This window comes from Scomber japonicus, chromosome 3 (assembly GCF_027409825.1).
Source record: "Scomber japonicus isolate fScoJap1 chromosome 3, fScoJap1.pri, whole genome shotgun sequence".
Taxonomy (NCBI): Eukaryota; Metazoa; Chordata; class Actinopteri; order Scombriformes; family Scombridae; genus Scomber; species Scomber japonicus.
Genome location: NC_070580.1, coordinates 22,565,648 through 22,626,595, shown reverse-complemented (window position 1 = coordinate 22,626,595; position 60,948 = coordinate 22,565,648). Strand labels below are relative to the sequence as shown.

At 39.8% G+C, this 60,948-nt stretch overlaps 3 protein-coding genes across 4 annotated transcripts; 2 read left to right on the top strand and 1 right to left on the bottom strand.

Annotated features, from left to right (window-relative positions):
• The first annotated feature begins 4,725 nt into the window (after positions 1-4,725).
• Positions 4,726-9,048, top strand: mrps16 (mitochondrial ribosomal protein S16). Its single transcript, XM_053316452.1, has 4 exons — positions 4,726-4,874; positions 5,801-5,831; positions 6,764-7,030; positions 8,049-9,048. The coding sequence occupies exons 2-4, from the start codon at positions 5,819-5,821 to the stop codon at positions 8,171-8,173; spliced, it is 405 nt and encodes a 134-aa protein (XP_053172427.1). The 5' UTR covers positions 4,726-4,874; positions 5,801-5,818; the 3' UTR covers positions 8,174-9,048.
• Positions 9,049-34,102: 25,054 nt separating this feature from the next.
• LOC128355305 (mucin-3B) lies at positions 34,103-36,279 on the top strand. Its single transcript, XM_053315551.1, has 9 exons — positions 34,103-34,322; positions 34,462-34,586; positions 34,743-34,807; positions 34,906-35,108; positions 35,223-35,388; positions 35,497-35,661; positions 35,853-35,920; positions 36,023-36,105; positions 36,235-36,279. Exons 1-9 carry the CDS (start codon positions 34,103-34,105, stop codon positions 36,277-36,279), a joined length of 1,140 nt encoding a protein of 379 aa, XP_053171526.1.
• Positions 36,280-41,977: 5,698 nt separating this feature from the next.
• errfi1a (ERBB receptor feedback inhibitor 1a) lies at positions 41,978-48,417 on the bottom strand. 2 transcript variants are annotated; one of them, XM_053316439.1, is made up of 4 exons: positions 48,258-48,417; positions 45,609-45,815; positions 45,330-45,427; positions 41,978-45,022 (listed from the first exon to the last, which is right to left on the bottom strand). In XM_053316439.1, the coding sequence occupies exons 2-4, from the start codon at positions 45,758-45,760 to the stop codon at positions 43,914-43,916; spliced, it is 1,359 nt and encodes a 452-aa protein (XP_053172414.1). In that variant the 5' UTR covers positions 45,761-45,815; positions 48,258-48,417; the 3' UTR covers positions 41,978-43,913. The 2 variants fall into 2 exon arrangements, with proteins under 2 accessions (XP_053172414.1, XP_053172415.1); XM_053316440.1 differs by lacking the exons at positions 45,609-45,815; positions 48,258-48,417 and having other exon boundaries at positions 45,226-45,366.
• Between the last annotated feature and the right edge of the window lie 12,531 nt (positions 48,418-60,948).

Sequence of the window (60,948 nt, the reverse complement as noted above, 5' to 3'; positions counted from 1 at the left end):
AAACTGTGGTGAAAATGTAGTTGAAAATTGTTTAAATTCAAATTTACATGCATGCTTTCTTTAAACTGCATGCCAACAGAATATCACAAATATAGACACAAAATGTAAATCTGAAAGAAAACCCCTTTTCTGTAAGTCTTCAATGTTTCCGTATACAACTTGTTACTGCTCAGTGAGAACCATCTATGTCCAAAATTGGTGTTAAAATGAAGCATTTATGATTTACTTTAATGGGTTCAGATATTCTCCCATTCTTTAAGCTAGATAGACAGTTTAGACATGTTGTATTATATTAAAAATAAATTGCACACAGCTGAAGACAGGGTTGGGTTTTTTTACTTGTTCTTTAATTTTTTCAAGTTTTGGAGGTACATAAAAACAACATGTAACTTCTTTCTAATAATGTTCAAATCAATATGGAGGTTTCAGTATTGATGCATAAATCTTGAAAGAGAAGATAATTTAATTTTAAAGGGCAATCATAAAACTTGTTCATCATTGAGCACAAGCTCTTTGGCCCTCTGTTTTCATGGTAATCTACCTTAGAAAACGTATTATTTGGTACAGAAATGGTGGTTGATAGTAAGTAGCATATAATAGTTTAAGCCATTAAAGAGGTTGGGGTGACACAGTGGTTAACATAAGGACACAAGTTTGAGCCACAGCTGTTTGTACTGCCTGTGATAATTCACATTAAAATTCTTGTCAACATTTTAGAAAATGGAATTTGGATCATTTCTTTCTCTTTGCCTTCTCTTGTGGTGGTCTGGATGATGTTGGGAGTTGCTTAATTTTGAATGGTGTATGTTGTTGTTTCCATGATCTCCTGGTGTTAATATGGGTCTCTTGTGTGTACTCATATGGCTTCGTCCCACATTTCAAAGATATGCTAGTGAATTGGAGAGTCAACAATGCTCATCCTGCATAAATGTCTTCATAGTATTTTATGTGTTGGGAAGTCTAAGGTGTATTTTTACCTTCCATGTAAATGCTTTGAGTTTCTTTGAGTCTCTGTTTTTTATATTTTATATTTAAGCTTTCAAATTTGAGCACACAAACACATCAAACACAGAAACAGACATTGTTCCAGACACTTCCCAACCCACATAAAAAAGGGGTCATACAAAAGAGGAAACACTACAAAAAGAGGCTTTTAGAATTAAACATGATGATCAAATTTTTGTCACTGATGTACAGTAATGTGCCCATATAAATACTGCCAATTGTCTAAGAAGGTATTCCTTTGTAAAAATCTGTTATCTTTTTAAACAGGGAGCAGTTGATTGTTTCTGAAAAACCACCCATCTGTAGAGAGTGAAGAATCAGACTTCCATGTCATTAACATCTAAACAACAGCAACATATAAAAGCTGTTTTTGCAATCCTATTTGAGATTATTTTAGATATGAATGAATATTTGTAAAATTCCACAACTGACAAAAGTTCTCGTGGTGTCTCTAGTGGGAGATGAATTCTTGTGATTTTCGTCAGTGTGTTATGGATACAAATCACATCAGAAAGTGTGAACTTTAATGCACAACTAGGCTTCCTTAGTTCCACATAAGACACATTTTGTTGTTATTTAGGTTTGAATTTATGCAACTTCTGGGTGAGAAGCAGAGTTGATGAAGGAAGTTGTACTGTATAGATCTCCATAGATACCAGCAGCTGACTATTTTTACACAGGTCAGACCAAAGTGCTGCATCAGTTGGAATATTAAAGTTGAGACGTCCCCTTATGTGAACAAATATCTCAAACAGATCATATAAATGTCTTCAACTTTAGAGATACATGCAAGAACTGATTCAAAACAAAGCAATTTTGATATTCTAAAATCAAAGAAAGGTCTTTTATGTTTATATTACATGTAGAAAAACAACAGACATATCTTATTTACCTGAAATCCTACAAATCTACACTAACAACTAAGAAGATGTATGTGAGTATGGGACTATATGATGAACCCATGTCCCCAAAATGATTCAAATGTTTGTTTAAACCAGCTAACAGATATGGTGAGAGTTCTTTTTAAGTGCCCAATGTAAGACTGAGCTCAGTGTTTAGAACATATTAGTTGCATCTTACACATAATGAAATTAAATTCAGACGTCTTCAAATACAATGTCTCGAGGAGGCTTCTTCGTTTAAAGTACACTGCTGTTGCTTTTTCCTAGTAAAATATCTGGTCATCTGAGCGTCTCTAACTGAACTGTCACAGATGATTAGAGGAGGAACAACTCGTATTGGTATCCCAAAGAGCATGGGGTCCTCACGAGAGAGTGAGCCACAACTAGAATCAATGTCACCGTTCAGATAATCACGCATTGCAGATTCACCATGTAAGATGCATTTTGTTTGCTGCCTTACTGTGTAAAGCCTCTATTCATTTTCAAATTTTTCCGAAGAAACTTGGTCAACCTAATAATGACACTTCTCTCTTGAAATCTCAGCCCTGACTGTTGAGAAGAAAGTATTTTGTGTCCCGTTGTTTGTCTGGTTGAAATTACTTCTGTGACAAACCAAACTGACTACATTTTCAAATCTTTTTTAACTGATAGCCTTGTAATCTTGTTATTCTTTTCAGTTAAAGAGAGTATAAGTAGTGTCATACAATCAGTCAATCAGCTTTATTTTAAATAACGCTGAGTGTGATCAGCTGCACAGGTCATTCAAGTATTTTTTCTTTAACCTTTTTTATGCTTTCTTTGGGAATTATTTAATTTAATTTCTAACACCATCACATCTTTGCTGTATTCTGTGCTCGTCATTTGTTAGTATACATTAAAACAGACAGTGTAAAAATTTAAAATAGTAGCAATATAGTCTACACATGTATATATACACATATAAGGCCTTTCAAATAACTGTGATCAAACAGGGGTATAATCAATTCAAAGGAAAATGTATATTTTACAATCATGTTTACACATTACTAGCTTTATATATGAAAAGTCACACAGGAACAGTAGGATATTTTCAGAATTACAAACAAGGGCCTATCTCTTTTGTGTGTCTTCAGTGACCTCTCCTCATAGAAAACCATGTGTTTGTCACACACACACACACACACAAAACAAGCTTTACACAACAGGAGTGTGAAATCACCATGTTCCAAGGCTGGGGGGGTAGTTGTGCTCCCGGTGGGCAGAAATCTCTGTGCACTCAGATGACATCAGGCAAAGCAATGACCCCTGAATTCATGACCACAGTGTTTCATTACTGCTGGGGTCAGCGGTGGAAACTGATTTAAAACTCAATGCAGTGCTGATGTAAGACACACAACACATTTAGAATAGAAATTACGGAAAACAGAATGTAAAATACTATGTTTCTGACAGCACAGCTTAAAGTCAAGGGAGCTCCAACTTCATGTAGTAGCTCAAAATATTATAAACGTATCATTGCAAACTTGTCCGCTGGGTTGGGGTGTTTTTGTCATGTTTATGATGATTATATATGTGTACCAGCTCCATGACCTGGAATAGAAGCTGTATCATTCCTGTGTTTGTATCATTGTATAGAGTGCACATTCACACACTCACACATTTCAGGCATTTATACCTAGCCTAATTAATTTGACTGCACTGATACATTAAATGAATGCAATAGTTGAATAAATGAGGCTACTGCACACTTGTAGGTCACTAAAATATGTTGTATCACCAAAAGGAGTGGTAAAAAGTATTCAGTTGTACATTTATTCAAGAACTGTTCTACATTTTGGAGAATATTATAAAGATATAATATACTGTGAAAACACCGTACTTTTTACTCCACCATCTGACAGCTGTAGTTACAACTTCATTTACTACGATTTTTATAGATGAATGACCAGTTGCTATATGACGCAGATTAAACTACCCAACCGCCTGCCAGTAGTTTAAATTATAGGTGCAACAATCAATTGATTAATTGCCAGCTAGTTTGATGGTTGATTAATCTTTGAGTCATTTTTTTAAGGAAAAAAAATCTAATTTCTCTGATTCAGCTTCACAAATGTGATTTTCTGTTTTCTTTAGTCATCTATGACAGTAAATTGAATATCTTTGGGCTGTGGACAGACATCTGAAGACATTGCACTGGACTTTGGGAAACAGTTATCACCATTGTTTACCACTTTCTGACGTTTTACAGACCAAACAACTAATCCATTAATTGAGAGACTAATCAATATATTACTCTATAATGAAAATAATTGTTAGCAGCCCTTGTTTTAAATTAGCTCCACCTTGACCAGTTTAAGGGTTAAAATACAGTTTACAAGTTAAAGCACTGATAATAATAATCCAATAGTGCGTCAAATTCTGTAGCCTACTATGAGTTATACTTTAGCTACTCTAGATGCTTAAAGTAGGATACTCCTGGCATGCTGATGATACTTCCCTACATTTATTGGAGCAAAATAGTGAATGCAGAACAGATAATCAAACAGAGTTTTATTCCTACTCCTACTTAAGAACCACCGCTAACCAAAAGTGATGAAAATAAGTTTAAAGCTTGTGTGCAATTTCTAAGGTACATTTGACAGGCACATGGTAAATAAATGACTTCAGACTGAAATATAAATTGGAAATGTTAACATCCTTGCACAGGGTAAGTAAATGGATGCATTGAACAAGTGGTGGTGAGTATGGTGGTGAGCGGTGCAGCAGCGCCATCCTGCGTCTCGGAAATGCATTGGTGTGAGGAGGCAGCTACATACGTCACTTCCTGTTTAAACATGGCTGCGCACTGACAAATGTGACATTACCTCTGCTGCCGAAATATACGTTAAACAACCTGAATAACATCTGAATAACATAATCTTTCCCAACGAATAACATAGAGGCGACGTCTGGGGACATTTTGCTTTACTTCGTTCAACTTCCTCAAAGGTATTTCGCTAAATACGGTTGATTTGATGACACTGTTGTAGTTAGGTGTTAGCTGTTAGCAGCTCCAGAGAGCTCCTGACTTCACTGTTCATGTAATAAAATGTGACAGAGGACGTATTCAGATCATTTATTTTAGTATAAGCACCAATACTGCAATGCTCCATTAGAAGAAAAAGTCCTGCATGAAACATCTTACTTTTGTAAAAGTACATAAGTATTACAGTAAGTTCAGTGTAAATATTTTGTGAAAGCATTAACAACCATCTCTACAATATTGTTGCAATATCGATATCGAGGTATTTGGTCAAAAATATCGTGATATTTGATTTTGTCCATATCGCCTAGCCCTACTTTATATACAGTTAGCTAGCTTTAGTCCAGTGGTTCCCAACCTAGGGGTGGGACCCTCCAAAGGGTCGGCAGATAAATCTGAGGGTTTGTGAGATGGTTAATGGGAGAGGAATGAAGAAAAAACTAAGTACTGATACACACACCTGTGTTCAGTTTTTGGAGTTTTTCTCTAATCTTTGATTTCTGGTGAAATATTGGAACATTGAATGTCATAAACCTATAAGGTTGGAAACCACTGGTTTTGTCTTTAACTATGTGTTGTAATTTGTATATTATCCATTGCATCTAATCTTTATCTGGAAAGTTCCTAAAGCTGTAAAATAAATGTAGTTGAGTAGAAAGTTCTATATTTTCCCTCTGAAATTTAGAGGTGTGGAAGTACAAAATAACATCCAATAGAAATAATCAAGTTAAATACAAGTACCTCAAAGTTGTACTTAAGCACAGTGCAGAGTAAATCAACTTACTTACCACTGGTAGTAAATGTGCAACAATATGATACTTACTGATGTTGCTGTGTTTGAGTTGGATAAAATGTACACTTTGTCTTATTGGTGACTTTCTGTCTATTGCAGGATCATTCAGCTAGCATCATGGTCCATCTATGTAAGTACATCCTCATTTCCAGATTGTGTTTTTCTTGTATTAACTACACACCCCACTTTTTCTGAAAAATGTATCCCAGTTATGAGGTTTTGTCCAAATCAAAGATTCTACCATCTGAATGTAAAAGCATTGTCATTGCTGTACGATAAAAGATGTATAGGCATTCTCAAGTTGCACTTGTTTTTCATAATCTAAATAGCCTGAATTACATATCCTTGCTCAATACTAGCACATGTTTGTAGTGTGAAGATAAAAAAAATGTTGAAAGGAAACATCAATATACAGTATTGTGCAAAGAATTTAGACACTACAAGTAAGATGCTTTCAAAAATAATGCTGTGAATAGTTTTTATTTATGTATGTGTATCTAAACATCTTGCACAGGACGTCACTATACTGTAAGTGACAATATTCTTGCTTGAGTAGGGAAATATCTCATTTTTGAAACTTTATTTGTATTTGGCTAAAGAGAGACATGTTACATTTAACATTAGCAGCAGGTGTAGAGAGCTTTCCTACATGTTGCTTTCTCAACAGTCAACAAAATAATCAGTTTTCAAAATTGCTTCATTCTAATTTTCTTTCGGCTTATTAAATGATCAAGCAATTGTTTCAGCTCTACATGAATATATGGTATATTTAAATATACACTCAGTTGTCAAGTTACTAAGTACACCCAGCTACAACTAGTGTAATCTGATACAACCATCATATAATAAATAAATCCCCTCCTCGTTTAGTGTTAATATAAAATATCTCCTCAGAAAATGCCTTGCACAGTACAGTCTTTACTTGGCTAAATGATGAGAATGGACAAAATGGAAAAAGCGGGTTATGAACCTTTTTACAGATGCAAAGAGGTGTTTAATAGTCACAAGAAACTCATTTTGTTCCCTTGGATAATTCTCCTTGTGCTCATTTCATTTCTGTAGCATCACACCTGCTGAAGAAGTACCATAAGGGGTACGTTGTCATCCGATTTGCTCTTGCAGGCCACAAACAAGCAAACAGACCATTTTATCGCATTGTGGCAGCATTCAACAAAAGGGCAAGAGATGGCAAGTATATAGAACAACTGGGTACCTATGACCCCCTCCCAAACATCTACAATGAGAAACTTGTCAGCTTCAACTATGACCGAGTCAAGCACTGGATCGGCTGTGGCGCACATCCTTCAAAGTCTGTGTCCAAACTTCTAGGTGTGTATTCAGTCCATGTATATGTTCTTTCAAGGTGTATCAACATTGCACAATTTTATTTTACTGGCCTATTCAGAGAATTGCGCTGCTTTTAGTAATTTGTTTAATCAAGGAGGTCCATTTAGCTGTTATGAGTTTCTCCATCTTTTAGACAATATTCGTAGATATAATCTTCTTTGTATTGACCATTCATTAACTTGTGAATAGTCTTGTTTTTCTATATTATCGACTACCAGGAATTATGACATCTGGCCAGGACTGTGTAATGTGTTCACTAAAGCACCTCGTCCATGCCCTCTAGTTTAAAGAATTGTACAGATAAATGGGCGTTTTGTAGTCATAATACGCTTCTAATGTATCCCTCAGTTGGTTTTTCCATAAATCCACAACTTGAGACAATGACATGTTTTAAATTTAGAGGGGCTACATGGAATTCAAATGATCTTTAAAAATAACAATGTTGATTTTCTATATTTTTGTTACTTACAACAAATCTCATGTGCAAAGCCAAACCAAAAATGAACAATCCTTTTTACAAGAATTGTGTGTGTATTTAAAGCCTCTTATATGATAAAATGAGCCACACCGCTGCACTGGGTGATATAGAAACTGCTCCATTTCCATTACATTTACAGAGCTTTGCTTGCTTGTTGTGCTACGTATCACATCCTCTTGACTTTATGCTACATTGTAATTTTCTTCAAGATCTTCAGCACTAAGTCAAGAGGTTGTGTTTTTGGGCAACAACAGCGATCTACACCATATAGCAATATGACATTAGGTTTTGGATGCACACATAACACTTGTAATTAGTGCATTGAATAAATTCCATTCATTGTTGGTTTAGCTGTGCACATAAGTTTGGTTGACAATAAGAAAAAATATAGAAAATCACCAGTCCTATCCTTTTTAAAATTACAATGTATCACTTGGAAACCCTGGACAATGTCTCTGCCATAGTTAGTTTAAAATGTAGCAAAAGATGTAATCTTGTCCTCTTATTTATCTCTTTCGGCAGGGTTGGCAGGGTTCTTCCCTCTGCATCCCATGACGATAACTGAAGCAGAGCGTCACAGAGCCCAAATGGAGTCGACCGAAACACCATCAGAAACGGAGGACGGTCTGGAGGAGGGACAGAAATAGGCTGATGTGTGAGAGTTACAGCTGAGCGACTGTGTTGCTGTTGAGGATAAAACAAGAACTGACCAATTTATTTCCTGACTTGTTGGATGGACTACTCGTAGCAACGTCAAATTTTGCATATTGTGCAGTAGCAGTTGTTTCTTCAGTGGTCTCTGTGAACTGTTCATATTAAAAGTAATGTTTCATAAAATTCAAAAGGTTCAAGTTGCCTTTGTTGCTATGGAATGCCATAACAGTCAGTTGTTTGTATTTACTGAGTTATGTGACTTCGTTAAAGTGTTTCAATATTATAGCATTTTTGAGTTACGTTGCAGATTTTTTTCTGCCATTATCTTATTGAAGCTCTAAATAGATTATGGATGACAAAGAATGCTTAGAATGTCATTTGTCTCATTTCCTTTGAGCCTGACTTGTGAACTTTGCCACCTTTCCTCCTTTCTTTTGTCTATCTTTCATTTTTTAGCCTGCATGTATTTGCCTTGGCACACATTAATCAATGGTGAATGTCAATGATATCAAACAAGGAAGAAAATAAATCAGAAGTGGGTGGGTTTATATGGTTATTGTCAATCTGCTTTTCAGCACTTTGTTCCTATTTGATTCAATAGAACATTCTCCACCCTTATACTGTACTGGGTGTGATGGCAGACTTTGTCACTTGGAAATATACTGTTCATTTATGAAAGTCACATAATGTGTTCAACAGTGTGCTAGGAATTATATCAATCATCTGGTTGTTTCAATTGACTTTTTTTCTGTTTTGTTACATTTAATTTACAGACCAAATGCTGGTATTGTCTGGGTCATAGAGTGCAGTTCTAACTTGTATCAGTCACCACCAAAATGCACAATAAATCATACATGCAGTAAATACATGATCTGTTGCAGATTTTTTTTTTTTTGTGGCATAGATGCCTTTATTAATCAGTAGACATGGGAGAGAGAGAGTGTGTGACATGCAGCAAAGGACCTCCGGCCGGGATTCGAACCGGGGTCGGTTGCGTAAGTGGTATGCGCTCTAACCATTTGACCACCTGCGCCCCTGCAGAATATATTTTACCTAATTAACACGATACTTGGTTAAATTAGCAACCTGATCAGCAAATGTCGTCACTTTGGGCAAACTCATTGTAAAAAAAAAAAAAAAAGCTTGCAGACAACTCCACATGCACATACTATTCTGCAAAACTTAATAGAGAAAGCACATGCACATACATTATGTATTCATTTCTGCATTTAATTCTCTGCTCGTGAAAAGGGTTCACTCTCAAGTTGAATAATCAGTTAATGTCTATCACAAAAGACTAATTGACCTGAAATATAACTCATATTTAGATGATTAATTTTCTTCTATGTGTATGAGCTGTCATCTGGTGTGCCTTTCTCAAGAATTTGTGTCACAACACATCCATGCTCAGAACCACTAGTTTGGTTTGCATTTATCAGTAAGTGATAAAAAAGACAAATTGGAGCCAAGATACACATAACAACACCCATGTGTCCAAATTTAATCCTACAGAATCAAATACTGAACTTAAAATAATTCTGCTGCAGATATTACTTATTACATTTCCTTTGGGATTGTGCAAGAAAAATCAGTTTGATTGTTTAACCTTTTCGTGTACTGAGTATGTCAAATTGTACAGTAACTAAATTACAAAGCTGCAGAGCTTTGCTGAAAATTTTAGATCAGTAATTCCTGTCTAACAATAAACCTGATAATTCATTTCAACTCTACTGTGAAATTATCGCTGCCTGTTTAGTATGATGTAGTGAGCAGGAAATATTCTGTTTTTTTCCTGTTGCCTGGCATTTAAGAAATGATTTTCTATTAAGCAAACAGGGGTGTGGAGATCTTTACCTAAACCACTTGTGGTTTCAAGGTCAAGAGAAGTGAGTGTGACTGTCACAGCTCATTTATTTCTAGCGCTTTTGAGTTTATTAACCTAGCTGGGATCATGGATATGTCTATTTATAGAATGACCTTTCACTTCAGTTAAATATGTTGTCAATATCTTTCTTAATGTAAGATATTTGAAGTCAGTCTTATGACCTTCTCCATCAAGTCCAGCTGAATGTCATGATGCTGTGTGTAAATACTCGATTGAAATAAATCTCAATAAGGAAATAAGGCAAAGAAAATACTACACATTAATTGTAACAGAACAACTAATTCAATATGTATATGAAAGGCAAAACAGTACAAGTATAGTTATCTATATGACATTACTTTTGTATTACATTGTATTAACTATTTGAGCTCTAAGATTTTTTAAGTAAAATAAGTTATATTATTATTTTATGTCTAAAATGTAGGCTGTTTATTTTCAGATCTGTAACAGATGTTACAGAATATCACAGTTTCAGTAAAAACCTAGGCTAGCTCAGTGCTATGTGACACTAGACGTAAAGTTTATAGGAGTAATAATAACAATAATAATAATAATAATAATAATAATAATGATGCATTTTATTTAAAGGCGCCTTTCAAAGCACTCAAGGACACCTTACAAGGTACATAACACAACAACAGTACATCAAACAATATAAATCAGGTAACATTTAGTGCAAAGATAAAGAATAAATATGAATGTGACTACAAAGTGCATTAGTACAATAAATAAACAAGAACAAAGATTGCATAGTCAGTGTGAGACAGAGTATGCCACTCTGAATAGGTGCATTTTCAGGCAGGATTTAAAGGTGGAGACAGAGTCAGAAGTGTGAATGTCTGGTGGGAGAGAGTTCAGTGCAGGGGGCAGATCGGCTAAAGGCTCTTGACCCCATGGTAGTTAAGTTGGCAGATGGGGCAAAGAGCTGGTTGGCAGAACCAGGAGTACAATCTTAAAGTCAATGCGGGATTTGATAGGGAGCCAGTGAAGTTGCTGCAGGACAGGAGTAATATGTTCAATAGAGGGAGTTCTGGTTATGATATGAGCGGCTGCATTCTGTACCAGTTGGAGTTTGTGAAGAGATTTCCGCGGAAGACCAAAGAGGAGAGAGTTACAGTAGTCCAGACGGGATGTTATCAGGGTGTTTATCAGGATAGCAGTGCAGGTTGGTGAAAGTGAGGGACGGAGATGATTGATGTTACGTAGATAGAAGTATGCAGACCGAGTAACGTTATTGATGTGGGCTTCGAAAGATAATGTGCTGTCCAGGATGACACCCAGGTTCTTTACCTGAGGGGATGGAGGAACAGTGGAATTGTTGATGGACATGGAGAAAGTGTTGAGTGTTGCTAAGGTTGATCTGGTACCGATGAGGAGGACCTCAGTTTTTTCGCGGTTGAGTGAGAGCCATGATTTAATTTCCAGTAAGCAGTCGGATAGAGCTATGGGTGGCAGAGTGGATGTAGACTTAGTGGAAAGATAGAGTTGGGTATCATCAGCGTAACAGTGGAATTGTATGTCAAATTTCCTGAGAATGTGACTAAGAGGCAGAAGATAAATAATGAACAGGAGGGGGCCAAGGACAGAACCCTGGGGAACACCACTAGAGACTGGAGAGGAGCTGGATCTCAGGTTCTTGAGTTCAAACTGTGTGCGGCCTGAGAGATATGATCTGAACCAAGCCAGAGGAATGTCAGTGATTCCAATGGAGGCTAATCTGTCCAGGAGGATGTCATGAGAAACGGTGTTTCTGCACTCAGGTCGAGGAGTAATGCATTCCTGAAAATACTTATTGAAGAAGGTATCACAAAACCTTGGGAGATAATTAAATATTTTTGCCTCAAAATGTTTTTTGAGCCACATTACATAACATTTATTGTAAAAAAAAAAAAAAAGAAAAAAAAAAGTATTTTGGGGAAAAATAGAATTAACATTTTGCACATCACAAATGCAGTGCCACTCTTAGAGATCATTTTGGCTCATACTCTATGCTTGTAACCTTCAGTCAGGACTGAAGTTTAAAAGTGCTTATTAAAAGTCACAATATAACATTGAGGAATAACTATTTTCTAGATTAACACCCACCCAAGCCTCACCTCACTCATGACCATGTCCGCTTTAACGTCACCATGATCTGGACCTTTGTAAACAGACAGGGTGTGAGTGTACTTTCAGGGAATTTCACAATCCACTGCAGCACCCTGCCACAATATATATGACGTTTGCCTAGGGAGGGCATTACATCAGTAACAACCTCAGTTTACCAGTTGATCGTTGATGATAAAGTCGATCTGATGCTGACAAATGTTTATATAATTTACGAGTGCCAATAGGATCAAATGTAAATGCCACTTCACAGACGATTACAAGGGGAGATTACTAGAAGTCTACTGTGAACATCTTAACCATTCTTCTTCAGTGTAATGCATACATGTGGATGGAGTGAAAGACACTGTAGCAGCTCAACTGTTCTGGCTTTGGATTACCTGTAAATACAGGAAAATGAAAAAGTGGACTTATTTGGGATCCTGTTATTGGAGGAGGCTTTCCCCCATACTTGTAATAATCAGCTTCGTGGTCATCGTGTTGGTTGCATTTTGTGTGTTCTATGCACAAAAGAAAGGTAAGTCATTTCTGCATTTCTTTATTATACAAGCAGGTGAGCCAGGTGCACTCCAATCAGTTAAATTCAGAGTTGGTTTGCATGTAACACTGATATGCATAATGATATTGTTTGAAATCAGGATATTTACCACCATTACATTTTTATATCATGAGTTTTAGTCCTGGCAATTATTCAGGAATAACTGCAAATAATGATAGAAGTGTAAATAGAATATCTCTGCTCCTAGCTGTTAATGTGCAGACTAATCCTCACACAGTAATTAAAGGTAATTTGTACTAGCCATACGAGTCATTATTATTCATAAAATAACCTACATTTTGTTAGTCATTTGATCGTTATTTTAATTCATTATTCAGGTGGTTAGCGGCTTTGTTAAAACTATCACTCAAATAATCTAAATCATCCCTCATATTACTCATATATTGTCAGTTGATGTCAGCTTGATGTGGTTAGTTCTCCTTTTTAACAACCATACATATTCTTAGCACTGGGCTGTATTTTTTTTCATGAGCACAAGCTAAATTCCATGAAAGCAATGGAGTTCACATAAAAGGAAAATTACAGACACCAACTATAGATTAAGTGGCATGTAATAAGTATTTAATTGTATAAACTAAATACATAGAGTACACATATAGATTAGTACACATAGAGATTAGATATGTGACTGAGAGAAGTAAAATAAAGCCTATTTGAATTTAGATGACGGAATTATCATTCTTAGTGACCTTAGTTATTAGTACCAATATATGCTTATATCAAAAGCATAATTAATGGTAAAGAAGGCACCAGAAGCAATTGTTAAATTCATGACATGTTGTGATGAAAGGTGCACTAAAACATGAGTTTGCACAAATATTGTCTTGTTTAACAGGAAATCAAAATGCAAAACAAGATCAACATGGGGAAACATGGAAACAACAGGACAACAATACTGGGATGAATAGAGTTTTTGAATTGAAAATGGATCAAAGTTCACATTCTACAAATCCTCCAGTAACTACTGAAATAAGTCCAGAATCTACACGTGTGGTATCCGTTGGACATACAGGAAGAACTGAATCAACAGTTTCAACCTCCACAATCACAACAGAGGAAGTTACAAACACTATCAACACTGATCACTCCACTATGGTTACCTATTCCACCACAAATAAAGTGGTTCTACCTAGTTCACCCTCTACAAATCCTCCAGTAACTACTAAAATATTCCCAGAATCTACACCTATCACAACCAATGTACCCACAGGAACAACAGAATCAACAGTGTCAACATCAACAATCACAACAGAGGAAGTTACTAAATCCATCAACACTGGTCATTCCACAACAGCGACCTATTCCACCATATATGAAGTGGTTCCATCCAGTTTAGCCTCCACAAATCCTCCAGAAACCACTGAAGTAAGTCAAACTTCTAGAGGACACAAGGTGGAAACAACAACAAGAATTACAAACATAACTGAGCTTCCACTAACAAGCCAGGAAAAGTATACCTCAATTATGTCCTCACCCACAGAGCCAGAATCTACACCTATCACAACCAATGTACCCACAGGAACAACAGAATCAACTATGTCAACGTTAACAGTCACAACAGCCGCAGTTACAAACACTGTCAGCAGTGGTCATTCCACAATAGGTACTGATTCTCCCACAAATGAAGTGACTCCACCCAGTTCACCCTCTACAAATCCTGCAGTAACTACTGAAATAAGTCTAGAATCTACACGTGTGGTAACCGTTGGACATACAGGAACAACTGAATCAACAGTTTCAAGCTCCACAATCACAACAGAGGAAGTTACAAACACTATCAACACTGATCATTCCACTATGGTTACCTATTCCACCACAAATAAAGTGGTTCTACCGAGTTCACCCTCTACAAATCCTCCAGTAACTACTAAAATAATTCCAGAATCTACACCTATCACAACAAATGTACCCACAGGAACAACAGAATCAACAGTGTCAACATCAGCAATCACAACAGAGGAAGTTACTGAATCCATCAACACTGGTCAATCCACACCAGCAACCTATTCCACCACAATTGAAGTGGTTCCATCCAGTATCGCCTCTACAAATCCTCCAGAAACCATTGAAGTAAGTCAAACTTCTAGAGGACACAAGGTGGAAACAACAACAATAATTACAAACATAACTGAGATTCCACTAACAAGCCAGGAACAATATACTACAATTATGTCCTCACCCACAGAGGCAGAATCTGCACCTATTACAACCAATGTACCCACAGGAACAACAGAATCAACTATGTCAACATCAACAATCACAACAGAGGAAGTTACTGAATCCATCAACACTGGTCATTCCACAACAGCGACCTATTCCACCATAAATGAAGTGGTTCCATCCAGTTTAGCCTCCACAAATCCTCCAGAAACCACTGAAGTAAGTCAAACTTCTAGAGGACACAAGGTGGAAACAACAACAATAATTACAAACATAACTGAGATTCACCTAACAAGCCAGGAACAATATACTACAATTATGTCCTCACCCACAGAGGCAGAATCTGCACCTATTACAACCGCTGTACCCACAGGAACAACAGAATCAACTATGTCAACGTTAACAGTCACAACAGCCGCAGTTACAAACACTGTCAGCAGTGGTCATTCCACAATAGGTACTGATTCTCCCACAAATGAAGTGACTCCACCCAGTTCACCCTCTACAAATCCTGCAGTAACTACTGAAATAAGTCTAGAATCTACACCTGTTATAACAGTTGTGCACTCAGGAACAACTGAATCAACAGTTTCAAGCTCCACAATCACAACAAAGGAAGTTACAAACACTATCAACACTGATCATTCCACTATGGTTACCCATTCCACCACAAATGAAGTGGTTCTACCTAGTTCACCCTCTACAAATCCTCCAGTAACTACTAAAATATTTCCAGAATCTACACCTATCACAACCAATGTACCCACAGGAACAACAGAATCAACAGTGTCAACATCAACAATCACAACAGAGGAAGTTACTGAATCCATCAACACTGGTCATTCCACAACAGCGACCTATTCCACCATAAATGAAGTGGTTCCATCCAGTTTAGCCTCCACAAATCCTCCAGAAACCACTGAAGTAAGTCAAACTTCTAGAGGACACAAGGTGGAAACAACAACAAGAATTACAAACATAACTGAGCTTCCACTAACAAGCCAAGAAAACTATACTACAATTATGTCCTCACCCACAGAGCCAGAATCTACACCTATCACAACCAATGTACCCACAGGAACAACAGAATCAACAGTGTCAACATCAACAATCACAACAGAGGAAGTTACTGAATCCATCAACACTGGTCATTCCACAACAGCGACCTATTCCACCATAAATGAAGTGGTTCCATCCAGTTTAGCCTCCACAAATCCTCCAGAAACCACTGAAGTAAGTCAAACTTCTAGAGGACACAAGGTGGAAACAACAACAAGAATTACAAACATAACTGAGCTTCCACTAACAAGCCAGGAAAAGTATACTACAATTATGTCCTCACCCACAGAGCCAGAATCTACACCTATCACAACCAATGTACCCACAGGAACAACAGAATCAACAGTGTCAACATCAACAATCACAACAGAGGAAGTTACTGAATCCATCAACACTGGTCATTCCACAACAGCGACCTATTCCACCATAAATGAAGTGGTTCCATCCAGTTTAGCCTCCACAAATCCTACAGAAACCACTGAAGTAAGTCAAACTTCTAGAGGACACAAGGTGGAAACAACAACAAGAATAACAAACATAACTGAGCTTCCACTAACAAGCCAGGAAAAGTATACTACAATTATGTCCTCACCCACAGAGCCAGAATCTACACCTATCACAACCAATGTACCCACAGGAACAACAGAATCAACTATGTCAACGTTAACAGTCACAACAGCCGCAGTTACAAACACTGTCAGCAGTGGTCATTCCACAATAGGTACTGATTCTCCCACAAATGAAGTGACTCCACCCAGTTCACCCTCTACAAATCCTGCAGTAACTACTGAAATAAGTTTAGAATCTACACCTGTTATAACAGTTGTGCACTCAGGAACAACTGAATCAACAGTTTCAAGCTCCACAATCACAACAGAGGAAGTTACAAACACTATCAACACTGATCATTCCACTATGGTTACCCATTCCACCACAAATGAAGTGGTTCTACCTAGTTCACCCTCTACAAATCCTTCAGTAACTACTAAAATATTTCCAGAATCTACACCTATCACAACAAATGTACCCACAGGAACAACAGAATCAACAGTGTCAACATCAACAATCACAACAGAGGAAGTTACTGAATCCATCAACACTGGTCATTCCACAACAGCGACCTATTCCACCATAAATGAAGTGGTTCCATCCAGTTTAGCCTCCACAAATCCTCCAGAAACCACTGCAGTAAGTCAAACTTCTAGAGGACACAAGGTGGAAACAACAAGAATTACAAACATAACTGAGCTTCCACTAACAAGCCAGGAAAACTATACTACAATTATGTCCTCACCCACAGAGCCAGAATCTACACCTATCACAACCAATGTACCCACAGGAACAACAGAATCAACTATGTCAACGTTAACAGTCACAACAGCCGCAGTTACAAACACTGTCAGCAGTGGTCATTCCACAATAGGTACTGATTCTCCGACAAATGAAGTGACTCCACCCAGTCCACCCTCTACAAATCCTGCATTCACTACTGAAATAAGTCTAGAATCTACACATGTGGTAACCGTTGGACATACAGGAACAACTGAATCAACAGTTTCAAGCTCCACAATCACAACAGAGGAAGTTACAAACACTATCAACACTGATCATTCCACTATGGTTGCCTATTCCACCACAAATAAAGTGGTTCTACCTAGCTCACCCTCTACAAATCCTCCAGTAACTACTAAAATAATTCCAGAATCTACACCTATCACAACCAATGTACCCACAGGAACAACAGAATCAACAGTGTCAGCATCAACAATCACAACAGAGGAAGTTACTAAATCTGGTCATTCCACAACAGCGACCTATTCCACCATAAATGAAGTGGTTCCATCCAGTTTAGCCTCCACAAATCCTTCAGAAACCACTGAAGTAAGTCAAACTTCTAGAGGACACAAGGTGGAAACAACAACAAGAATTACAAACATAACTGAGCTTCCACTAACAAGCCAGGAAAAGTATACTACAATTATGTCCTCACCCACAGAGCCAGAATCTACACCTATCACAACCAATGTACCCACAGGAACAACAGAATCAACAGTGTCAACATCAACAATCACAACAGAGGAAGTTACTGAATCCATCAACACTGGTCATTCCACAACAGCGACCTATTCCACCATAAATGAAGTGGTTCCATCCAGTTTAGCCTCCACAAATCCTCCAGAAACCACTGAAGTAAGTCAAACTTCTAGAGGACACAAGGTGGAAACAACAACAAGAATTACAAACATAACTGAGCTTCCACTAACAAGCCAGGAAAAGTATACTACAATTATGTCCTCACCCACAGAGCCAGAATCTACACCTATCACAACCAATGTACCCACAGGAACAACAGAATCAACAGTGTCAACATCAACAATCACAACAGAGGAAGTTACTGAATCCATCAACACTGGTCATTCCACAACAGCGACCTATTCCACCATAAATGAAGTGGTTCCATCCAGTTTAGCCTCCACAAATCCTCCAGAAACCACTGAAGTAAGTCAAACTTCTAGAGGACACAAGGTGGAAACAACAACAAGAATTACAAACATAACTGAGCTTCCACTAACAAGCCAGGAAAAGTATACTACAATTATGTCCTCACCCACAGAGCCAGAATCTACACCTATCACAACCAATGTACCCACAGGAACAACAGAATCAACAGTGTCAACATCAACAATCACAACAGAGGAAGTTACTGAATCCATCAACACTGGTCATTCCACAACAGCGACCTATTCCACCATAAATGAAGTGGTTCCATCCAGTTTAGCCTCCACAAATCCTACAGAAACCACTGAAGTAAGTCAAACTTCTAGAGGACACAAGGTGGAAACAACAACAAGAATAACAAACATAACTGAGCTTCCACTAACAAGCCAGGAAAAGTATACTACAATTATGTCCTCACCCACAGAGCCAGAATCTACACCTATCACAACCAATGTACCCACAGGAACAACAGAATCAACTATGTCAACGTTAACAGTCACAACAGCCGCAGTTACAAACACTGTCAGCAGTGGTCATTCCACAATAGGTACTGATTCTCCCACAAATGAAGTGACTCCACCCAGTTCACCCTCTACAAATCCTGCAGTAACTACTGAAATAAGTTTAGAATCTACACCTGTTATAACAGTTGTGCACTCAGGAACAACTGAATCAACAGTTTCAAGCTCCACAATCACAACAGAGGAAGTTACAAACACTATCAACACTGATCATTCCACTATGGTTACCCATTCCACCACAAATGAAGTGGTTCTACCTAGTTCACCCTCTACAAATCCTTCAGTAACTACTAAAATATTTCCAGAATCTACACCTATCACAACAAATGTACCCACAGGAACAACAGAATCAACAGTGTCAACATCAACAATCACAACAGAGGAAGTTACTGAATCCATCAACACTGGTCATTCCACAACAGCGACCTATTCCACCATAAATGAAGTGGTTCCATCCAGTTTAGCCTCCACAAATCCTCCAGAAACCACTGAAGTAAGTCAAACTTCTAGAGGACACAAGGTGGAAACAACAAGAATTACAAACATAACTGAGCTTCCACTAACAAGCCAGGAAAACTATACTACAATTATGTCCTCACCCACAGAGCCAGAATCTACACCTATCACAACCAATGTACCCACAGGAACAACAGAATCAACTATGTCAACGTTAACAGTCACAACAGCCGCAGTTACAAACACTGTCAGCAGTGGTCATTCCACAATAGGTACTGATTCTCCGACAAATGAAGTGACTCCACCCAGTCCACCCTCTACAAATCCTGCATTCACTACTGAAATAAGTCTAGAATCTACACATGTGGTAACCGTTGGACATACAGGAACAACTGAATCAACAGTTTCAAGCTCCACAATCACAACAGAGGAAGTTACAAACACTATCAACACTGATCATTCCACTATGGTTGCCTATTCCACCACAAATAAAGTGGTTCTACCTAGCTCACCCTCTACAAATCCTCCATTAACTACTAAAATAATTCCAGAATCTACACCTATCACAACCAATGTACCCACAGGAACAACAGAATCAACAGTGTCAGCATCAACAATCACAACAGAGGAAGTTACTAAATCTGGTCATTCCACAACAGCGACCTATTCCACCATAAATGAAGTGGTTCCATCCAGTTTAGCCTCCACAAATCCTTCAGAAACCACTGAAGTAAGTCAAACTTCTAGAGGACACAAGGTGGAAACAACAACAAGAATTACAAACATAACTGAGCTTCCACTAACAAGCCAGGAAAAGTATACTACAATTATGTCCTCACCCACAGAGCCAGAATCTACACCTATCACAACCAATGTACCCACAGGAACAACAGAATCAACAGTGTCAACATCAACAATCACAACAGAGGAAGTTACTGAATCCATCAACACTGGTCATTCCACAACAGCGACCTATTCCACCATAAATGAAGTGGTTCCATCCAGTTTAGCCTCCACAAATCCTCCAGAAACCACTGAAGTAAGTCAAACTTCTAGAGGACACAAGGTGGAAACAACAACAAGAATTACAAACATAACTGAGCTTCCACTAACAAGCCAGGAAAAGTATACTACAATTATGTCCTCACCCACAGAGCCAGAATCTACACCTATCACAACCAATGTACCCACAGGAACAACAGAATCAACAGTGTCAACATCAACAATCACAACAGAGGAAGTCACTGAATCCATCAACACTGGTCATTCCACAACAGCGACCTATTCCACCATAAATGAAGTGGTTCCATCCAGTTTAGCCTCCACAAATCCTCCAGAAACCACTGAAGTAAGTCAAACTTCTAGAGGACACAAGGTGGAAACAACAACAAGAATTACAAACATAACTGAGCTTCCACTAACAAGCCAGGAAAAGTATACTACAATTATGTCCTCACCCACAGAGCCAGAATCTACACCTATCACAACCAATGTACCCACAGGAACAACAGAATCAACAGTGTCAACATCAACAATCACAACAGAGGAAGTTACTGAATCCATCAACACTGGTCATTCCACAACAGCGACCTATTCCACCATAAATGAAGTGGTTCCATCCAGTTTAGCCTCCACAAATCCTCCAGAAACCACTGAAGTAAGTCAAACTTCTAGAGGACACAAGGTGGAAACAACAACAAGAATTACAAACATAACTGAGCTTCCACTAACAAGCCAGGAAAAGTATACTACAATTATGTCCTCACCCACAGAGCCAGAATCTACACCTATCACAACCAATGTACCCACAGGAACAACAGAATCAACAGTGTCAACATCAACAATCACAACAGAGGAAGTTACTGAATCCATCAACACTGGTCATTCCACAACAGCGACCTATTCCACCATAAATGAAGTGGTTCCATCCAGTTTAGCCTCCACAAATCCTCCAGAAACCACTGAAGTAAGTCAAACTTCTAGAGGACACGAGGTGGAAACAACAACAAGAATTACAAACATAACTGAGCTTCCACTAACAAGCCAGGAAAAGTATACTACAATTATGTCCTCACCCACAGAGCCAGAATCTACACCTATCACAACCAATGTACCCACAGGAACAACAGAATCAACAGTGTCAACATCAACAATCACAACAGAGGAAGTTACTGAATCCATCAACACTGGTCATTCCACAACAGCGACCTATTCCACCATAAATGAAGTGGTTCCATCCAGTTTAGCCTCCACAAATCCTCCAGAAACCACTGAAGTAAGTCAAACTTCTAGAGGACACAAGGTGGAAACAACAACAAGAATTACAAACATAACTGAGCTTCCACTAACAAGCCAGGAAAAGTATACTACAATTATGTCCTCACCCACAGAGCCAGAATCTACACCTATCACAACCAATGTACCCACAGGAACAACAGAATCAACAGTGTCAACATCAACAATCACAACAGAGGAAGTTACTGAATCCATCAACACTGGTCATTCCACAACAGCGACCTATTCCACCATAAATGAAGTGGTTCCATCCAGTTTAGCCTCCACAAATCCTACAGAAACCACTGAAGTAAGTCAAACTTCTAGAGGACACAAGGTGGAAACAACAACAAGAATAACAAACATAACTGAGCTTCCACTAACAAGCCAGGAAAAGTATACTACAATTATGTCCTCACCCACAGAGCCAGAATCTACACCTATCACAACCAATGTACCCACAGGAACAACAGAATCAACTATGTCAACGTTAACAGTCACAACAGCCGCAGTTACAAACACTGTCAGCAGTGGTCATTCCACAATAGGTACTGATTCTCCCACAAATGAAGTGACTCCACCCAGTTCACCCTCTACAAATCCTGCAGTAACTACTGAAATAAGTTTAGAATCTACACCTGTTATAACAGTTGTGCACTCAGGAACAACTGAATCAACAGTTTCAAGCTCCACAATCACAACAGAGGAAGTTACAAACACTATCAACACTGATCATTCCACTATGGTTACCCATTCCACCACAAATGAAGTGGTTCTACCTAGTTCACCCTCTACAAATCCTTCAGTAACTACTAAAATATTTCCAGAATCTACACCTATCACAACAAATGTACCCACAGGAACAACAGAATCAACAGTGTCAACATCAACAATCACAACAGAGGAAGTTACTGAATCCATCAACACTGGTCATTCCACAACAGCGACCTATTCCACCATAAATGAAGTGGTTCCATCCAGTTTAGCCTCCACAAATCCTCCAGAAACCACTGAAGTAAGTCAAACTTCTAGAGGACACAAGGTGGAAACAACAAGAATTACAAACATAACTGAGCTTCCACTAACAAGCCAGGAAAACTATACTACAATTATGTCCTCACCCACAGAGCCAGAATCTACACCTATCACAACCAATGTACCCACAGGAACAACAGAATCAACTATGTCAACGTTAACAGTCACAACAGCCGCAGTTACAAACACTGTCAGCAGTGGTCATTCCACAATAGGTACTGATTCTCCGACAAATGAAGTGACTCCACCCAGTCCACCCTCTACAAATCCTGCATTCACTACTGAAATAAGTCTAGAATCTACACATGTGGTAACCGTTGGACATACAGGAACAACTGAATCAACAGTTTCAAGCTCCACAATCACAACAGAGGAAGTTACAAACACTATCAACACTGATCATTCCACTATGGTTGCCTATTCCACCACAAATAAAGTGGTTCTACCTAGCTCACCCTCTACAAATCCTCCAGTAACTACTAAAATAATTCCAGAATCTACACCTATCACAACCAATGTACCCACAGGAACAACAGAATCAACAGTGTCAGCATCAACAATCACAACAGAGGAAGTTACTGAATCCATCAACACTGGTCATTCCACAACAGCGACCTATTCCACCATAAATGAAGTGGTTCCATCCAGTTTAGCCTCCACAAATCCTCCAGAAACCACTGAAGTAAGTCAAACTTCTAGAGGACACAAGGTGGAAACAACAACAAGAATTACAAACATAACTGAGCTTCCACTAACAAGCCAGGAAAAGTATACTACAATTATGTCCTCACCCACAGAGCCAGAATCTACACCTATCACAACCAATGTACCCACAGGAACAACAGAATCAACTATGTCAACATCAACAATCACAACAGAGGAAGTTACTGAATCCATCAACACTGGTCATTCCACAACAGCGACCTATTCCACCATAAATGAAGTGGTTCCATCCAGTTTAGCCTCCACAAATCCTCCAGAAACCACTGAAGTAAGTCAAACTTCTAGAGGACACAAGGTGGAAACAACAACAAGAATTACAAACATAACTGAGCTTCCACTAACAAGCCAGGAAAAGTATACTACAATTATGTCCTCACCCACAGAGCCAGAATCTACACCTATCACAACCAATGTACCCACAGGAACAACAGAATCAACAGTGTCAACATCAACAATCACAACAGAGGAAGTTACTGAATCCATCAACACTGGTCATTCCACAACAGCGACCTATTCCACCATAAATGAAGTGGTTCCATCCAGTTTAGCCTCCACAAATCCTCCAGAAACCACTGAAGTAAGTCAAACTTCTAGAGGACACAAGGTGGAAACAACAACAAGAATTACAAACATAACTGAGCTTCCACTAACAAGCCAGGAAAAGTATACTACAATTATGTCCTCACCCACAGAGCCAGAATCTACACCTATCACAACCAATGTACCCACAGGAACAACAGAATCAACAGTGTCAACATCAACAATCACAACAGAGGAAGTTACTGAATCCATCAACACTGGTCATTCCACAACAGCGACCTATTCCACCATAAATGAAGTGGTTCCATCCAGTTTAGCCTCCACAAATCCTACAGAAACCACTGAAGTAAGTCAAACTTCTAGAGGACACAAGGTGGAAACAACAACAAGAATAACAAACATAACTGAGCTTCCACTAACAAGCCAGGAAAAGTATACTACAATTATGTCCTCACCCACAGAGCCAGAATCTACACCTATCACAACCAATGTACCCACAGGAACAACAGAATCAACTATGTCAACGTTAACAGTCACAACAGCCGCAGTTACAAACACTGTCAGCAGTGGTCATTCCACAATAGGTACTGATTCTCCCACAAATGAAGTGACTCCACCCAGTTCACCCTCTACAAATCCTGCAGTAACTACTGAAATAAGTTTAGAATCTACACCTGTTATAACAGTTGTGCACTCAGGAACAACTGAATCAACAGTTTCAAGCTCCACAATCACAACAGAGGAAGTTACAAACACTATCAACACTGATCATTCCACTATGGTTACCCATTCCACCACAAATGAAGTGGTTCTACCTAGTTCACCCTCTACAAATCCTTCAGTAACTACTAAAATATTTCCAGAATCTACACCTATCACAACAAATGTACCCACAGGAACAACAGAATCAACAGTGTCAACATCAACAATCACAACAGAGGAAGTTACTGAATCCATCAACACTGGTCATTCCACAACAGCGACCTATTCCACCATAAATGAAGTGGTTCCATCCAGTTTAGCCTCCACAAATCCTCCAGAAACCACTGAAGTAAGTCAAACTTCTAGAGGACACAAGGTGGAAACAACAAGAATTACAAACATAACTGAGCTTCCACTAACAAGCCAGGAAAACTATACTACAATTATGTCCTCACCCACAGAGCCAGAATCTACACCTATCACAACCAATGTACCCACAGGAACAACAGAATCAACTATGTCAACGTTAACAGTCACAACAGCCGCAGTTACAAACACTGTCAGCAGTGGTCATTCCACAATAGGTACTGATTCTCCGACAAATGAAGTGACTCCACCCAGTCCACCCTCTACAAATCCTGCATTCACTACTGAAATAAGTCTAGAATCTACACATGTGGTAACCGTTGGACATACAGGAACAACTGAATCAACAGTTTCAAGCTCCACAATCACAACAGAGGAAGTTACAAACACTATCAACACTGATCATTCCACTATGGTTGCCTATTCCACCACAAATAAAGTGGTTCTACCTAGCTCACCCTCTACAAATCCTCCAGTAACTACTAAAATAATTCCAGAATCTACACCTATCACAACCAATGTACCCACAGGAACAACAGAATCAACAGTGTCAGCATCAACAATCACAACAGAGGAAGTTACTAAATCTGGTCATTCCACAACAGCGACCTATTCCACCATAAATGAAGTGGTTCCATCCAGTTTAGCCTCCACAAATCCTTCAGAAACCACTGAAGTAAGTCAAACTTCTAGAGGACACAAGGTGGAAACAACAACAAGAATTACAAACATAACTGAGCTTCCACTAACAAGCCAGGAAAAGTATACTACAATTATGTCCTCACCCACAGAGCCAGAATCTACACCTATCACAACCAATGTACCCACAGGAACAACAGAATCAACAGTGTCAACATCAACAATCACAACAGAGGAAGTTACTGAATCCATCAACACTGGTCATTCCACAACAGCGACCTATTCCACCATAAATGAAGTGGTTCCATCCAGTTTAGCCTCCACAAATCCTCCAGAAACCACTGAAGTAAGTCAAACTTCTAGAGGACACAAGGTGGAAACAACGACAAGAATTACAAACATAACTGAGCTTCCACTAACAAGCCAGGAAAAGTATACTACAATTATGTCCTCACCCACAGAGCCAGAATCTACACCTATCACAACCAATGTACCCACAGGAACAACAGAATCAACAGTGTCAACATCAACAATCACAACAGAGGAAGTTACTGAATCCATCAACACTGGTCATTCCACAACAGCGACCTATTCCACCATAAATGAAGTGGTTCCATCCAGTTTAGCCTCCACAAATCCTCCAGAAACCACTGAAGTAAGTCAAACTTCTAGAGGACACAAGGTGGAAACAACAACAAGAATTACAAACATAACTGAGCTTCCACTAACAAGCCAGGAAAAGTATACTACAATTATGTCCTCACCCACAGAGCCAGAATCTACACCTATCACAACCAATGTACCCACAGGAACAACAGAATCAACAGTGTCAACATCAACAATCACAACAGAGGAAGTTACTGAATCCATCAACACTGGTCATTCCACAACAGCGACCTATTCCACCATAAATGAAGTGGTTCCATCCAGTTTAGCCTCCACAAATCCTACAGAAACCACTGAAGTAAGTCAAACTTCTAGAGGACACAAGGTGGAAACAACAACAAGAATAACAAACATAACTGAGCTTCCACTAACAAGCCAGGAAAAGTATACTACAATTATGTCCTCACCCACAGAGCCAGAATCTACACCTATCACAACCAATGTACCCACAGGAACAACAGAATCAACTATGTCAACGTTAACAGTCACAACAGCCGCAGTTACAAACACTGTCAGCAGTGGTCATTCCACAATAGGTACTGATTCTCCCACAAATGAAGTGACTCCACCCAGTTCACCCTCTACAAATCCTGCAGTAACTACTGAAATAAGTTTAGAATCTACACCTGTTATAACAGTTGTGCACTCAGGAACAACTGAATCAACAGTTTCAAGCTCCACAATCACAACAGAGGAAGTTACAAACACTATCAACACTGATCATTCCACTATGGTTACCCATTCCACCACAAATGAAGTGGTTCTACCTAGTTCACCCTCTACAAATCCTTCAGTAACTACTAAAATATTTCCAGAATCTACACCTATCACAACAAATGTACCCACAGGAACAACAGAATCAACAGTGTCAACATCAACAATCACAACAGAGGAAGTTACTGAATCCATCAACACTGGTCATTCCACAACAGCGACCTATTCCACCATAAATGAAGTGGTTCCATCCAGTTTAGCCTCCACAAATCCTCCAGAAACCACTGAAGTAAGTCAAACTTCTAGAGGACACAAGGTGGAAACAACAAGAATTACAAACATAACTGAGCTTCCACTAACAAGCCAGGAAAACTATACTACAATTATGTCCTCACCCACAGAGCCAGAATCTACACCTATCACAACCAATGTACCCACAGGAACAACAGAATCAACTATGTCAACGTTAACAGTCACAACAGCCGCAGTTACAAACACTGTCAGCAGTGGTCATTCCACAATAGGTACTGATTCTCCGACAAATGAAGTGACTCCACCCAGTCCACCCTCTACAAATCCTGCATTCACTACTGAAATAAGTCTAGAATCTACACATGTGGTAACCGTTGGACATACAGGAACAACTGAATCAACAGTTTCAAGCTCCACAATCACAACAGAGGAAGTTACAAACACTATCAACACTGATCATTCCACTATGGTTGCCTATTCCACCACAAATAAAGTGGTTCTACCTAGCTCACCCTCTACAAATCCTCCAGTAACTACTAAAATAATTCCAGAATCTACACCTATCACAACCAATGTACCCACAGGAACAACAGAATCAACAGTGTCAGCATCAACAATCACAACAGAGGAAGTTACTAAATCTGGTCATTCCACAACAGCGACCTATTCCACCATAAATGAAGTGGTTCCATCCAGTTTAGCCTCCACAAATCCTTCAGAAACCACTGAAGTAAGTCAAACTTCTAGAGGACACAAGGTGGAAACAACAACAAGAATTACAAACATAACTGAGCTTCCACTAACAAGCCAGGAAAAGTATACTACAATTATGTCCTCACCCACAGAGCCAGAATCTACACCTATCACAACCAATGTACCCACAGGAACAACAGAATCAACAGTGTCAACATCAACAATCACAACAGAGGAAGTTACTGAATCCATCAACACTGGTCATTCCACAACAGCGACCTATTCCACCATAAATGAAGTGGTTCCATCCAGTTTAGCCTCCACAAATCCTCCAGAAACCACTGAAGTAAGTCAAACTTCTAGAGGACACAAGGTGGAAACAACAACAAGAATTACAAACATAACTGAGCTTCCACTAACAAGCCAGGAAAAGTATACTACAATTATGTCCTCACCCACAGAGCCAGAATCTACACCTATCACAACCAATGTACCCACAGGAACAACAGAATCAACAGTGTCAACATCAACAATCACAACAGAGGAAGTCACTGAATCCATCAACACTGGTCATTCCACAACAGCGACCTATTCCACCATAAATGAAGTGGTTCCATCCAGTTTAGCCTCCACAAATCCTCCAGAAACCACTGAAGTAAGTCAAACTTCTAGAGGACACAAGGTGGAAACAACAACAAGAATTACAAACATAACTGAGCTTCCACTAACAAGCCAGGAAAAGTATACTACAATTATGTCCTCACCCACAGAGCCAGAATCTACACCTATCACAACCAATGTACCCACAGGAACAACAGAATCAACAGTGTCAACATCAACAATCACAACAGAGGAAGTTACTGAATCCATCAACACTGGTCATTCCACAACAGCGACCTATTCCACCATAAATGAAGTGGTTCCATCCAGTTTAGCCTCCACAAATCCTCCAGAAACCACTGAAGTAAGTCAAACTTCTAGAGGACACAAGGTGGAAACAACAACAAGAATTACAAACATAACTGAGCTTCCACTAACAAGCCAGGAAAAGTATACTACAATTATGTCCTCACCCACAGAGCCAGAATCTACACCTATCACAACCAATGTACCCACTGGAACAACAGAATCAACAGTGTCAACATCAACAATCACAACAGAGGAAGTTACTGAATCCATCAACACTGGTCATTCCACAACAGCGACCTATTCCACCATAAATGAAGTGGTTCCATCCAGTTTAGCCTCCACAAATCCTCCAGAAACCACTGAAGTAAGTCAAACTTCTAGAGGACACAAGGTGGAAACAACAACAAGAATTACAAACATAACTGAGCTTCCACTAACAAGCCAGGAAAAGTATACTACAATTATGTCCTCACCCACAGAGCCAGAATCTACACCTATCACAACCAATGTACCCACAGGAACAACAGAATCAACAGTGTCAACATCAACAATCACAACAGAGGAAGTTACTGAATCCATCAAAACTGGTCATTCCACAACAGCGACCTATTCCACCATAAATGAAGTGGTTCCATCCAGTTTAGCCTCCACAAATCCTCCAGAAACCACTGAAGTAAGTCAAACTTCTAGAGGACACGAGGTGGAAACAACAACAAGAATTACAAACATAACTGAGCTTCCACTAACAAGCCAGGAAAAGTATACTACAATTATGTCCTCACCCACAGAGCCAGAATCTGCACCTATCACAACCAATGTACCCACAGGAACAACAGAATCAACTATGTCAACGTTAACAGTCACAACAGCCGCAGTTACAAACACTGTCAGCAGTGGTCATTCCACAATAGGTACTGATTCTCCCACAAATGATGTGACTCCACCCAGTTCACCCTCTACAAATCCTGCAGTAACTACTGAAATAAGTTTAGAATCTACACCTGTTATAACAGTTGTGCACTCAGGAACAACTGAATCAACAGTTTCAAGCTCCACAATCACAACAGAGGAAGTTACAAACACTATCAACACTGATCATTCCACTATGGTTACCCATTCCACCACAAATGAAGTGGTTCTACCTAGTTCACCCTCTACAAATCCTCCAGTAACTACTAAAATATTTCCAGAATCTACACCTATCACAACAAATGTACCCACAGGAACAACAGAATCAACAGTGTCAACATCAACAATCACAACAGAGGAAGTTACTGAATCCATCAACACTGGTCATTCCACAACAGCGACCTATTCCACCATAAATGAAGTGGTTCCATCCAGTTTAGCCTCCACAAATCCTCCAGAAACCACTGAAGTAAGTCAAACTTCTAGAGGACACAAGGTGGAAACAACAACAAGAATTACAAACATAACTGAGCTTCCACTAACAAGCCAGGAAAAGTATACTACAATTATGTCCTCACCCACAGAGCCAGAATCTACACCTATCACAACCAATGTACCCACAGGAACAACAGAATCAACTATGTCAACATCAACAATCACAACAGAGGAAGTTACTGAATCCATCAACACTGGTCATTCCACAACAGCGACCTATTCCACCATAAATGAAGTGGTTCCATCCAGTTTAGCCTCCACAAATCCTCCAGAAACCACTGAAGTAAGTCAAACTTCTAGAGGACACAAGGTGGAAACAACAACAAGAATTACAAACATAACTGAGCTTCCACTAACAAGCCAGGAAAAGTATACTACAATTATGTCCTCACCCACAGAGCCAGAATCTACACTTATCACAACCAATGTACCCACAGGAACAACAGAATCAACAGTGTCAACATCAACAATCACAACAGAGGAAGTTACTGAATCCATCAACACTGGTCATTCCACAACAGCGACCTATTCCACCATAAATGAAGTGGTTCCATCCAGTTCATCCTCCACACTCCCACCTTTAACTACTCCTTTCAGTCAAACATCCCCTGGACACAAATCAGAAACAACGCCAACAAATGTGGATACAACTCAGATCCCACAAACAAGCCAGGATTCATCTACAAAAATAATGTTCTCAACCCTAACCACAAATGAAGTTACTAAAACGACAAACAATGATCATTCTACACTGACTATCGCTAGCTCCACAAATTCAGAGGTTTCATCCAGTTCACCTTCCGCACTCCCACCTTTAACAACTCATTTCAGTCAAACATCTCCTGGACACAAATCTGAAACAACGCCAATAGGTGAGGACACAACTCAGCTCCCACTAACAAGCCAGGATTCATCTACCAAAATAACCACAAATGAACTTTCTAAAACTACAAACAATGATGATTCCACAGGAACTATCACTGGCTCAACAAGTGTAGAGGTTTCATCCAGTTCATCCTCCACACTCCCACCTTTAACCAGTCATTTTAGTCAAACATCTGCTGAACACGAATCAGAAACAACAGCAACAAATGTGGATACAACTCAGCTCCCACTGACAAGCAGACGGGAGTCGTCTACAACAATAATGTCCTCAACAACAGAGCCACAGTCTACATCTTTGACAATGATGACACCCACAGGAACCACTGAATCAATGGCATCAACCTCAACTCTAACTACAACTGAAGTTACTAAAACTACATACAATGATCATTCCACAGGAACTATCACTGGCTCAACAAATACAGAGGTGTCATCCAGTTCATCCTCCACACTCCCACCTTTAACTACTCCTTTCAGTCAAACATCCCCTGGACACAAATCAGAAACAACACCAACAAATGTGGATACAACTCAGATCCCACAAACAAGCCAGGATTCATCTACAACAATAATGTTCTCAACCACAGAGCCAGAATCTACATCTGTGCCAATGATGACACCCACCGGAACCACTGAATCTACGGTGTCAACCTCAACTCTAACCACAACTGAAGTTACTAAAACTACAAACTATGATGATTCCACAGGAACTATCACTGGCTCAACAAGTGTAGAGGTTTCATCCAGTTCATCCTCCACACTCCCACCTTTAACTACTCCTTTCAGTCAAACATCCCCTGGACACAAATCAGAAACAACACCAACAAATGTGGATACAACTCAGATCCCACAAACAAGCCAGGATTCATCTACAACAATAATGTTCTCCACCACAGAGCCAGAATCTACATCTGTGCCAATGATGACACCCACAGGAACCACTGAATCTACGGTGTCAACCTCAACTCTAACCACAACTGAAGTTACTAAAACTACAAACTATGATGATTCCACAGGAACTATCACTGGCTCAACAAGTGTAGAGGTTTCATCCAGTTCATCCTCCACACTCCCATATTTAACCAGTCATTTTAGTCAAACATCTGCTAGACACGAATCAGAAACAACAACAATAAATCTGCATACAACTCAGATCCTGCCTACCAGCCAGGAATCATCTACAACAATAATGTCTTCAACCACAGAGCTAGAGTCTACATCTTTGACAATGATGACACCCACAGGAACCACTGAATCAATGGCATCAACCTCAACCCGAACCACAAATGAACTTTCTAAAACTACAAACAATGATCATTCTACAGGACCTATAACTGGCTCAACAGACACAGAGGTTTCATCCAGTTCACCCTCCACACTCCCACTTTTAACTACTCATTTCAATCAAACATCCTCTGGACACAAATCTGAAACAACGCTGACAAATCTGGATACAAGTCAGCTTCCGCTAAGTAGCCAGGGAACATCTACAACAATAATGTCCTCAACCACAGAGCCAGAGTCTACATCTGTGACAATGATGACACCCACCGGAACCATTGAATCTACAGTGTCAACCTCTACCCTAACCACAAATGAACTTTCTAAAACTACAAACAATGATGATTCCACAGGAACTATCACTGGCTCAACAAGTGTAGAGGTTTCATCCAGTTCATCCTCCACACTCCCACCTTTAACCAGTCATTTTAGTCAAACATCTGCTGAACACGAATCAGAAACAACAGCAACAAATGTGGATACGACTCAGCTCCCACTGACAAGCAGACAGGAGTCATCTACAACAATAATGTCCTCAACCACGGAGCCAGAGTCTACATCTGTGACAATGATGACACCCATAGGAACCACTGAATCAATGATGTCAACCTCAACCCGAACCACAAATGAAGTTACTAAAACTACACTCACTGATCATACCACAGAAACTATCACTGGCTCAACAAATACAGAGGTGTCATCCACTTCATCTTCTGCACTCCCACCTTTAACTACTCCTTTCAGTCAAACATCCCCTGGACACAAATCTGAAACAACGCCAACAAATGTGGATACAACTGAGGTCCCACAAACAAGCCAGGATTCATCTACAACAATAATGTCCTCAACCACAGAGCCACAGTCTACATCTTTGACAATGATGACACCCAAAGGAACCACTGAATCAATGGTATCAACCTCAACCCTAACCACAACTGAAGTTACTAAAACTACAAACAATGATCATTCCACAGGAACTATCACTGGCTCAACAAATACAGAGGTGTCATCCAGTTCATCCTCTGCACTCCCACCTTTAACTACTCCTTTCAGTCAAACATCCTCTGGACATAAATCTGAAACAACGCTGACAAATCTGGATACAAGTCAGCTTCCGCTAAGTAGCCAGGGAACATCTACAACAATAATGTCCTCAACCACAGAGCCAGAGTCTACGTCTGTGCCAATGATGACACCCACAGGAACCACTAAATCAATGATGTCAACCTCAACCCGAACCACAAATGAAGTTACTAAAACTACAACTACACACCCTCCAATTACCATCCCGTTGACAACCCAACAGGCAGTTTCTACACCTCTTACAACTACTGCATCCACAGAGTCATATCTGTCAACTAAGTACACTTCATCACTTTCCATGGCTTCAAAGCACACCACACAGATAACTAATGTGGTGACACATTCTACAGCCACAAGTCATACACCTTCTATAATCTCATCGAACACAATACCTTTGACAAAACCTACTGCTGCACCCACAAGTAAATCAGCAACTAACAGAAAAACAAGTAGCAGTCCACAAACATCTTCACCATCCACACTAACTTCAAAGGCTTTGACATCAGCAGAAATGATCACTATTACAACATCTAGCATTACCACTCCCTCAAATGCCAATGTCACTGGGACAGCAATATCTACAACTCCTCAGTGCAGAGATGAGGACTGTCAGTGTAACGGAGGAGAGTGTATATTCAATGGGACACTGGGCAGATGTCATTGCCACTGTCAAGAGTCAGTCTATGGAGACTCCTGTTCTTTTGGAGGGAACACAACGTCTGCTAATATTGGTGAGATTTTTTGTTACTTAGTAGAGTTTTCCAAGATATTCTATTAGTTGAAAATATTTTTTGAATGCGAAGGTACGCTGTCCGATTTTAACAATATGTTGAGCAATGTTAATATGAGGGTATCATCTTTCTCTTTCAGATACTGGAAAATTACCAACTCGACAGGCAAATGTTACGTTGAGAATCAACGTAACATTTCAGGATGCTTTTTATGATTTAAACTCACATGAGTCAGTTGACTTCATCAACAAATTACAAAAGGAGGTAGAGAATTTTTGAAGTTTTTGCATGACTTAATGAATTTTGCACAATAAGTGATCTCACTTCAGAGAATTTTACCATGTCGAATAACGAATAACTAAGAATTATTTACTGGGCATAATAACAAATGTTACCACTGTCATGTGTTATCATTGCCAGCTTGAATCCCTGTGCAAAGAAGCAGATCCTCAATCCTTTAAAAAAGTAGAAATCAAAAATTTAACGTAGGTATTTTTTAATTATAAAATTATTTGCATGATTACTTTTTAATCAAGCACAAATTGTTTTCATTTGGTAATTTATTTCTATTTTTCTATTGTAGACAAGGAAGTGTTGTTGCAGAGAGCATAGCAGAGTACGTCTATCTGAACAATGAAACGCAAATCCAGTTTGTCAACACTGAGATAGATGGGGTGTTGGCCAACATCTTGAATGACACAAATAACCTCAATAAGATTTCTCAAGCCTTTGGTAATGCCAAAGTACAATTAAATGGACTCAACTTCCAGCCACCTTACATTAAAAGTAAGTGTACTATATGTTAACCCTGATATGTATTTCACATATTGCTTATTTGAGTGTTCAATTTGTCAAAATTTCTTTGTTTGTGTGACACAATAACTTTGTTTTTTCAATCAGATGTCACAGACCTGAAGCCTTTTGTTAACTGCAGTCAGTTTGCTAATTACACTGCTGAGATTATTAATGGTCAGTGGCAGTGTGTTGGACCGTGCCAAAGAATCTCTAATTACTGTCATCAACATGGAGAATGTCTTAATAACATTTACACTGGGGCTATTTGCAGGTAAGCCAAAATCGTTTTTTTATTTTATTTTGATTGCAAGGAGCTTAAAATACATGTTATATATTTGTTCATAATAATAACATTCACTTTTGTGGCTTTTTGACACAGGTGCTTCAAGTCCAGCCTTAAGCAGTTTTATGGCCCGCATTGTGACCTCTTCCACTGGGGTCCAGGTTTCTATGGAGCACTGTTTGGATCACTGGCAGCTGCACTCCTGCTCCTGATTATCATCGTCATTGCTGTCATTGTCAAAAAAAGGAATATCAGCATTTGGTGGGTTTTGATGCCCACAATGTGTATCTCTAAAGTACCTGTCAAAGGGTTTGACACACTTTCTTATTTTAATGAATGGGAAAGTGTGTCCCAACATTTGACTGGTATTGTATAGACAAATTAATGTTCCTCGTAGCCTGTAAAGCTACAAACATTGTCATATGAAATTGATGAAGCTGTCTTTATTTTAGGAAAACGGACTCCTATAACAGAAGACTGTCTGCTTTTGAAGAAGATTTCTTTGACTTCCCAGATATAGGTATACCTGTTTTTCAGTAATGACCAATCTTTTCAGTTATGTAAAATTCAGAGTAAGTATATACTGTACACAGTTTTAAAATGATCATATTATTTTGTCCAGGAGATCACAACTTGGGACTTGCAGGAGCTTACACATCAGGGGGTTTTAGACCACATCTAGAAAATGTTGACCCCCAATTGCAGGTATTCTTATTCTGTCATTACATACAGTACCAAAACAATTGGGTAGACTTTAGAGTACAGGAACGGGTAAATAAAATATTATAGGTTGAATGTTTATATTAATATGCTGTCCTTCTTGTGTTTCACTAGGTCACAAAAAAACGACCAGACGTTTGGAACATCAACCCTAGATGAAGGCTGCAGACTGGAGCATTTTGTTCTAATTAAATTAAATTAAATTAAGTTAATTAATGAAGTTTTTCATGCATGTAATCGAGAAAATTACATATCAGTCTGGATGTTGTTATTAACTATGATTTGTACATAAAATAATGATGATATTACATTGAATAAAGTTTTGATTTGGTGTCTTTTGCTGCAAGTATTTTACATTAACATTCCCCAGTAGTGCACAATATATTTTCTACAGAGAACATGAGAAAATGCCATGAATTCACTTAAATGCAATGGAGTAAAATACAGTAAGACTCAAATTTTGAAGTAGCTTAGATTAGTGTAGTTTCTGTCTCTTAAAACAACAGTCAGGTGCCCAAATGAACACTGTAATCATACAGTCTACTGACATTTTCAAATGTGCTTTCAATGTATGGTAAGTGATAGGGGGCCAAAATCCACAGTGTGTCCTCACTGTCATTTTGAGCAAAATAAATATATAAGTTCATCTGAAGCTCATATGAAGCCTCAGCAGACCGAGTTAGTCATATCAGGTGGATATCTACCCCATTTACAGTCATTTTAGCATCAAATTCCTTGTTTGTGTTTCCCTAGACAGTGTTTCCCTGTTGAGCTGCAGTGGAAGTATAATAACAAAAAGAGGGACACTAAAAAGACTAACATTGAAAGATATCTACTTTATTTGACTAATCTGGTTGACTAAAGCTTCATGTCATCTTCAGATAAACTTTTTAATATATTTTTTCACAGAGGGTGACTTGAAAAACTGTGACCTTGTCCTTTGATGTTGAGCCTGGCCATGGAGCAGCTTGATTTGGACCCTGCCTAATTGAAACACAAAATTACGATAACACATACAATAATCTGTACTTATCAAATACATGCATGGAGTGTACACAATATAGAACCTAAACTGTTTAATTTTATTCTATCCAATACAGTAGCCAGTCAATAATACTGTGTTAGAGAAGTGTTTTGATTTTTAAAATCATAATCTGTGGTTTCTGTGACAGTGTAATTGTCCACATTGTAGGTGTTGTGGCAGTTTTGGTTTCTCTGTGGACTTCCCTCAGAATCATTATAACATATTTCCACTAGATGGCGCACATGTTCTCGTTTTAATGTTTTGCCTTTTCAATACGTGAAGACACCAAGGCAGTGAGAGACAGAGGCCAACCCGTGTTTAATACAACATTCTGTGATATTTAATGAATGATCTGAGAGTGCTCCATGGTTTAATCAATGACTACTGCTGCTCTGTTGTAGATCTGGGACTGTGTACTATCAGCATTATGTAATAACAGTTATCAGTACAATATCAGTCCAATATTATTGTTCCTGCCAATGTCTGACTAGTTGTGATACTAACATTTGTGAGATCTTCTTTGAACAGTGCCATTGCACAAAATGTCATGCACATTTCTGCTGCTCATCTACAACAGCAATACAAAGTTTATTAATATATTCTTATTTGAACTATGGCTGTTTGTCTCCACCTCGTGGCTGACTCACTAGTGATCGGTTTCTTTACCTAAACTTGGAGTCCTGTATTTACTACACAAACACTCTGACCTGAATACAATTTAACCAGCTAGCACTTCAGTCTTAGTTAAATATTTACAACTCTGTCCACCCCTCACAGCAAATGAAAGATACACCAAAACACAACGTTAATGCAAATACTTGTATCCAGGGCCGTTTCAAGGAATTTGGGGGCCCCAAGCAAAATGAACTTGGAGGCCCCCCCACCACCACCGCCCACCGACGCCGACACCCCTTGGACCACAGCAAAAAAAACCTACGCCCCGCCCGCCCAAAGCCTACAGGAACCACAGCATAGACACACTGTTGAAGTTCAACCACACATTATATCAATAAAGTATTTCTTAACATTGCAAATACTGCTTACAAATGTTGCATATAGGCTACTGCACACATAGTATGTTTACTTATTTTATTTGAACATTTGCTATCAACATATAAACAAAGTGCAAATTCGGTATTAAATATAAAATCCAACATAGATAAAAGTACACACACACACATAAGATTAACCTTTAAAAAATATGCAAAATATCTACATCTGCTGTTTGCGAGCCTTGGCTTCAGCAAAGGCAACCACAATGTCCTCCATGTCCAAAGACCGGCGAACATCACGCTCAATTGACGTAACGGCCAGTCCTGTGAGCCTCTCTTGGCTCATGGTGGACCTCATATATGTCTTTCTCAGCTTCAAAGTTGGGCTGGGGCGACGCGTGCGTGAAATCGATTACGCTGACGCAAAAAATACGTCGACGCAAAAACTGTGCGTCGATGCGTCGTTTGAAAACAAAAAACGAGTAGCGGTAGAGGCAGCAGCAACGCAAGTGAGTCAGTTGACTCTGATCAATGTAAAAAACCAACTCGTAATTCTGTACCTGGCTGCCACATCAATGCTAACATTCCTCCACTCCAATGCATGACTACATCATGTCTTGGATTAAACACACACACAGACACACACATAGACACACATTACACACCGTATTCTAGAGCGAAAAGGCAGAGTGTATGTTCCTATGAATGAAGAGCAGTTTATCCTCTTAACGCACGCTGTTCCTCTTACGGGACGGGACGGATGTTAGAAGGTAGCGACAAGTTCTTCTGAATGTTTTAAACAGCAACCCTTAAACATATATATTCATGCCGTACATTGTTAGAAAGCTTAGATTCTCCTGATTCATTCAAGACCACTCACGACTTATATGGTTGCTCACAGCCGTAATAGTATTAGCGGTTAGCTCGGCTAGCCACTCAGCTAAAGTAAGAACAGCTATAATGCTACATACCTTCAAAGCCTTCCCTTTATCCACAACGATCATCTTATGACTCAGGACTTTCTGCACAGCTCGCCAAATATCCATTCTTGTGAAATATGACATCCGTTTCCATAAAACCGGAATACTTTCCTCAATATGTCGACATGTATTTAGTCCAACACGTAAGGTAATAACACAAATAACAAACCATATACGGTCCGTTTACGTCATTTCCTGACCTGCACGTCCATCTCAGAGTACACGTGACTAGATGTTTACGACCGTGAGCCTCTTCTGCTTCTGACGACACCACACACAAGCCAATCAGTGCTTAGGATTAGGCAGCACGTGCCTCCAAAGCCAATGAGGACATGTGACCGACGACAACGACAACTAGGCTTTGATTGACAGCTTTTCTAGCCTATGGAAATATTCGGTGAAATGAAGTTGATAACCTTTTAGCCAATAGTCTGAGGTTTCCATCGGTGTATGACATCGTTTAGGCTAAAAACATAAAAAATAGGGGCGTATATTAAGAGGTTATATTTTGTTGGTTTAAAAAGAACACGGCTGCTGTTTATATTTCAACTACGAACTAGGAACATAGGTCCAGGGGAACATAGGTACAGTGTGGGGGCCCCCTTGAGGGGGATTCCGATAACAGTGTCGCTGCACTTTCCTGCATTGACCATCACAGCATTAAAGGGACGCGCACACAGTTTGTCGTTGCATTCAATTCAAAACCAGTCGTTGTCTGGGGGCCCCCGGCCAGCTCGGGGCCCCAGGCAATTGCTTGGTTTGCCTGTCCTGTTGACGGGCCTGCTTGTATCAACGCAAGTAATTACATATAACAAGGGATTTATTAAATCATTGGTTTGTGGGTTTTTTTATTTCCCAATTAAACTGCATAAATTGAGATGTAGGGCACAGTAGGAAGCAGAATACACAGAAAAAGCCTCACCAGACACGAGAGAACATACAAGCTATACTAAGTGATATGCATTTTCTTGCTGTAACCCGAAGGATATGAGCCAGTAGAACATTCAGAAATCATTGCAAGAATAGTATCTTTGTTTCAGTTACTTTAATTAAATCATTTATGACAAGATTAATATAATTTGAAAAGTTAATTACTCTCAGGCAGAATCAAGCTCTAGTTCAGATACTTATTATTTGTTGGGTATTATCCTGACACACAACCTGATATAATTTTACAAATTAACTGCTCCATTCTGAATATCAATATCCTACATTATGCACATATGTGCATAATGAAACAACAAGTACACACATGCCACATTTTTTATAGGAAAATACTTTTTAAGTACAGTATACTGTATAGTTGATTGTGCAGATGTTAGATTTGAAACAAGACATGGTGTGAAAAGCTTGTGTAGCTGAATGTTTCTAACTGAATATACAGCATTCTATATAGGAGGTTGCTTTGATGGTTTAAGATTTTAAATTAGCCTCTTTTATAACTGCAAGTTGCATTTAAAATCACATTTTATTTTTATTATTTTTATCTATTTTTTGTGCTGCAGTGCTACAGCAGCTGCTTACCTCAGAGTAAGCTCTATAAGTGTTACAATCATATATACATAAAATGTCAAATACGTTTTGTTACTAATCAACAAACGTCTTTGATGTCCTGCAGACAAGAAAACAGAAACAGACTCTGCTCGCTTCCACATAGACAGCTGCAGACTAATCAGCCGAGGCTGTATAGCAATTAATGATGCAATCATGATAATTACCATAATAATTCTTATCATTAAAATGAGTTTGTTCCATCTGTTAATCCATCAGCACTGCCAGCCATGGACTTTTATCTAATTAACTGATACCATAAATATACTGGATATTGTTGAGCCACAAAACTGAAAGTTAGTTCTGACATCTTCAATGTGAGCCAAAATACAATTGGCAATATTTAAAACTCAAGTTGTGTAGACAAAATACAGCTCATTCAGGGAAAACAGGGGTGCTTAAGTGTAATAGTGGCTTTAAGGAGAAACAAAGATGGAAATATAGCCACAAAAAGTGTTGGGAGACAAAGTGACTAAATAATCACAGTCATAATGACTGTTCCCTCTTTCTTGACTTGTGAAAAAAATTTCACAATTGTTTGAGAAGTTTCACAAGTCAAGAGTCATGAAAATGGTGATAAGAGTCAAGTCACAGGTGTAAGTCCTGGCCTACAGAACAACAATGCTTTTTGGTGCCACAAAAATATTCTGTTTTTCTTATCATGTATTTAAAAACAAATACCACTTGTCTTATTTTTTTCATTTGGGACTTGATATTTCTCGTCCCCAACAGACTACTTTTAAATTGAGCAGCCTGTGTCTAGTTGCCATAGTCGCCACCCAAGATGTCATCTAACAGCTCATCTAAGAGTGAACCAGGTGAAAGTACAGGTGGCCTGTATGTTCAAACTGTCACCTTTTGTTCCACTGAGAGGATAATACAAAAATCAGCTACTATCAGCACAGCAAACTTACATTGTGGATATTGTAAACTGCAGTTAATTCCATTTTATTTAGAGATTATTTTACCTCTCATTCTCTTTGTGGTTTCGGCTCTATGCCCAACCACGTGAACACAAGTCAAAAGTAAAAACACTTGTAACATTGTTAGGTGCTTAAAAACCTGTGGGCGCAAAGCTGGCCAACATAGAGCATCTAAGCTGTCATGCAGGAGGAGAAGGTTTTATAACCAGGAAGAGGAAGGCAATATACTGTGCGCCTGTCAGTCGACCATTGTATGTGACTCGTCTTTCTCTGGATAGAGGCCAGTCACAATAAGGCACAGCATGAGGGTGTGTGGGTGATAAAACAGGCCAAGCAGCTGAGTTGAGAGTTCACTCTGACAGACTCAAGAAACAGAATGAAGCAGGCTCATAAATTAGTCATTTTATTTTGCTTTCTTTTTGAAGACTATATACATTTAACTATTCATAACAACAAATGGAATCGTTAAATACTGTACACAGCATACTGTACTCTCCCAGTGCATGTCTTCACCACAGCAGAGAAGTTATTTTTTGATAAACTAGTGTTCATTCAGTTTAACTATTCCTAATAAGACATATGAATACCTTAAGATTAAATAGTATCAGTGTATGATGTAAACATTTTTTCAGACGTTTAAGTCAAAGCAACATTGTGTTGGCAAGTGTTTGAGCAGGAGGGAGAGAAAAAGTATACTTCAATGACCGTTTGACCTTAGCAGTTATCTGTTTCCCCAAACTGAACACCGTGTTCGATAACAAGGGTTACTTCAAATACATGTGCTACATTTAATATATCATCCTGATGTTTCTTGAATAATCTATCACAATAAAATTCATATTTTTTCTTGGCTGCCAGCAGCCAAAGTCTCTCAGACCACACCCACTGCAATCATGTAAGTCAGGAATGCATGAGCAGAACAGGAAAGTCTGTGTCAGGTAGGTATAACCCTGTACTGTCTTTGTAATGCATTAACAGGAAAGCCTCACATCTGTGTGATCTAAAATCTATTTCAGGATATCCGGTTAGAATTTACTTTTTTACTCTTCAACCAAACCTGTTTTTTAATTGAGTGTTGCTTAATTTAAAAAAAAAATGTGTCAGGTCACATCATCTTGTGTAGATTATAAATTTAGATTTTGCCTTATTTAAACTGGGAGTATATGAGTATAGGATACATGGGCCATGAAGGGAGGTAGCAGTTGAGGCAAATTTGCTCCATGCAGTGAAAAATGAGCTCCTCCAACTATTTGACTGAAGTGAGACTAGCATACATTCACTTATGTTCAACAGGCCAATTTCCGTGCAACAAAACAGACCCGGACATTGAAAAGAAAGCAATCGAATGTGTACACTTCAGACAGCTGTACTCAAAAGCAAGCGCTGCAAACAAGCAGAGCACAGTAACAAGTATGGCTGACAGATTTTTACTAATTGTTCACTCTATTTAGAATCATCAGAACAACTTTTCTGTCTGCTGTTCAAATTCACATATGCATAAACACACCTACATACGCACAAACACACTCATCCACAGACAACTACAACAAAAAAGCTGCACTAGACATTCCAATGGAAACATGCATAGCTACCAGTAATGTACCCACCTCTTAGTACAAAATGTACCATGACACGTGGGAGACACAAATTTTACACAGATATATTGGCCTGAGTAAGACTGAAACTTCATCATAGCAGGGAGACCATGTCAGAGTTGACAATGTACTCTAAAAAAAAGCATGTCCCCACACACAAAATAGCAGACAGAATGGAGATTTGTGTGCTAGCATCCTTCATTTTGTTAAAAAATTAGTCTGCCTTGTATTTCGACTTCATATATTAAGTGACGCATGGTTACATTACTGACCTTGTGTCCCTTGTGAGTCACAAAAGCAGCATCAAAAATCCCAAATGTATCTCACAGAACACACTCAAACTTCCACAAAACACTGAGCACGTAAGGTTCAAGGCCCGCTTGTACCTTGACTGTACCGCATCTTCAGCAAAAAACGGCACAACATTGAATGTCACGAAATAAAAATCATATCAAAAATATACTTTACAATGTTGAATTTTGCCCACTATCTAATGTCAGAAATACAAATTTAAGCAAAGGATCTTGGTTTCTGATAGCTATTCCAACATTACCAGTAACTCAATACAGTGTGCACATACCCTGTGTGTTCAGAATACATAAGGGGATCATTTAAAAAAAAATAGTAAAAGCAGCAGTTTGAGGGTTGTTAGCATCCAGTTTCACCATTTTTTCAAGTGGTTTTTGTTAATGTACAGTAGAGTCCTCTGCTACTTCAACTAAAACCTTTCAAACTAGATCCACAGGTGCTTTCCTCCTGGTGTGGCAGTCCCAGTCTGAGTTTGATACATCTGTGTTGCGAGCCGCTGGGCTGTCCATTACCCGAAGAAATTTCTCAACACAAGGGGAGTCCACGAAAGCCGGTCTCTGAGGCAGAAGGTAATAGTGTGTGGTGCTTGCCTTTTTGCCATTCTCCATTACAGGTAGGATGCAGGGGGAGCCCTCACTGTTTTGTCTCTGTAAACCCCGACAACTTACATACTTAGGATCTGGTGCAAAGCTTTGGGTGGGGGGCATCACTCCATTGATGTATGTCGGGAGGCTCTTGGGGCTCGGGGTGCGGGAACTGCCTCTAGACAAAGGATCCCTAGGAGGCACCTTGGGTGGTCGGTCGTCATCACTGTAAGCCCCAGACGAGACCTCTGCTGACCAGCGGCGGTAGTCTACTGTCTTGATTGGTCTTGGAGGGATAGGTGGTGGCAACTCTGGCTTATCCGTACTGTGGGTGTGGCGTTTGTTGCACGGGAGGCGCAGCATAGAGGGCTTGTTAAACGATCCAGCTGGGCCTGAGTGAGAGCGCCGTAGCCTCCTCTGAGCCTTATCCTGCTGTCTCTGACAGACCACTAACAGTTCCTGTCGCTGCTGCTCATGCTGGTCCCGCATTTCCTGTGGAGGATGTGCCTGATGTTGCTGTTGGGGCTGCCTCTGGCTTTGCGGTCCTAAAGGACCGTCATAGTAAGCATAATTAATCTGCCCACAGTCCCTGAAGCTCCTTCGGCTTGGGACTCCATATCGAAAAGGTGATGATTTTGGACACTGATCAGACACAAGGCAGCAGCTATCGTCTGAACTTGTGAAAAATTCTACCTCATTGTCCATTGCCTGCTCAGGGGAAATGTCTGTCTGGAGGGGGATGGGAGGTAGAGGCTTGGAGCATCTGCCCGGTGTCTGTGGTGGACTGCTGCACTCGTACACTGAGAGTCTCTGGAATGATGGGACCACCTGGTCATCATCAACAGGACTCGGGGTGGATGGTTCAGCATTGCAGGACAGGGAGAGATGGGAGGGCCGGGATTTCTTGGGAGGTAATCTCTGTGTGCTGGGACTGTGTTCATGTCCTGACAGAAAGGAAAAATTAAAAAAAGAACATCACATTAATGGCATAGTATTAAATCATAATGGTTATGGCAATGTACTACTCCTATTTAACTGTATACTGTAGAAAAGGACATAAAAATGTTCTTATGTGAATTTACAAGTTGCCATTGAACATTTGGAATATAACTCTTAGTTTTATCTATATTTCTGAAAAACCACTTACTATATCCAGTATGTAGCAGATGATTCAAATGCATAATACATGCAGTGCAGTGCTCATGTATTTCAGCAGAAATGCACTGCGCAGATGACAGATCGTGCACTTACTCTCATAACTTGGAGATGGTGGAGGTGGCCCCTTTTGCTGGGCACGATAGCTGTGTGTGTCTGCATTTGCAGTGTCCATACTGAAGTAGAAGCTGTTACTGTAACAAAGAAAAAAGAAAATACTTGTTAAAGAGGTTTAAATAAGCTACATATCATTTCATCATAATGCAAAAGAATTCTCAGACTGACTTGAACCATTAAACATCAGCATGCCATGCAGTGTTGAAAAATCACCCCTTCCCCCTTATGGACTGATAATCCTGGCAGCTGAACACTTACTTGTCCAGCTCATGGCGATGGCTCCAGGATGATTTGGATCCAGCCATGCTGTGAAAGTGGCTGCCCCGCTGGAAGGGGTTTTCTATGGGAAAAGATGTCTCCTGGGCAGTCAGGCCCACTGTGGACATGCTCCAGGCACACTCGGGTCGCATCAAAGCCAGGAAACACTCAGATCACCCCGGCTGGCTGCCCCTACCTCTGGTGCACCTGTAACACAGCCAAAACACAGCCATGAATGAAAAGGTGGAAAGCAAAAGCAGATTAAGAGACAGAGCATGTCGTAGCACACTAAAAAAAAAAACTCTGTGAAAGCACAGACAACATACTCAAGGGAATTCGGGAAAGAAAGACAATACTGATATTAGGATAATTTCTGTGAAAAGATGAGGCAACAAGTTCAGAACGGAGGAGTGATAAAAGATCAGTTTGACAGGGCACCCTGAATACAGAGCAATTGGCAACAGGGGATTTGTTATATTCAAAGTCAGAATGAAACTAATATCAAATATTAAAAATGTTGGTTTATTACACAGATTTTTTGAGTTTTTGTTTATTCTTCAAGTCTCCTTTTATGAAGCAAGATTGGATGTGGACACATTGGTTATGTATTCATTTCATAATGTGGAAATGGTAAGATCATTAAGTGCTTACATTTGGACTCATTTGACTTCAATACAAGTCACAACAGTTACTTTTCACAATCATTGGTATTTCTATAGTCCATGACCTAAGTCTATATAAGTTTAACATATCAGTTTTTAGGTGCAACTTTCAGAGTTCTATTCCTACAAACTTCTCTACTTTAATAAGTTTACAGTATATTTTAAAACTTGACAGTGTGCCTCAGTGCTGCAATCTCGCTTGGCCTGAACAGCAGAGGAAGGGGCTCCTCCTGTTACCAGAGATATACCTGATGTTGCAAGAACTCCTCATGTCAAATGACCTGAATGTTTGTGTCATGTCAAGTATGTGTCAGGGCTGAGTAAACAATGTATACAATATTCACAGAGGAGGAAACCTGGCAGCAAATTGATATTTCTGGGTTCAGAAATACACCGCAGGCTAAACGTGATCTGAGTTTACTGGATTTACCTGTTCAGTATGTCACAGTACCTGGAGAAAAAGTGTAGAAAGTGTAAGTACAGAGAGCCTTTATACTTTAAAGCAAGTGTATCTGAGTATGTCTAAGTTCACTGTGACACCAGCCATGCATGTTGCAGCAAATCCTTTAACAACATCAGTGCACCAGCAGTAGTCTTAACACTATCAATCTGATTTTTCAGAATGCAGGAAAACAGGTGCATCCATAACCCTGTTGGTCAACTCTTCTGCAGACCACAAATGAGGTGCTTGCACACCCAGAGTCACGCTGTCCTCCTCATAATGCAGTACTGATGAATGAGTAGAACTTGGCCCCCCACCCCTCGCTCCTGGTCTCCTATGAGCCATATTTATGTGCTGCCCTGACAGCTGGTGAGAAACAAAGCTCTAAAACAACAGGAAGCCTGGGGCATCAGCCGGAGCCAAACTGCCCAACAAGGCATGCAATCCCCCTGCCCAGGGCCGTCGATTCGGTTCGGCGGGGACGGGAAGCAACATGATCCTTGATAATGAACCCCCGGGGGCTTGTGCTTCCTCTTGCAACAGGTGCAAAGACAGTTCATCCTGGCAGTTAACCATAGGAGCATTTACAGGCAACAGGATTAAAACAAATTATGTGTAGTCATGCAGAGCATTAACCCTCTTCAGGAGGAATTCTTTAAGTCACTTAATTCAGATCATTTGGCCAGGCAATGTGGCTCTTTTTATGGACAAGTCTGACTTCAGTGTTTATACAATAGGTGGACAGGCTCCAGCTGAGAGTGTGTGAGGACAATACAAGGCCCATGGGTGCTGGGAAAAAAATGACGAGGTCTGGTTGTGTCAGCAGTGATGTAAAACATCAGCAGATAGCTTTGCTTTTGATAGCTGTAGTAGTAGTCACACACAGACCTTGAAAGAAGGAGTTCACACCCCGTTCATGACACCCCTGCAGCGGTTTCCGAGCAACCATACCCGCTCTACCTGTGCTGCAAGCAAACAGCGCGCACACCCCCTCACTTTACCGGACTGAGATAATAATGGTTAAAAGCCCTCTAGCAGGCAGGTGACTCACACCACAACACACAAGTCAGCTCTTTGGCCAGGACAGGTAATGATGATACAGAATGAACTGTAATTTCCCTTTTGAGTAATCGGAAAGATTAAAATTGATATAGCAGCCTCAATAAATGAATCAAAGCAGATTATGGGCAGAACTTGCAAGTTAAATGCATACATAAAAGGGAAGGAAAAATCTTCCAATCCAATTTTAACCTAAATTAAAAAAAAAACTGGTTAATGTTGGCAAATATGTTCCTAGTTTCTGGTTTGAACAGTTTAAATCCTCTTGACTTCAGCTAAAAGGCTATTTGCTCCTCTACATGGATTTATGCGTCAAAAGCAGAAACAAGATCTAAAACACAGACATGATCTCAAAACGTTACATCAATCAGTGTCTGTCTGTGTCTGTCGTGCTGGCACCAACATACACAACAACAGTGACAGAGGCTAGACATGGGTTCATACAGAAGCCCACACCACACATTTACAATTACTTTCTCAACTCACCTATGTAACTTCGCACTTCTCCGCTCACTGACCCCTCCGGAGTCCTCTTTGGTCAAATATAGCTCCTCAATTTCTTTTTAAGGGGGATTTGATTGAAGTCCGTATATCTTCAAATCTTATTGCATCAGGAAGGACGCCAACAAGTTGGTGGCGCTCCGGCTATAATGTAACACTTTTGGATAAGTCTTGTATTGTAGTGAGCAATGTCTTATAGGCTCCACCAAACCACAGAAACGCTCTGACTCCGCCTAGCACACTTGCCCTTAAAGGCACAGACCTCATCTCTCTCCCTGCATTGGAGCCTACGTGCAGTAAAACGGGCTGTGTGCTTATGGATTGCAGAAAATCACCCTTGTACATGTACACAGCTCTCGCTTAAAGCACAAGTTAAGTTGATATGATCAAAGTCTGCAGAGCTTTATTTATATGCACTTTTAACCTCAGAGGACAGAGCAGGTGTGAACACAAGGCTACAGTCAGCTGATTAACTGTTCCAGTGGGATGAGGGACATATAGTGTACAGTAAACACCTCCACTATTAGACATGCAGCAGCTCTGTGAATAAAGTCACAAATCAGAGCACAAGGAGATGGGTTCATTTTGCACATGTTCGCAGATTATTTCAAAAAGAAAAGTTGTGCTGATTCTGTATTTGCAGCAGATTAAGCTGGTTCATCTTAGTTCCCCTACTGCCTTAAAGCTGTGGCTTAACTGAAATTAATTTTGAGAGTTCAAAGTTGTCTCATAAGTGTTTAAAATTTATAAAAAACTAAGATAAACTCAGAAAAGTTAACTCAGCTGCAGATTATAAATTCAATAAATGGAAAATATGAAGTTGAATAAAAAATGTTCAGTCATATTAACAAACATCACAGTAATTTGATACAATTAATGCATGATTATAAATAATTTAATAAAATGATGTTTTATATGTTTTTTCACAGGGGCAATATAGTTTAATATTATTATATACAGATAAGCAATGCTACAGATATAATGTATGAAATGCATAACTGAGAGGGTATAGGGACTTCATTATTCATTATTATGAAGAAGAAACAATTCTTATCATTTCTATCTTAACATCTTCTAATCTTAACATGTATTAAAGACAAGTCATGTATGTTTTTTTCAACAACAATGAAAAGAGAGCTATTATATAATGAATGTTGAAAAGTCTGTTAATATGCTGATGATGTTTCTTCAGAAACATAATTTAATGAGTTGTGTGAACTCTCACCATCCACTCAAATCATATTTCAAGTCAGGAGAATCCCCTTTTATATGTTCTGAAGTGAAAAAAGTGAAATTATATAAATTGTGTTTAGACCTACTTGAAATTAATGGAACTTACATATTTATGTTATGGGTATAGTATGAATTGATTCAACTAAGTTCCTGTATATTGTCTGACAGAATGCTGTTGTTTGCAGTAGTTTGTTGCAGACTTTGCAGCAACAAAGTGAGAATCATAAAGTGAAGCTTTGCCTTTCAAAACACCAAAACACTCTTTTGCATTACCTGTGTTCTCTTAAAATGTCTCTCCTGTGTGGCTTCACAAACAACAAGGACACGGGCTGCAGGTCTGCATGGAGACAAAGGCAGTAATGGGGATGGCTCCAGGCTAGATAACACAGACAGCAGGCAAAGAAACACTCTTATCTGCACAAAACTCAGCTGCCAGCTGAATGGAGCCCAGATTGTTTTGCTACTCGCTTATCAGATCACCCCAGGCATTTTCTTTAGCTGGATGTCTTCTCTGTTTACCTGACATAATATTCACTTAAACACAACGTAATAAGGTAGCCTTGACTACAGGACTGAAATACATACTGTACTTATTTAGTTTCTGTTTAGGAAAATATATGTATAATCTGGGACGTGCAAACCCTCTCCATTTCCAGTCACTACTTAGACCTTAAGTGGTGTTTTATTAACTATGTCACCTAACCAAACTGGGCTAAACAAACCCAACACTGACATGCACACTAACCAAACACAGAAATACAATAGCTACAAACAACTCGTGTGTTGAATCAATAGTGGCAGAAAGCAGAGGTGCATGGAGAGAACAGAGTGTTCTTGTGCCTGAGTTCATAAATCCTTTACAGCTTGGGCACAGGGGCCCCCAAACCCAACAGGCTTATCATTACATATTTGGCCTCCACATGGACCAGGCTCTCTCTAATCCCCCTTTATAATTTCAAGCACATTTTTGGGATTCCTCTGGGCCAGTTGTGACCAGCGGGGGAAGGGGGGGGGGGTGACAAATGCAGCAGGCAATACTCACCTGGAAAATGAAAGGTAAGATTTCAATAATGACAGAAATGCAAATATAATCAAATCCAGTTTCAAAAAGCATGTGTCTATGTTCTTTCCTAAATCTGGCATTTAGCTTTTCTGAACTGAATCTGTTATCAAAGCGTATTCCACAGAACACACACACATTAATTTGGAGAAAATAAGCTTTATGTCCAAAAGAAATGCCCACCACCACCACCACCACCACATCCCCTCCCTGCCTGCCGCGTTGTAATGTCATCACTGACAGGAAGTTCCTTATAAAGTTAGTCAGGGAGGGAGATAAGCACCACAGCCACAGGCAGCTCTGATGAGTTTGAGATGGTAGATGAAAGAACTTGTGTCACAGAGGATATCCTTCTCAGGAAAAATGACTCTCCTTTTTCTTTGGTTCTGCTTCATGACTCATGCTGAGCTTTATTCACCATATCCCATTCCAAAAAAAGAAAAGAAAAATGACACCTTTCGTTTCAGCTGAACTTTGAGCAGAAAGGAATTCCCCTTTGTGGCTCACGCTCCACCCGATGGTATACTAAGAAGTGACTCTACAGTATCTCAGCTGATTACTATGAATCCCTCACTCACCGGAAGGATGGAGCTTAGTTGGAAACAAGGCAGAAAAAAAACACTTTATCATTACCAGTGTAAATGATTTATTCACTGTGGAGGTCACACCATTGATTGCCTCTGCCTACTGAGGTAATTAAATTACGTGTATATTCAGCCTACGACCAAAGTTCACACTGATATAAACACAGCAGCAAGAGAGATTTGTAGTAAGGTGACGTCAAGTCTGTTTGAAGATTCCAGTCAATAGGTGTTATGCTAGTGAATGTATTTGCTTTGTTTACATTTTTCTCAACAAAAGAGTGGTTGACTGTCTGTCTCTATGTCTAGATTAAAATTGGAAGGGGATCAAGCATCTGAAGCAACTTGCTACCTTCCTTTGGACTAAACATTATGTGCAACCTGTTGGAACCTTAAATCGTCATTTTACCCACATCACTAAAAGTCTTTTTCACTTAAGCCTTGTGGTATCTGTTTATGCAATGTTTTTGTTATATCTGCAGATATTTTGGGGTATCTGTCTCAGCCTCAATACATTGGAGGTGAATGGAATTTAGATTTTGGTTCTCAATGTAATGAAACACAGCATTTAAAAAGCATAGCAGCAATCTGTTGTGGAAATAACTTTCTGATACTGATGACAAACAACAAGCGGCTGTGAACACTTACATCAGGATTTAAAGTAGTTCCAATGAAAACTGTTCACAGTGAGGTTTTTCAGAGTAAGTGGAGAATTGTTGTTGTTAGTTTTGTTGTCGTCATGTGATGAAAGTATGTTATTTTGGTCACATGACAACAGGTGAGTTGTATGTAGGGAGAAGATTGTAACTCTGACAACCTCTAACTTACTGCACTACATTACTTTCCTGAAATGCAATTTTGCAAACATTTAAGAAATTAAAACATTTAAAAAAAGAAACCTTGGCAAATACAAGTAAAACTATCTCCATGGCAACATACCACTTGGAATAAATCAGAAAATGCCATTAATATGGCCAAAATGATTTGACTTGTTGTAATGTATTTGTTAATTCTGCTCCAGAAAGGTGCTAAATACAGTAAATAACTTATTACTGTGAGTATATGAACGTGAGTCAAGGCCTAATTATCCACTAAGACAGTAGCCCATAGAAAGAACATACTTTTCATTTGGATGTGTGCTTCCTGTCCTCATGGGTCACACTGCAGATGAGCTGTGCATCCAGCCAGTACAGCTGTGAGCCCCTTAAACAAGGCTCAGGCTGACACATCGTCATGTATTACTGCTGGATTGTGGTTTTCTTCTGGCAGACCCACACACACTTGGCTCCTGCCTTGGAAACAAAACACAAATCCCCAGGCAACGGGGCTGTCATCTCTCACAATGTAAATACGACCATATTAAAGCACATTTTCTACTTGTTAGCCATACCGAGTTCCTGAGAGTGCTCCAGCTGCTTAAGTTATGAATCACTTCCTGTATTGGTGAAAAGACTTCTGGGAAATGGAGAGATTTGGGTAAATTGCCTCACACACAGGTATTTTCTATTTTGGAGTGCAATATAATCAAAAGCAGCAATAACGAGTCATCATTGCATCACTCCTCAACATTGTTATGTTGAGTGGTTCAAGTGCAGCCACAGCCTGCTGTTAGTAATAGGTGGAGCAAGCCAGTTTGCCTCCTTGATGACGACAGGGTGTGTTTAGTCTCCAGGACCTGGGGATTGCTTTAGACATAGAGTGGGGGAGTTACTGGCGAACACATCGTATGACTTAGACTGTTAGTAATTACGATGGCTGGTTATTAGTGGATTCACTGCTAACATGCTGTAATAATTCTTCTTCTTTTGGAGTTTCTGAAGGGGTGAAGAGAATGCACTCACAGTTACACATAATCACATATGGAGACGCCCACACAAACACTCTCATTGGTGTCTGATGTTTGGGGAGAAGCTGTGAAAACGACAGCTGTGGTGTGATGGAGAACGTCACGCTGGTTCGATTCTCCAGCCGCTGGTTCAGAGCCAACTCTGCACACAGGCTTCTCCACTGGAACTCTACAGGATTGACTGACACAGATGGAAGGCAGCTCCTAATATGCCTTGTTTCCGGGACATTTGGTCCAACAACCAATATTCAGCGTACAGAACATCAGTTATCTGTTGCCTACATTTTCACTCTCTGTTCTGGCTGCATTACTGAATCCTAAAGGGTATCATGAAGAAATGCATTAGGAGTTTCCACGATGTAATGCCTGTATTGTATTTCAAACGTCCAAAACAGGAGTTTCTGGCATCTGGCCGATGAGTATCCCAGATTTCCTGTGTTCCTGATGTCAGTCTGCAGTAGAAAAGGTTAAAGCTTCATTTAATGTAGCAATCTATTAATCTTAAGTAACAACTGATTGCTGGGGGAGTTTACTCTTCCCCTGATTTCCTGGTTTAGCCTCTCTCATGGGAGATATTAGAGGCACAGCAGGTCCCAGGGCCCTCAGCTCTGCTGATAAAGATTTCAGATGTTATCCACCAAGGAGATCTGCAGGCTTGCCATCAAAGGGGGCACTTCCAATGCAATAAGGTATAAATCAATAGGCACGGGGTTAAGAAAGCATTGCTGTATAGGCATAGTAAGAGGACAGAAAAACATATGTGTAATGAAGGATGCGGTGGAAGTCCACAGATGAGCTACAGCCAATGAGGTGAACAACTCCTGTTTCTCCTTTTGTGTCTGTATATGTGAGTGTGTATGAATGTGTGCTGATGACAGAGACTGAGTCACTCCGAGCAGATTATGTGCCTTTTGTTTCATTCACACATGGATTTAGGGCCCCTGATGAAGTCAGCCTGGCCACCTGATCTGGGTCTGGGCAGCAGCCACATTAATTCCTCACAACAGAAATGCTCTGGATCACTGCTCACACAAGCCTCTTAACGAGCGAGCCTACTGAATCAGGAGAATGCAGACGAGGCCCAGCTCCCATTTTCCATCTTCTATGAGCAGGTTAGCTGTGCAGACGCATATGTTTGGGGCAAAATGTGGTGCTCCAGGGAGAGAATCAGACGTGGGTAGATATGCACAATCCTGTCCTAAATTCAATCATAGAGGTACAAGGACTAAAAGAGCCTTGGGGCTACATGCCAAAAGTCAAGCTAGATGAATAACTAAACTGCCATCTAATATGCAGCACAACATCATTTGTACCTTTGCTCACAAGTTAATGCAATGTCACACCATGGCATTATATTGAAGAGCAATGAGTTCTGGACAGACAGCTTCACCGAAGTTATTTATGCATAGTATCCACAATGAGTGGAGATACATAATGAATGTAGATGCTTCCATACAGGGCAACAGGGGTCAATGAAAGACTTGATGTAAACACAAGTTTGTCAAACTAAGGCCTTCACAGCCACCAGATCACAACCTGCGAGATTATGGAGTGACATGTTAGACAGTGTTCCCCAACACCTTCAAAACAGAAACATTAATCAAAATTTTAAATTTTCAACTGCAGTCATTTTGAAAGTTGTTCTAAAACAATTATATATTTTGGAAGAGTTGTCATCATACCCCTAGCAGAGCCAAACAACATTGAATCTGTTTTGTTGGCTCATGGTGGCCCAACGTAATGTAGCTCTGTGATGAATTTGTCACCAATCTGTGTATCTCTCAAACCAGCTGAAAATGACTGAAAATCACTTACTCTACAACATGATACTGCCAAGACTAACCATAAGGAAAAAAGAGGCTTCACGTGAGCCACCTTTTCTGCATTTGTAAATTTAGCTCTGGGTAGAAAGAACACTCAGTGTCAAGTTTAAATGAGGACTGTAATTATCTTGGAGCAAGCAGATTATCCCCAGCTCGGAAGAAAAATAATGGGTTATCGCTTCTGCACAACCTATTTTTAAATCATGTAACAAGTGAAGCTGTAGACCTTCAAGGTCTTACTTTAACAGTTAATTCTGACTTGGCATCTAAAACACATGCTTTGTTCTAGAGGTTTCTTATACATTTAGTAAGCTAACAGTAGGGTCACTGATGTGGGCAGCTTCTGTTTGAAGAGGCAATGAAATATAGAATTAATGGTTGTTAGGTCTTGTAAATTAAACAAAAATCTCAGTTTAGCCGTGCTGTCTTTCCCCCTCCCAGCAAAACCCTGGAGACACTGTCCTCCACACACTGCTGTGGTCCCTGGCAGGAAGTAAATCAGCCAGGGAGCCGCCCCAGACCAAACACTGCAAGGGCCTCTGGAGCCTGAGGGCGTGTGGGAGGTGTGCACCAAGCACACAGGGCACAAAGTGCTTGTTACTTCCTCGTCAAGTAAGAAAACAGACTTCGCTGTATACACAGACATGCACATAAACTCGTATTGACTCATGCAAAAACGTGTGCATACATAGACGCCTGCACATTCTTGCAGACACATACACACACACACATAGGTAACAGACAGGCATAGAAACTTTAATTCAGTATTATCATTTATCCCACACACCAAACAACACTTTCAGAGCAATAGCCTATACTTAACACGCTCTACGTACAAATCCTGCTCTAAAACTGTATTTACTGTAAAGTTTTTGACATAATTACTCCATCATTTGGAGCTTTCCCTGAATCCCCCCACTGAAAAAACCTTTGAGATATCCACTACACAAGAAATGAGTGTCATTTTACACTTCTCTAAGAGATATCACACTCACATACGTGTCCTTTTAACCTCAGACTGCCTTTGTTGAAGGGTTGGCTTTAAATAGGGGCTCATGTCGAAGTGGTTAAGACAGTGTGACACTCTGCTTGTGTCAAAAGAGCCTTATATATTATCTGTCATGACCCAAACCAGGCCCTGAACAAGTCTATTTTCAAAAGAATCAAGTTGTGAACAATTTCTCTAGTTTTACAAAAGAAAAAAAAGATTAGTAGTACACGTTTAGCAATACAACTTCCTCAGAACTTGGAGAAAGTATTGCGAAAACATCCTCAGTTTATGTAAACTTTCCACTATGCATTTTCCAGGAGATCAAGCATATTAGACATCAGACAATGGCCCTTGAGCACGTCTGTGTCTGACTAACTACCGCCTGATAATTAGCATTGCCTAATTAAAATGCTGCCATAATACCCTGTAATAACTCTGCACAGAATACACTTGAGCACAAAGCTTCAGATTCAAGCATGTGTCTCAAACGTCTGAGACATCAGTATCAGTATCCTTCATTTGTAGGCGACAATAGCCGGCCATCCAATTACCAATCATGCTTGACAGGGATAATCTCGACCATCCCGACTACCAGTGATAGTCTCATCCTGTCTGTTCTTCTGCTTGTTTAATCACATCCATTTCCGTAACTCCTATCCGCTGTCCGGACCTGCAGGAAGAGGAGCTAAATGTTTACATTTACACCCACCACACACACAGATACAACAGTGTTTTCCCACAGCTCGAGCCATTGTATCATAAACGAGAGAGAGAGGGACAAAACAGTGATAGACAGACTAGACAGACAGGGAGGTGGCCTGTCTTTCAATGTTTACTCAGATTAAACTGAAAGTAAGTATCTTAAAATGCAGTACATGTTGACAGGGGAGTGTGTCATTCTCTGAAAGGACGAAAATAAGGATGTGTGGCACAAGTAATCACACCCACCTGACTATAACAGAGAGAAAGAGAGTAAAGAATGGTTGCCTTTGTTAACAAATAGTTAGCTGGCATGAAAAAGATAGTCCCAGTATATGAACATTAAGGATATGAACTGTTGAGTATGTGTGTGTGCTTTGAGCTTATCCTGCATAGCTGTAATCTTTTTATCAAGTGAGCCTGCAAAGTGTTCCCACCAGGAACCACTAATTAAGTTCATGCTCATTAAAACGCTGAAAGTAGCTCCTTTGAAAAAAAAAAAAAAACAGTTTGGAAAACTGCAAACAACAAACAAATCCCCACGAAATCTTTCAGTGCAAGGTTGAAAGGAACGTACAGGTGCTGTGTGGTAAGAGAGCATGACAAGATTCTGAATGTTTCCTTGTATTTTGACATGAAAATCACATGACTTACAGCTATCTACAGCTCTTCAAATTTTTTACTATTTGTAAAGGAGAAGGGAAGCAGGAAGGCTCTAACATGTTCTCCCAAACTCCCAGCACTAACTAGTGGATGCATACCAAACTCCAGCCAGATAAGATTGTAAGTCATTGAAAGGGGTCCAAGTCCCCCAGCTACCCCCTCCCCCCATCCTCCCTTGTTCCAACAGGTCCTTTCAGGGATATCTCTACTTGTTCCTCTATCAGGACAGGAAGCACCCAGCCAAAAGAGACAACAACAGCTCTGCTTCCTCTGACTTTTCCCTGCTCTGGGAAATTGAGTTAATAGGAAGTAGATAAAGGATCTCGGGAGCTAAAAGGTGTTGAATTTCCGTTTGAGTGTTTACATACATGCACAACATTTCCACATGCACTTGCGCCTGTGTCATCGCAAGCGTAAAAGCAGGAAAGATCAGCACAGGATGAAGAGCAGAACTCAGAGTACAGGCACTTCATGGGAGTATGTCAGCGTATTGTTGGCACTCTGTGTGAGAAGAAGCAGACATGACACTGGATGTGTTTTCCTACTCCCCGGTTGCTCAGACCAGAAAATGCACAGAGGAAGAATGAGTTTTGTGATGGGAAAGATGTTAATCTGATGGACGTGCTGACCTGCAACAAACACCTCATCAGTACAACAGCATAAACACCACTCCCTGCTGTCTACAGGCCTTTTGTGTTTAAATAGGCATGTGTCCATGTGACGTAATGCAGATTTCTCATGTGACATGGCTGTAGTTTGGCAGAGCTGTGTCATGCTGTTCTAAGCCAGTGTAGTATTGGTAAAATTTCCACCTTCATGGTTAAATCACAGTCAGGAAGTGAAGAGGAATTTCTGGGGCTAAACATTCATCACCTAAATCGGCTCGATGATTCAGATGGAAAGAGGGTGTTAGAGAGGAAGAGTGTGAGGGAGTTTGAGAACGATGGGTCAGGGAGTAGTCACAGGAGAGAAGCCACCCACTCTCACCACAAAGGCTTGACTCATGTAGTTTGGTTGGCACACGGCTGTGGGATGGGGACACAACACTGGGTCTTCTCTCCAGGATGTACTTCCTGACCCTGAGCCAGAGCAGAGTGTAGCCACCAAATCACTGGCAACGGTGTTCACTATCGGTGCCACAGTGGCTGGCGGCTGATTGGAATACACCACAATGATCCAAATAATGACATACGACCCCGCAGAGAGCACACTGTCAAAGCTTGTAGTCATGCACGCTGTCATTGAGTGTCATTCCTGCTGCAGTGAGGGTGTGCAACATGCTTTACTAGTGAATAACTGAGCTGACTAATGTTTCATTTTCCACATTTAAAATATTCTCCCCACCTTTTATTATACTACCAACAGAAACATATGATTTGTATTTTGTGCTGTTTGGACAATTAGTTATATGTTGACACTGTTTGGAACATTGTGTGCTTCTTATCACTCTTTTCGTGCTATCTCTAATCAATCTATCATGTTGCGAAACAGGGTCATTCATTTCTGTGCAATGTGGGAAAAAAATTAAACAGTCTTCTTCCTGAAAAGGACATGTTTAAAGTAAGACATCTGGGGAAACTTAAGGAAAGTGAGCTGTGGCACAATGTCCTTTATAAGAGTATTTATTATTGTTATCATGAGTTAGCTATCAGCACGTGCGGTTGAGATCATATATGACACCGGATGTTTTGTTTAGTCTGCTGACTGTTTTCATCTGACTGTGTCCCTGGTCACTCTCTGTACACTTTGTTTTTCTCCAGCTTGTATAGCCAAGCTGATAAATCCTCCCTCCTATGGACACTAAGATAAGAGGGTGTGATTACGACAGATGGAATACTTGGCGTGCACTCTTACCTGGGCACGACACACATGTGGTTTGTATAAATCTGTTCTTACCAGCTCTCTAAAGCTGAAGGGAGTTTCCTGATTGGATATGTTGAAATCGTCTCTATCTACGGAAGCCACACAGTGACACACAAAGTAAAAACTTTCCTGGAGAGTGGCCTCTGTATGACATGATTACTCAACAGCCCAGGGGCCAAGTTCTGTTTGTAACCACTACATTTAATAAAGTGCAGGTACCAGGTCAAGCATTAGTCAGCAGGCTCACATGCACAAACTAAATACTGATGGCAAGAACAGTAAAGCAGTCGAGGTTTAGTAAATAATATATTTGGAATTTAAACACCTGCACAAAAGGCTTTAAATACTGGCCAGCATAAACAGATTACTGAATTATCGTCCCAAATTTAGCGTGATACATCATTGTCCATGCCACAATGTTACCAAAAGCCTGGGAAAAGTTAAACAGTTCGGAGCCAGCTCATTCCAAAATCAAATCAGCTCCACATTGCAAAGCCCTCAGTGAGCCGTGGATCCAAGCTTGCCGGCTTGTTGGAATAATGTTGTGGCAAACCCTGTGTTTACAGAGTTTCCCATTGTGGTAAACATGGATTTAAAAAAGTCTGACAGCTTTTAAACTCCCACCACCCACACTGTCTCGTAAGGGCAGGACGTGGTTGAGAATACAGCTTGAACTAGGCACAGACCTCCTCCTGTTCCCGCAAACTGCATTTTGTGTGGCTGACTGATTTAAGTCTAGTGTTTCATACACATACAAAACCCTCACATTGTTTGTTTTACTTGTTGCCATAGTGATAGTGGCATCTCTCAATAGTTGACCTGAATAGATGGTGTGGGGGCAGTGCTGGCCGAGCAGAGGCTTAATTTGCGCTGCTTCCGCCAAACTTATGAGAATAGATATAGATCTGACATATTGTAGTCTACAAAAAAAGTGGATCCTGGCAAATAAATGATGCTGGGTTTGTTTGCTTTTGGTAGCATTAAGTACACTGTTAAGATTTAGTGTCAGCTGCAGATATACATACAGATTCAAAGCAACAGCTTTGTCTTAAATAAGACCTTTGTCGTAGTTACGGTAAAAATAATGACAACCCTCTGCTGAGTGTATGAGTGGTAACTCTACCCAGTGCAGAGGAAGGCTGGAGTGTCTGTATGTGGCATTGAGAGTCTGTTTCTGGAGTGACAGTGATGGAGAGAGACCAAAACAGATCATCCTGGCCCAGATAGGGGGGGGGGGTTGAATGCTGTTTGTTTTCTGGATCAACAGGCTGTTTCTTTCCTGCTCTGTTAGCTATTTCATGGACAGAGGGATATATTAACTCCTCATAATTGCTTTACAGCCCATTGGCACCAGACCGTCTGCCTCAGGTAGGATCTGCACCTGTGTGTTCAGTGAGACTGATAGGGCACAAACACAAACTACAGCCGGAGACAGTCTCCCTCGCCTTCAAACACTGACTGTGTCCTGAGTCAGAGGAGTCAGATACTATATGAGTAGGTGTAGTGTTCAGAATGAAATTCACTTTTACAGTGTCATCACACCATAGAGACAACAACTTGTGCTACTGTGCAGACACTATGAACACAAATATTGTTATTCACAAATAGACAAAGTATGAACAGGTCCTCATCTCTTTTTCTCAAACTGTGTTTCAAGCCTTTGGTAAGAAAGTTATTCTGTTGAACAAAACAAAATGATGCAGGAATGTTAGTTAGGTTTAAAGGCTTTTGGACTTTTTAAGGCTTTCGAACTGTGAAAATGATAGTTGTGTTATCAAGAAATCAAAGGGTTTCAAAGAATGAGTTTTGCAGAGGGCTCAAATGTTTGTCAGATAATCGTGGGGCAACTCTGAAGGTTTGTCATCTGTGACTGGTTGGACCTGATTTGTCACATGTATCTCTGTCCTTTCACCGAGC

Bases quoted from the DNA above. Each gene is read 5' to 3' on its own strand.
- mrps16 (XM_053316452.1), top strand. The intron at 7,031-8,048 runs GTGTGTATTCAG...CTCTTTCGGCAG, and splicing joins GTCTGTGTCCAAACTTCTAG to GGTTGGCAGGGTTCTTCCCT.
- LOC128355305 (XM_053315551.1), top strand. From the start codon at position 34,103: ATGATCACTATTACAACATCTAGCATTACCACTCCCTCAAATGCCAAT. The intron at 34,323-34,461 runs GTGAGATTTTTT...TTTCTCTTTCAG, and splicing joins CACAACGTCTGCTAATATTG to ATACTGGAAAATTACCAACT. The intron at 35,921-36,022 runs GTATACCTGTTT...TATTTTGTCCAG, and splicing joins CTTTGACTTCCCAGATATAG to GAGATCACAACTTGGGACTT.
- errfi1a (XM_053316439.1), bottom strand. From the start codon at position 45,760: ATGCGACCCGAGTGTGCCTGGAGCATGTCCACAGTGGGCCTGACTGCC. The intron at 45,428-45,608 runs GTAAGTGTTCAG...TCTTTGTTACAG, and splicing joins CATCGCCATGAGCTGGACAA to TAACAGCTTCTACTTCAGTA. The intron at 45,023-45,329 runs GTAAGTGCACGA...CCTTTCTGTCAG, and splicing joins ACCATCTCCAAGTTATGAGA to GACATGAACACAGTCCCAGC.